Genomic DNA, 72089 nt, shown 5'->3' with positions numbered 1-72089 from the left:
GCGACCAGCATGGTTTTTTAACTATTTTTCTATAATTCTCTATGCTTTTTTACTGTCATTATATAACATTGACTTTTGGTTGATTTTGATGCAAGATTTTTTAGAACCACCGGCGGTAGAGAGGAAAATATACAACTGCCAGCAGGGTAGGGAGCCAAACCGTTATAATGTGAATTAAAAATAGAAACGCGACAACTCTAGTACCAGACTACCGGTAAAGTAAAACGTTAATAGTGTTAGCGTATTCTATCAAAATTAGTTTTATTATCTCATTCCTTCTAAGAGATAGTTGTACATATCTTATCTTCTCTTCTTTCCTTATTGTATCCTCTTTAGGTCACTGACCTTGTCTCCCTATTGTATCCCTATTATAATTAGCTCTATTATAAATAGAGTTGTAGCCTATTGAATAAATACACAAAAGAGAAAGATCTTCTCCATTCATCTTTCTTTGTTCATATGGTATCAGAGCCTGTGATACTTTATCGGATCCGTCCCTCCACTTGAGCTTCGCCGGTGCCCTCTCATAAGTACACACTGTCGTTGCACTAGTTATCGTAGCACCTCGGGTTGAAGGCTAGCTACCTCGCATAACCACCCGTCGTGATCGTCGTCCTGTACACGATTTCTGGTGCACACAGAAGATTGAGATTCTTATTTGCTTCTTCTTCTTCAAGCCCGAAAGTAGAAGCATGGTAATCTGGAGGTAGCCATCTGGTGCACGGAAGCTTGTCGATCCAGCTTCGAGGATAATCACGAAAAGTGCCCAGTTGTTATTCTCGTCTGTGTTTCGCAAGGGTCTTCCTTCTCCGCCGCCCGGCACAGAGGTAAACAGAGAATTCGACGGAACCGACGGCTGAAACTTGGATCCTCCGTCTTCCAAGTCTGCGACCTGAGCGACAGAACTGATGACTCCTCTACTCCGGTTGGCTGCGGAACAAGCTTGGATCCTCTGTCCTCCGTCTTCCAAGTCTGCGACCAGACCAACGATTCCTTTGCTCTGCTTCGTTCGGAACCAACGACTCCTCTGCTCCGGTTGGCTGTGGAACAAGCTTAGATCCTCTGTCCTTCGTCTTCCAAGTCTGTGACCAGACCAATGACCGACAAACGAGATCTTACCAGAAGCAGGGTCATCGAGGTAGATATCCCAGAGGGTGACCCAACCCAAATCAGGAGCTTCTTACTCTTGACGCCGATCAACTTCTTCATCTGGTGGTTCTCCACGAAGGCAATAATGTGTTGCATTCTTCCTCCTTAAGCCAGACGAACCTGACTTCCCTATTGTAGCCCACCTTCTCCATGCCGCTTGACGGCAATGGACTCTGGGGCAGTAACAACCCTAGGCTGGCTGCAACACAAGCCCGACCCGAACAAGAGGTCACTCATCAATGGGTCTCGTAGTAAGCCTCTGTTTCAGAAAACAATCGGATCTAAACTGACCCGGGCATTAAGCGTAAGACCCCAGGCAGCGACATCCAACGATTTCTTCTTGTAGAGAGCATTTCTGCCTTCTCTCTGTAATTCTCAATCGCTTGACTCGACATTGCTATTGTCTGAGCTGGTCACTAAGGCTTAGTTGGGGGAAGACAAAAACAAAATTAACTGAAGAAAGCAAGAAAAGGAACACATGTTTGAGCCTGAGCCTGAGCAAGAGCCCCGGGTCTACCTTGTTTCTTTTTTCCCGTGATTTGCGTTGCTCCAGAGTTTTGTGTTTCTCCTCATGGATTCATCTGAAGCTGCTCAACATATCTTTCATCCCATCACTGTTACCTTCGATGGCTCAAATTCTGATTTATGGTCCTAGGAGATGTGCAATTTTCTTAAGGGACGTCTTCTATGGCGATATGTGACAGGTGAGATTCACAAACCTACTAAAATTGCTGATGAAACAGAGGATAAATTTGCTGAACGAGTAGAAAAATGGGATGGAAAAATCATCAAATATTAACTTGGTTTCGCAATACTTGTATTGCAAGCATCAAGTTGGAATTTCGCAGATATGACTCTCCTAAAGAGGTATGGGATTTCTTACAAGTTTGTTATTCTATTTTTGATAATGTGCATCAGTTTCAGCTCTATAGGCGTCTTCACCGTATGATGCAGTAACCTGAACGGATCATTCACAGCTATGTCTCTGAATTACAAGTTCTTTGGGATCAGTTAGCATAGTGTGAACCTGAATGGGATAGTACCTCTGCAGCTACTACTTATTCCAAGCTTCGCGATCACCAACGTGTTTGGCATCTTCTGATGACTCTCAGGGATGAGTACGAACCTATTAGTGGTACTCTACTTCATCGTAGCCCATTGCCTTCCCTTGAAGTTGTGATCAAAGATTTGCTTTCTGAAGAAACTCGTCTAAAAACACTCCGAGATGAGCGATCCTTATTATCTACTGATGTTGTTCTTGTTACTCCGGGTACGCCTGCTCCTTCTTCAACTAAATCTTCTAAACGGACTTTCTGCAATTACTGCAAGAAGACTGGTCACACTATTTTTGAGTGCCGCCGCTTGCAATGTAAAATGGCGCCTGGGCAGAAGTCCACATCCCTAGGTTCTCAGGCTTTGAGTTCTACTGCAGCTACTGCCACAGAGAATTCTTCTGATAACACCTCTCCAAAATTTTCTCTTAGAGAACTCCAAGTTCTTCTTCACCAGCTCCAACTTGATTCTGGTATGCCTTTTAATTCAGTTTTGTCCGTCACTCCAGGTACTACCTCATCATGGTATTTTGATTCTGTCTGTTGCAATCATATGACATCCAATTCATCACTGTTTACTTCCAAGTCACATTCTTCTATTGCACCAATTGTTCATACTACCGATAGTTCCACCTTAACTGTCAAAAGTGTAGGCACTGTTTTAATATATCAATTGCCACTTTCTTACACTTTTTTTGTATCTAAATTATCTCTAAATCTTATATCTGTTGGACAATTATGTGAACTTGATTTTGATCTACATTTCTCAAGTCGTGGTTGTACTGTGCAGGATCCACGGACAGGGAAGATCATTGCGACAGGCCGTAAGGTTGGGAGACTGTTTGAGCTATCATCTCTTCAATTACCATCTCTTGCTGCTATTGTTACTTCTAGTGTCTGGCATTCTCGTCTTGGTCACATTTCTACCTCTAAATTAGGATCTTTAATTTCTAATGAATGTTTGGGTCCTGTTAAAACAGCAGACTTTGATTGTGTTTCATGTCCTCTTTCAAAGCATCATGCTTTACCTTTTACTATAAGTGATTCTGTTTCTTTTGCACCTTTTGATCTTATCCATTCTGATATTTGGAGCCCTTCTCCTCATAATACCATGGGTGGTTCGTGTTATTTTGTGATTTTCGTTGATGATTTCTCTCGATATACATGGATTTATCTCATGCGTAATAAATCTGAATTACCTGCAATTTATATCCAATTTGCCACCATGATCAAAACTCAGTTTTCCTCTATCATCAAATTTTTTCGCACTGATAATGCCATGGAATATAGAGATTCTATCCTCACCCGATTTCTTTCACAAAATGGAACTATCATTCATAGATCCTGTCCCGGTACCTCTTAACAAAATGGGTGTACAGAACAAAAACATAGGCATATTCTTGATATTGTTGGAGCTTTTTTAATCTCTTCCTCTTGTCTTGAATGTTTTTTGGGGGAAGCAGCCCTCGCTGCTGTTTATACCATCAATCGCATTCCTTCTCTTGTTATTGGTAACATTTCTCCTTATGAACGATTGTATGGCCATTGCCCTGATTACCTGTCTCTTCGTGTATTTGGTTGTGCTTGTTTTGTTCTATTACAACCTCATGAACATACCAAATTGGAACCAAAAGCATGTCTATGTTGTTTTCTCGAGTATGGTGTTGAACATAAAGGATATCGGTGTTGGGATCCTCTTTCCCAATGACTTCGCATATCTCGTCATGTTACATTTTGGGAACACAAAATGTTTTCCAGACTCTCCCCATTTCGAGTTACCACGACATCTTCACATTTCTTTACCGATCCTACCATCTCATTTTTTCCTGATGATTTACCTGCAGGTTCGACTACTTCATCTGATAGCTTTAACAGTACTGCACAACCTACAACCTCTCCTAATGCATCTACCTTGGCTATGGATCCTCCAGCTCTGCCTTCTTTTGAGCCCTTGATTCCTCCTGATGAATTCGACCCTGCTCATTCTAATGCTTCACTCCGTCACTCTGGTAGGGTCACTAAACCTTCCATTCTTCTTCGTGTTTTTCATTGTTATTCTACCATTGTATCTTTATATGAGCCTTGCACCTATTGCGAGGCTAGTACTGACCCTCTATGGCAGAAAGCAATGGCAGAAGAAATTCAAGCTCTTATAAGCACTCATACTTGGGATTTAGTTTACCTGCCTCCAGATAAATTCGTGATTGGTTGCAAATGGGTCTACAAAATCAAGACTCGGGAAGATGGTTCAGTTGAAAGGTATAAAGCTAGATTGGTAGCTAAAGGGTTCACACGGGAGTATGGCATTGATTATGAGGAGACTTTTGCTCTAGTAGCACGTCTCACTTCTATTCGCAGTCTTATTGCGATTGCTGCATCTAAGCACTGGCAGTTATTTCAGATGGATGTTAAGAATGCTTTTCTCAATGGTGACCTTTCTGAAGAGATTTATATGCAGCCCCCTCCTGGTTATGATAATCTCCCTAATCAGGTTTGTCGCCTCCGTAAGGCTCTATATGGACTTAAACAGGCGCCTCAAGCATGGTTCTCCAAATTCAGCTCTACTGTTTGTTAGTTTGGCTTTCAATCTAGCACTTATGATCATGCCTTGTTCATTCGAAAGACCTCTCAGTGTTGTGTACTTCTCCTCCTTTATGTGGATGACATGATCATTATTGGCGATGATTTGTAGGGCATTTACGCTCTTAAGACCTTTCTTAGCAAATAGTTTGAAATGAAAGATCTTGGTCGACTAACTTATTTCTTAGGCATTGAGGTCTCTTCCGACCAATTGGGATATTATCTGTCTCATGCCAAGTATGCCACTGATCTTGTTTCTCGTGCAGGACTCACTGATACTAAGATTGTTACCACTCCAATTGAGCCTAATGCCCATTTGGCAGCCACTGATGGTACTCCTCTTAGTGACTGCACCTTATATCAGCAACTAGTTGGCAGTCTTGTATACCTTACTGTTACTCGTCCTGATATTGCGTATGCTGTCTATATTGTGAGTCAGTTCATGTCTGCCCCTCGCACTACTCGTTATGCTGTTGTGCTTCGGATCATCCGTTATGTCAAGGGCACTTTGTTTCATGGACTTCACTACTCCACTTCTTCCTCTCTTCATTTGATCGCATATTCTGATGCTGATTGGGCCGGTGATCCTACTGATAGACGCTCCACTACTGGTTATTGCTTCTTTCTTGGAGATATCTTGGCGTAGTAAGAAGCAAACGGTTGTCTCTCGCTCCAGTACTGAAGCTGAATATCGAGTTCTTGCTGACACTACCTCCGAGCTACTATGGTTACGATGGTTACTCCATGACATGGGAATTACTCATCATCTGCAACCCCTCTTCACTGTGACAATCGTAGCGCCATACAGATTGCCCACAATGACGTATTTCATGAGTGCACTAAGCATATTGAGACTGGTTGTCACTTTATTCGTCATCATGTGCTCGAGGATACTGTTCGCCTTATTCCTGTCACTTCCCAGGATCAGTTTGCAGATATATTTACCAAAGCTCACTCTCCTCTTCACTTTCGTGCTCTTGTTGGCAAACTCCAGATGATTGATACATTACCATCTTGAGTTTGAGGGGGGATGTTAGCGTATTCTATCAAAATTAGTTTCATTATCTCTATTATAATTAGTTATATAATAGCTAATTATAATTAGCTATATAATTAGCGTATTCTATCCTATTATAATTAGCTCTATTATAAATAGAGCTATAGCCTATTGAATAAATACACAAAAGAGAGATATTTATTGAATTAATACACAAAAGAGAAAGATCTTATCCATTCATCCTTCTTGGTTCGTATCAAATAGGATTTCAGCTTTACCATTGCTTCTCAAGATTTTCTATCGGTTTCTCCTGCAAAACAACGAAAAACCAAGGAAAAGGAGCAGTTTAGGCCCAGCCGATTAGATCCAAGTAGAAACCAACAACGGCCACCACACAACCGTTGTTTCTTGCTCCCTGTGATAACCGGAGCACCATTAGAATTTGTCCCTGCTCCTGAACAACAAAGACCAATATCCCCACATTTTTGGCTTCTTAACTGCAGACTTTTGTTAAAGCAGATACGACATTCAAGTATCAACCATTGTACCTTCAATGGCGATGAAATACACCTCCCTAGAGACCGTCTGAACTGCTCCTATCTAAAATAAAATGCAGTACCCTTATGTGTGTGTGTGAGAGAGAGAGATGGGAATTAATACCCCAGACAAAACTCTCTATGAGTTTCCAAATTACTGCTCATCTTCTATGTATAGAAGCAAGAACAGATACTCTCTGAGAAAGAACAAGGCAGAGGCTGAAACATAGAAAGTGTGAATTCTGAGAGAGCACCGAGTGCTGTTATGATGAGAGGGAGGGGAAGAGAGGGTTAAAAGTCGAAATGTTTCACCATGGCAGCCTTGCGTGTCTAACCCTGCAACAATGCTGTGGAGTTCGTGGCAAGTCACATGCTTGGGTGAACGACGTGCCAACATTCAAATAATGAAAAATCGACCCCCTCAACGGGCAGTTCTCCGGACTACTGGGTAGTTTCGACTCCGACGAGATACGAAAATTAATGGTCAGTCCATCTACTCTCCTCCTCTCCTCTTCAACCCAGTTTCAAGAAAAAGGGACGGAATGGGGTAAGTTTACCACCTTCTTCGTCAATAAACAGTTGGAGTTGATTGAAATTAACACCTTCTAACCACCTGCGCGTGCTCGGAATGAAGAACGGTCGGTCAATGAACGCCACCTCTCCTCTGTCGTTCCTTCAATCCAGATTGAAGAGAAAGGAGAATAGGGTAAACGAAAAAAAAGGGTAAAATGGTCCAAATATTATCATAAAGGTTAGTTTTGGTATAATAAAATTATTTAAACTGTACCTAATCTCACATGATGGCCCTAACTGACGGTAAGTTAATACTAGCTACTGGGTTGCCGTTAATTAAAAATTCGTGTACTAGATGGGCATTAGACCTAAAATATAAATATTTATCGAAAATTTTAACAAAAAATAAAGAAAGAAAAACAGAAAAATTCCATTTTACACAGTTGAGTGTAGCATTGGTAGGTAGGTCGTTGCAACAGCAAAGAAGCATTATAAAATGAAGCAAATTAATAAACAGAGGAGAAATCAGTGGGAGCTGAAGGCATCAAATTCTTTGTCTATGTCTATTATTAATGTGGCCTTTAAACTTCAACCTAGCTTAGCTATATCTGACCCTTAGTAGCTGTCGTAGAATTACGAATTAGTACCAGTGTTCGATTCGATGCATTAGAAGTTGATCTTTCATAAGCCCACTTGAGTTAAAAAGGTGGATCTTTTAAAATGCAAAACTATCCTCGCTTTTGTTGGGGAATATGGGGTCACCGTAACTTTGGAGGAGAAGCTCTGAGGCGCGTCTAAAGACACTGTCGTTAGAATGTTATTTATTCCCACTCAGTTTTACTGAGTTTGCTGTTGGGTTACAAGCAGATTCGTTCCCAAGATAGAGCTATGAACGACAAACTGCAACTAGCAAAGTTGAAGAGCCTCCAAAGAAACCTTCTGTGAGACTGTAGCAGACTGGACTGAGAAGGCAAACTCATGATAAATTTCGCAATTTGTCGTCCATATGAAGAAAAGGTAGGTGTTGGTTTAGAGAAAGCACCTTGAACTGTCACAATTTCAAACATTGTGACTGTTTAAAAAGTAGTTAATAGTTGGTGACTGTTAACTTTGAATTGTGCCTCTTGATCACACCCGATTGAATCGTGACTGTTGATCTCATCAACGATGATCAACGGTCATCAATACACCAAAACCAGAGCCATCCATCGCGAGCCATGCGGGTGCGAGCAAGTGCGAGCAAAGTGCACCTCTAAAGCACCTTATTGCGTCGCACACACGCACGTGTGCACATTGCGCAGTATTAAATCCCCATACTCTTCTCTACTAATTCTAAGAAGTGTAAATCAGCTTCTATTCAAAAACTGAAAACAAAACTTATAATTTTACAATGTGGGACAAATTCAAAACTGGATTTTATAAAAGAAAAACTGATTTTTTCAAACAAGTATACAGGTGCAATTTCTCATGTAATTGACCAATCAAACCCATTGGATTTAATCTCTTATGAGATTAAAATCCAACAAGCTTTTTTCATGGTAAAATCGATATAATTCGTTTTCCTAACCATCATATTAATTTCAAATTGAATCACACTCATCATAATACTTGTCATGTATAAAATAACCTAAATAACTCCAAAGCTAAGAGACCAATTTTATAATGTTCAAACCAACTTTATAACTAATGAATTCATATCGTGTTATATATATATATATATATATATATATATATATACAGGTGATGAGGTGATTAAGTTGGTCAACTGAATCGAATACAATTAACATGAGAAACCGATTAGACCGCTTCAACCGCATGTATCGTATTACATGTATGACCATTCACTGGTTCATGCCTTGATCTATCACCCCTTAACAAGAAAAACCATGAACTATCTATCAAATTAGAACTAACTACCCTATATTAATTCCTACCCTTTTGTTTCTTCAAATCAAAGGCAGTTCAGACCAAAATAAAGTCTCTCCAAAAGCAATCTTTATCTTTAATAACTTTGGAAATTAATCATAATTATGGGCTGCATTAATTCATCAGGTTCCTTCTTCTTCTTCTTCTTCCTAACTCTCATAACCCTCTCCCTCACCACCTCGGTTGCGCAGGCTGATGAAGCCAGTGATCTGATCAAAAACACCTGCGAGCACGCCATTTACAAGGAGTTCTGCATTTCAGACCTGCAACAATCGAAAGGTAAAATAGCAAACATCAGGGATCTTGCGAATATTACGCTCCAGCACGCATTGTCCAACGCAACCTACATTGTCGACTACGTCTCTAAGTTGGCTAACACCACAAAAGATTTTAACGCCCAGAGCTGCTTTGTTGAATGCTCGACGAATTACGAAAAGGCAATTTCTCTAGTGCAGAGCTCATTCTCCGCTTTGGATAATAAAGACTTCGACAACGTGAACAGATGGCTGACATCCGCCATGTTCAGAGCAGAGTTGTGCGAGAAAGCATTCAAAGGACAATCCGGCGTCCAGTTCTCGGAGATAAGCGACAAGGCTGAACTCTTCAACCATCTATGCAGCAATGCTTTAGCCATAGCTGATCGCATGGCCGGGATGTGATATCTCTGTCTTCCATGTTTTCTTTTTTTATTAACTGAATGATGAATACCTTCTTCACACATGGCCGGGATGGTTTCATTAACTCCATCCATCATTGATGAAACCATTACTTGCAGCCTTGTTTGTCATTAAAATTGATATTCGTGTTACAAGAACACATCATTAAACATCTCATCTGAAATCCATTAAATCATACCCCTTATTGTCTTGTAAATGAGAACTCAACATGGAATGATGCAGACACATATATACCCTTTTTTTTAATTTCTTTTATTAACTAGCAGAGCAGAGCAGGGGCTAATGACTCGAAAATGATCTCCTGAAGATGCTTTATATTCAAAATAAATACTTAGAATTGGTTTTGTAGAAAATAAATGCTTTAAATTCAAATAAGACAAAGAAATCAATGTAATAAATAAAAATGAAAATTTGTTGTTGTTTGTCCTATAATAATTGAACCAAGGAATTAATACTATATTCCCTTCCATTACAACCACCCTACAATGTTTGTATAATTAAAGTTTTCCACCCTTGAACCTTAAAAAAAAGAATGGCTTGTAGAATGATTGAATCCATTTTTGTTTCATAACTATACAAACCATGCCAACCGCAAGTCGCAACCATCACAAAATTAGCTCAACTACTAAAAGCACAAAATCCAAGGAAAGCAAGCAGAAACTTTTCGATATAAATAAAGGACCTAGTTATTATCTCTTCCGGCAATAGTTTAGCAAGTAAATTATGCTCTTCTTTGGCTACTTCTCCCTACATTCTACTTTGAGTTTCACTTGTTTCTTCCGAGTAGCCTCATAACTCCGGATAGAAATTGGGTCTCCATCAGCTAGGACTTGTTTAAATTTGAATCTTCATCAATTGGCATTTTGATTGTATTATCACCTTTATACTCACAAAAGATTTAACAAAATCCTATCTCCTATCCCTCATTACTTCATACTTGTTTGCATCAAACTAAAAACCAAAAATATGATGAAATTACATTTTTTACATTTATGAAATTACTTGGCGCAGCATAGAAGCAATGAAAACTGGGCTGGTTATGCAAGCACCGGGCGAACGCAAGCTTCGTAGCGAAGCTGGACGTGAATCTCTTGAGGAGAGAGAAAAGTTGGCGAAAACCGAATGTTTTTATTAGCTTGAAATTAACAGTATTTATAATACATCTGGAAATTGTAGAGTAACTAGGAAAGAAAAATTGTGATAGATCTTAAACATCTAATCTTCTAGCTAGGATCGAACTCTTCTTGGATGTTGCCTTGATCTCCACCGTCCGATCTCCCTGGGTTTATCTCCTTGGAATTACCTTGGATCTTGAACTTCCTTGAATCTTGGGCTTATCTTGAATCTGGAATTCTTGATTTATCTTGAATTCTTGAATTATCTTGGATTCTTGATTTATCTTGAATTCTTGAATTATCTTGGACTCTTGATTTATCTTGAATGTGACTCTTATCTCATGAATTGCCGCCTATATGAGGGGATGAGCCTTGAGATGGGTCTCCATCATTCTCCCCCACTTGGAAAGAACTCGACCTTGGGTCGTGACTGGGATATGCAAGTGTCATCTCGGGCAGGTATTGGTGAAGGTCAGTAACATTGGATGTCTTAGAAATACCCATGTGATCTGGCAAGTCCATGACATATGCATTGTCATTCATTTTCTTCATGATCTTGTATGGACCATACTTCCGAGGCTATAGCTTGTTAAACTTCCCCACGGGAATTCGTTCTTTCCTCAAGAACACCATAACTTCATCACTGACGTCAAATACTTGGTGCTGGCAATGTTTGTCTGCCACCATCTTGTATTTTGCATTGGTTTGCTCAAGTTTCTGCCTTAGGGCGTCTTGGACGGACTGGATCTGCTCTGCCAACTGTTCTTCCGAGGCACTGGGTACTCTGGGTAGCTTCACTAAGTCCAGTGCATGATTAGCAACCTTCATATAGACAATGGAGAATGGAAATCTACCTGTAGAGCTGTGGACTACATTATTGTATGCGAACTCGGCTTGTGCTATGGCAAAATCTCACTGCTTCAGTCTCTCCCTACAGATACTACAAATCAAATTACCAAGGGTCCAATTCACCACTTCTATCTGTCTGTCCGTCTGCAGGTGGGTTGTATTGCTGAAATTCAATGATGAGTCAAATAGCCTCCACATGGTCATCCAAAAATGACTTAGGAACCTTGTGTCTCGATCTGATGTGATGGTCTTAGGTACCCCATGTAAACGGACAATTTCTCTGAAAAATAACTTGGTTGTCGCTGTTGCATCTATTGTCTTCTTGCATGGAAGGAAATGAGACATCTTTGAGAACCGGTCAACCACTACGAAGACAGAGTCCATATTTCTAGGAATTTTGGGCAACCCTAGCATGAAATCCATGGACAAGTCTTCCCAAATCGTGGTAGGAACAGGTAGAGGCATGTAGAGGCTGGTATTCTGGGTCTGTCCCTTGGCTGTTTGACAGATATAGCATCTACTTACAATAGTAGTCACATCTCTTCTTAACTTCCGCCAATAGTAACGCCCTTTGACTGTTTCAATTGTTTTGTCTCTCCCAAGGTGGCTTGCTAATCCTCCCCCATGCAGATCCCTGATGATCTTTTCGTAGAGGGAGGTGCAAGGGATGCACAACTGTTCTCCTTTCATAAGGAACCCATCATGAAGGTAAAATTCACCTGTTGGCTGCCAATTTATACATTTTTCCCACGCCTTTTGGAAGTCCTCATCTTAGGCGTAGAGGTCTTTCAAGCATTCAAAGCCCACAATTTCAATACTGAGAGTCTTGATGAGGATGACACGTCTACTAAGAGCATCGGCCACTGTATTTTGTTGCCCGACCTTATACATAATTTTGTATGGGAATTTATCAAGGAAAACAGACCATCTTGCATGCAAATCACTCATCAACTACTTCTGCTTACTGAGATACTTAAGAGCTTGGTGGTCGGTGTAAAGAACAAATTCTTTGGCAATTAAATAATGTTCCCATGTTTTAAAGGCTCTAACTATAGCATAGAATTCCTTATCATAGGTGGACCACTTCTTCCTGGCTTCACATAACTTTTCACTAAAAAAGGCAATGGGTCTCTTCTCTTGAGACAATACAACCCCTATGCCAACTCCACTGGCATCACATTCTACTTCAAACAGTTTATCAAAACTTGGCAAGGCAAGGACATGAACAGTACATGATTTTTCTTTTATGAGGGCAAAACTCTTCTCTTGTTCTTCTCCCCACTGAAACTTCCCCTTTTTCAAGCACTCAGTGATGGGAGCTACAATACTACTAAAGTGTTTGATAAATCGCCTGTAGAAAGTTGCTAACCCATGGAAACGCCTTACATCTGTGACATTTGATGGGGTCGGCCACTCCCTAATGACTTTCACCTTCCCTTCATCCACCTTAATTCCACCCTTGCTTATAATGAATCCCAGGAACAATAAATTATCACTCATGAAAGTGCACTTCTTTAAATTAGCATATAATTTGTTTTCCCTTAATGCTTTTAATATCTCCCTGATATGTCCAATGTGCTCAGTGATAGATTTGCTATAAATTAAAATATCATCAAAATATGCCACAACAAATTTACCAATAAAGGGACGTAGTACCTGATTCATTAGCCTCATGAAGGTGTTGGGTGCGTTGGTTAGTCCAAAGGGCATGACTAACCATTCGAACAGTCCATTTCTAGTCTTGAAGGCTGTCTTCCATTCGTCTCCGGGTCGGATTCTGATTTGATGGTACCCACTCTTGAGATCGATTTTAGAGAATACTACGGCTCCATCAAGCTGATCTAGCATGTCGTCCAGCCTGGGAATGGGGAATTTGTAGCCAATAGTAATTTTATTAATAGCCCTACTGTCAACACACATCTTCCAACTTCCATCATTCTTTGGTGTTAAACAATGCTGGTACTGCGCAAGGGCTCATACTGACTTGAATATGCCCATTTTTCAACAATTCTTCTACCTTCTCCCATAAAATTTCATTTTCTTTAGGACTCATCCTGAAATGTGGGAGGTTAGGGAGACTAGCACCAGGAACAAAATCAATGTGATGTTGTATATCTCGCACGGGCGGGAGTTCATTTGGTAACTCATCTGAAACTACATCATGGAACTCATCAAGTAGTCCCTGCACTTCCACTAGAATTTTATTTTCCTTCAGTATCTCCTTCATATTTTCTCCCTTTACTACCAACAAGTGTATCTCGCGGGTATCCTTACATTCTTTTACAAATTCAGCATGGTGATGTGTAATAGTAAGGAAATTTTTCTCATCCGTTTTTTGGGCCTTTGGGGAATTCTTTTCAGCCATGGGTAACAAAGTGTAGCGTATACCCTATTTTTCAAGTTGGTAAGTATTCTTCCTACCCATGTGTCTTGCATTTGTATCAAACTGTCAAGGCCTTCCTAACAAAATATGGCAAGCATCCATGTCTACAATATCGCAATACACCTCATCATTGTACTTACCAATGGAGAATGGGACTTGCAATGTTTCTCCACCGTACGCCGCCGCCCTCTTTGATCCACCCAATTCTGTATGGGTTTGGATGTTTTTCAGGGAGTAGTTGTAATCTTTGTACCACATCCCTGCAAATAATATTTTCTTGACTGCCACTATCAATAATTAAATCAATATCGCAATACACCTTCTTCATCTTCCCCATCAGGTCCACAATATACTTCCTCTTTAACATCTTCTTCCTCCTCCCTTTCTATCATATTAATTGCCTTCCTTCTGGGACAGTCATTGGACCTATGCCCAACTTCATTGCACTTAAAGCATTTAAAAGGAGCGGGTCTTGCATAGGGATTACTGGGTTTAGGAGGGTTGGGAGGGTTACCTCGAGTATTTCCTCCTGTGATGGCCTTACCGGCGTTAGCTGTAGTCGCCGGGTGAGAAGGTTGTACTCCTGGGGCTGATTTGTTTCTGACGACAGCTGCCGGTCTGTTGTCGCTCCCACTGTACCTGCGGTAATTATCACCACGGGTCTTTTCTTGGAACATTAATTCAGCTTTTAAAGCTAGGTTCCTTGCTTCCTGCACATTAAAAACCATATGGATGCCAATTTTATCTCTGATAGCCGGTCTCAAACCGCTCAGATAACGGGCTGCCTGCTGGTTATCACTTTCAGATAGCTGATTTCTTTTAGCCAATCTTAGAAATTCATATGTATATTCATTGACACTTCTTGAACCCTGCGCACATCGTTGATATGATTCAAACATATATTGTTCATAATTTGGGGGTAAAAATCTACCTCTTATTAGTTGTTTCATGTGCTTCCAGGTTCGAACAGGACCCCTTCCTTCTTTGATCCGAGTCTCTCTCATACATTCCCACTAGACAGATGTGCCTCCTTTTAGTCGGAAGGCTACTAGTTTCACTCTTCGTTCTTCCAGGATCTCCATGTACTCGAAGAAACAGTCAACCTCTGTGATCCAATCTAGAAGTCCCTCTATATCCAGATCCCCACTAAAAGTAGGAATATCTACCTTGAGTCTAAAGCCATCATTATTCTGACGGGGATTGAAATTACTTGGATTGCACCAGTTCCTGTCGTTTCTGCTGTCGCTGGGGACAAGTGGAGCAACACGGAACTCTAACTCGTCGTCACTATCATCATCAAGAACTGGGTGTCGGGATACAGGATTGACGAGTGGTCTGTCGTGGTCATCTCCTTCGATTGGATATGGATTCTCCCGGTTCCTTGGAACATCCTCCTGTAACAAGGTTCGCAGTTGTCCAGCGATCTCGGCCAATTGCTGCTCGATGTTACGTGTGGCTGTGCTCTGTTCTTCGATTGCTCTCCAAATAGCTTATAACCCGTGATCTCCGTCACGGGGTGGGTTGCGACTGCTACCGTCTTGGTTGGCCATCTGACTGGGTGAACTCCCTGCTCTGATACCACCTGACGCAATGTAGAAGCAATGAAAACTGGGTTGGCTATGCAAGCATCGGGCGAACGCAAGCATCGTAGCGAAGCTAGACGTGAATCTTTTGAGGAGAGAGAAAAGTTGGCGAAAACTAAATGTGTTTATTAGCTTGGAATTAACAGTATTTATAATACATTTGGAAATTGTAGAGTAACTAGGAAAGAAAAATTGTGATAGATCTTAAACATCTAATCTTCTAGCTAGGATCGAACTCTTCTTAGATGTTGCCTTGATCTCCACCGTCTGATCTCCCTGGGTCTATCTCCTTGGAATTACCTTGGATCTTGAATTTCCTTGAATCTTGGGCTTATCTTGAATCTGGAATTCTTGATTTATCTTGAATTCTCAAATTATCCAAATTTGATTCAATTATGTTGAAATTCGAAATCGGATTTTTGAGTACCATTGAGATCCTATAGCAACATTCGGCTATGGAAGATTTAAGAATCTACTTAATGATGTATTAGTTTTTCTATAGATAATTAAAAGTATTTCATTAATACAAACGAGCATACTGGCAAACCGGCCAAGGTACGTATTAGTTAAGACAAAATTGGTGAAGAATATAAAGGATTCTGGCATCGGGCCGGCAAGGAAGGAGAAGGCAAACTGGCAGAGTATGAATCATCACAAGTTAGATAGATAGAGAGAAATACGGGATACCGAAAAGTTTCTCCGATAATAGAGAGTTTTGATTTCCTTGGATTTTGTGCTTTTAGCAATTTAGCTAATTTTGTGATGGTTGCAGGTGACATGGTTTGTAAAATATAGTGATGAATACAGGCTGTTTGTTTATGAGATGGAAGTACTAAGATTCATGGTTGGTCAGATTTTTCTTTCTCTTTCCAACTTCTTTTCTTTACTCTTCTATAGTCCATTCAAAGGATAAAGCTGAGTTGATGGTTTCATTAATTTATGATTTTCATATATAATTTATGATCTCAAGGGAGCAACCAGCCAATCAGGTCTCTTTCCCATGATCAGAACGGTTGAAGATCAGTGATGATAAACACTTGGAGTCATCTGCCCATCGATCTAAGAGCTACCCATCAATCCGATTGTAAAATAGTGAACAGGTGATCGTTTTATTGTCCAATTACTCCTGTTAGTTGAGTTTTATGAATAAAAATGTCAAAAGAAACAGATTTTAAACTCTGTGAAGTAGCACAAATCTCTTATATGAGCTTGTAAAGAGAGGAAGATGAGAACAAAATGTAGTATGAGAGTAGCAGAGAGAGAAAGGATAGAGCCGTGGATTTACCTTGTCTCTGTCGATGTACTTCTGTTATTCGTTCTAGATTTTAATGGGCATGCTATAGTGAGCGCCTTCGTTCTTCTCGTGCTTACGTTTCTTTTGCTATCTACACTAACAATCCATGGAAGGTTTGAAGTCTTGTATCCTATTTTCTTGATTTTTCTTCTCCTTACAACCATCACCAGAAGCTTAAGTCCCTTCCTCTCTGAGTTCTTACAAAAGTTAATTCAATTCTCTGACTTCCACACAGTATTCTCTTCCACTTAGTAGCTTTAGCTAGGTTCTGCAACTAGGTTCAATGGATAGCTACCACACTTACGACAACAGCAACGTGCATTTGCCGCTTGGCTTCCGCTTCCACCCGACAGCCGAAGAGCTCATAACATACTACCTCGTTAGGATGGTCCTTGACAGCAGCTTTACAGGCAGAGCCGTTGCCGAAGTTGACCTCAACAAATGCGAGCCATGGGAACTTCCTGGTATGTTGGGATAATCTATATATGAATAAAGGAATGGAAACAGATAGCAAAAGCCAAAGAGAGAAGTGGTTCGGCCAAATTGCCTACATCCCAGGGCATCAGCTCAGAGCTTCTTATTCACTACAGAAATAAGAAAAATTACAATAGAACATCACTCCAATCACTCAATATACATCCTTACACCCTTTTTGAAAACCCGTACCCGATACCCAAACACCCACTCTCATACAAGAGAATAAACAAGAATGAATGGCAGAATGGAATGAGAAATTACAATAGAACCTCACTACAATCACTCAATACACACCCTTACACCCTTATTGAGAACTCGTATCCGGTACCCAAACACCCACTTTCCTACAAGAGAACAAACAAGAATGAATGGGTTGAGTTACAAGGTATGGACCACCCTTTTTATAGTAATCAATCGGGATAGAATGGGCATTTTAGAAAAACTTTGCACCCTTAGATTTGCCACCCAAATGGAGAGATTGGATTACATACCCTTTTTAATCCATAGTAAATATCTCTTAGTTTTGTAAAACCAGGCAGTGAGAAATGTTTTCACCACTTGATTTCCTTATACCATACATGAGCCATCCCATGGTAAAAACTTGTTGTATTTGGTGGGAAAGTCAGTGAGGACCGAGACCACCTTAATATTCTCCCACTTTAAAACATTTCTCTTTATAGTGTGAAAAATACTCTTGAGATTAGCTGCCAATTATCATCATCTTGTCAAGTGACCTTAAGTCCAAGATAAGTTTTGCACCAAATGAATTTTTCTTTTGTCACTGGTTTTGTTAATATATCTACAACATTGTCATTGTTATGTATATTCTTTAACGAGATATGCTCATCTTCAACTACTTCATGAATAAAGTGGTATTGTATATCAATATGCTTAGTTCGTGCATGGAATACTGAATTTCGTGTTAAGTGTAATATGCTTTGACTATCATAGTGAATTGTCACCATTTTCTGCTTGATGTTGAACTCTTCAAGCAACCTCTTCAGCCAAATACCTTCTTTTAAATGCTTGTGTAGTTCACATATACTCTGCTTCTATTGTAGACAAAGTCACTACAAACTGCAACTTAAATGCCCAGCTCACTGCACCATCAGCTAAAGAGACCATGTAGCCAATAGTTGAATTTCTATTATCGCAATCTCCTGCATAGTTTGCATCTACATAACCAACTAGCTTCAAACTTTGGCCACTATAACAAATAGAAGCCTCAAAAGTACCCTTCAAGTAATGAATGATCCTCTTTATTGTAGTCCAATGATCTTTCTTTGGATTTGCCATGAACTTACTGACTGCTTCCACCGCTTTTGCAATGTCCAGTCTGGTGCACACCATGGCAAACATAAGACTGTCTACTACTAACGAATATGGTATATGGGACATCTCTGCCTTCTCCGCTTTGGTTCTAAGAAACTGATCTGAAGACAACTTGTAACCAACAGGAAATGGGATATTAACTGGTATGGACTCTGGCATATTGAAGCGACACAAGATCCTTTGGACATAAATCCTTTGAGTTATCCAAAATTTCTTGTTCTTCATGTCCCAATATACTGTCATCCCAAGAATTTGATTGACCGCCCCCCATATCCTTCATGTCGAACTCCTTAGCTAGATGAGCTTTTAGAGTTGTGATACACTCTTTGTTAGTACTTGCAACTAGCATGTCATCTACATATAATAGTAAAATGATGAAGCGATCATCACCAATGTATGTATAGGCACAATGATCTGCTTCACATTTACTAAAACCCAAGTTCATGATGAAGGAATCAAATCACTTATACCAATACCTTGGCACTTGCTTTAGACCGTAAAGCGATTTGATCAACCGACAAACCAGATCCTTCTTGTCCTTTTTGATAAAGCCTTCGGATTGAGTCATAAATTTCTTCTTCAAGATTACAATGCAGAAAGGACGTTTTGGCATCTAGTTGCTCCAACTCTAAATCAAGTGATATAACCATACTTAATACAATAAGAATAGTATTTAATCGAACAATAGGAGAAAAAATTTCGTTGGAGTCAATACCTGATTTCTGAGCATATCTTTTCACAACTAGTCGGGCTTTATATTTTTCAATATTGCCACTATTGATTGTACACGCATATGCAACCAATGGCCTTTTGATTCTTGGGTAGTTTGACTAACTCCCAAGTTTTGTTTTTTTAGAGCTTCCATAGCTGTTTGCCAATGATGAGCATTTGGACTTTCACAATCTTCTTGATATGAACAAGGTTTACGCTCTTTTGTAATGTAAGCATAAGTTGTTACATAACCCTAAAGCCAGATGGGAGGTCTTGTAGCTCTTCTTGATTGACCTTGATCTTCATGAGTTTCACTCGTAAGAGTTTCATCATGCTCTTCATCAGTTTTAGCAACAGTCTCATCAGCTTGTAGCTCTTGAATCTTTTGAAAAGATTCTACTTCAATATTTTTTGTTGTCTTTGGTCATGACTATGTACTTACTTTCTGCATTGAATTTTTGTTGAAGACAACATCTCAACTAATAAATATCTTGTTGGCAATAGGATCACATAATCTATATCCCTTTGTTCTTTCTTCATAGCCAAGAAAAATACACTTTTTGGACCTTACATCTAACTTGGTCCTCTGCTCTTTAGGAATCCATACATAAGCATCACAACCAAAAGTGTGAAGGAAGGAATAATCGACGGGGTGTCTCAACCATACCTCTTCTGGAATTTTGCAATCAAGTGTTGTAGTGGGAGAGCGGTTTACCAAGTAGCATGTTGTATAGATTGCTTCTACCCAAATGCACTACTCTAGCCCAACCGCACTCAACACTCTTCTTACTCGACTGATAAGAGTATGGTTCGTCCATTCAACAACTCCATTTTGTTGTGGATTTTGAGGAACTATGTATTGTCTCTCAATGTCGTGCTAACTGCAAAAATCTTCAAATTGTTTAGAGGTATACTCCTTCCCATTATCGGTTCTTAGACACTTGAGCCTTTTTCCTATTTGGTTTTCTACTAAAACTTTGAACCTTTTGAAATCATCAATAAAGGAGGTGAAATATAATGAACCTTCAAAAGATTCTATTGTAGCTTCACACGTATTAGACTGTATTAGGTCTAATACTTCTCTACTTCTATCTTTAGATTTTGGAAAACTAGCTCAATGGTGTTATTCAAATAGATAATCTTTATAGAAATTTAAATCCGTAGATTTTAAACCAGAAAGCATATTTTGATCAAGAAGTACCTTTAATCCTTGCTTGCTCATATGACCCAAACGTTTGTGCGAAGTCATGACTGAACTAGTCACAGCATTTGCAATGATGGCATCACTGATTACTGATGGAGGATGATTTGATCCGACCCCTTGAGACAATGACACATGGACCTGACTCAGCACAAGCAAACAACTCAGCACCACAGCCTGACTATGACTAAGTAACGTGCCTATAGGACAACTTGCTACGTCATAGCTCATTGTAGGGGCAGCTCACTACACCGTAGCTCGCTATAAGGGGAGCTCGCTACAATGCGAGCTCGAGGTCCGCCGAGCTACTAAAAGGGAATACTCCAAGACAAGTTTATCCCAGCTCGCGGGCTAGGATAACCAGTTCGCTCCAACACTTAGGCAGGAAAACTGCCCCAAAGACAACCTTGAGAAGGGTCACCTCAAAGTACTCCTAGGAGCTCGCTATAAAGTAGCTCGCTACAAGGTAGCTCGCGGCTAAGCGATACGATGCTTTCAGGAAGCTTCTATCTGACAAGACCGTACCTGTCAGACTGCGCCATGTCTCCTGATCGACAGCGCAATCCCTGCCAATTCAACAAACTATACCCACGTCTCTCGATAGATGGTGGCGTGCTTGTCCTCCTGGGACGTGTCATCACCCGATTGGGAAGTACCTTGCGACAGTTATCTGCGCAGCCCTGGCAGATAACAGCCACGACAGAAACCTAGTGGCGGTTACGCTCGATTTGATAAGAACGCCTATATAAGAGCAACCTAGTTAAAGGGAAACTCTCCCGAACATCTCAGACCCTATCTGAAACTTACTTGCTCTCGAGCTAATCTTGAGAACTTAGTGATCCAGCACGACCTACACTCTTAGCCTTTTTACACTCTTTGCTTTCTCCCCCAGCGTTCTAACTTAAGCTTTAGAGTATTCCCACCGGGCAAATCCCCCAGGAATCCTTCATCTTCTTCCTCTCAGGTGTCGTCCGTTGCCAGTTAGGAGCTAGTCAGCAACCAGCTAGGAGTGCCCGGATCATGCCGCATCAATTACGGTATCTCCAATAAAGTGGTATAGCTTCCCTTGTAACTTGCCTTTTGCAACCACTATAGCTCATTTGCTGATATTCAGTAGGTCTTTCCTCTCTAGAAAATATGTAGCCATCTTCATCAAATTTTCCCAATGACAAGAGGCTCTTTCGCAGTTTTGGAACGTGTCATACACCAGAGACTATACAAGTGATGCCATCAAACAAAGTAATTTTGATGTCTCCAACTCCCACCATTTTACATGTATTGTTGTCACCTATGTAAATATTCTCACCATTACATGATTGGTATGTGTAGAACCAATCTCTACATGGTGTCATATGGAAGGAGGCACTAGAATCCAATATCCAATTATATTTTAAGCTCTCACATGAATCAACAGACAACACCTCCTTGTCTTCTGATGAGTTATTTCCTTCTACAATATTTCCTTGGGAATTCTCTGGCTCTCAATCAAAGTTGGGCCGACTTTGATCTGCTTTGGGTTGTTTGGTATCTTTCTAAAGGTGATCATTCTTTCCGCAGTTCCAACATTTGAGTCCTTTCTTTTTGCCTCTTAACTTGGATTTTGTTTGATTTCTGCTAAAGTTGTTTCTCTCACTGGATCTACCTCATACCATCATTGCATCACCAGAAGAACTGTCACCAGCTTTTCTACGAGATTTTTCTGTAAGCAACATAGAAACAATAGATTCCAAGGACAAATCTTTTGTATTGCTTAAATTCATTATCAGACTATCCCAAGAATCACACATGAAACAAAGTAAAAGAGCAACATTTTCTTCATCGTCAATACGTACTTCAACAACTGTTAATTTGCTCACCGAAGTGTTGAACTCATTCAAGTGTTCTCGCAAAAAAGTTAAGTCCTTCATTCTCAGGATGTAGAATTGTCGTTGGAGGAAGATTCTATTGGACATCGATTTCCCTTCATAGAGATTCTGCAACTTGTCCCATAAACTCTTCGTAGCGGATTCATCAGACACATTGAATAAGACCGAATATTCTAAAGCAAGAAGAATATCCGCCATTGCTATTTGGTTCTTCTCAAACTCTTTGTCCTTCATGTTAGTAGGCTTCTCGCCCTTTCCTTTTAAGGCAATTGCACAATCTTCTTTCACCAACATAGCATGCATATTCAGCTTCCAACTTGCATAGTTTGACCCGTTGAATTTCAAGATATCAAACTGGGTAGAGCTCAAATTCGCTATATTCAACACGCGCAACACCAAAACAACAAATACAGATTTTAGTAAAGGCGTGGAGCTTCTTCTTCACTATAGAAATAAGAGAAATTACAAGAGAACCTCACTACAATCAATCTATACACACCCTTACACCCTTCTTGAGAACCCGTATATAGTACCCAAACACCCACTCTCATACAAGAGAATAAACAAGAATGAAAGGGATGAATTACAAGGCTAGAATTTTGCACCCTTAGATTTTCTGCCCAAATGGAAAGCTAGGATTAAATCCCCTTTTTAATCCATAGTAAATATCCCTTAGTTTTGTGAAATCAGGCGGTGAGAAATGTTTTCACTGCTTGATTTCCTTATACCATGGACCATCCCATGGTAAAAACTTATTGTATTCGGTGGGCCAGTCAATGAGGACTGACACCACCTTAACATGGTATATTCGTTTTTTTTTTTTTTTTTTCTGAAACCCATCAAGATTTTGTCTTTACATACTCCTAACATTAAACTAACATTGGCCCTGAAAAAAAAAATGCTGCTGAGAAAGAGAAGATGGGAGAGGAGTGGTACTTCTTTAGCCTGAGAAACCAAAAGTATCCTACTAGGCAATAGAGCAACTGAAGCTATAGTTCACGAATGTGTGCATTTGTGGGAATGAAGAAAACTTTGGTGTTCTACTGGGGAAGAGCTCGAAAGAGGGAGAAAAGCAACTACGTCATGCACAAATATCGCCTTGAAGGGAAGTTCGCCTACCATTACTTGTCTAGAAGCTCCATCGTTGGAACCCCTTGATCTCTATCTTCACTCTCTAAACTTCCTTCATTTCCTATTTCAGCATTCATTTTAGATGATTGTGATTTACTTGTTTGATAAATTTTTGTGGCTTGAGGATGCAGATGGTTTTTTTGGAAGAAAGAAACAAGGGGTGGGGAGCAGTAGAACAAGAAGACAAATCGAGAGAGAAAGTTTGGAGGGTCGCATGTTGGGATAGGCTATCACATGCGTAAACAATGGATATCCTCGCACGCATACTATATGTGGGGATGTCATTTACTAAAAGCTAGTGCTGCTTGAAATAATTGTAAATAATTAAATAATAATTAATTTTATTTATTAAATAAATAAATTTAGTAAAACAAATGAGATAAATAGACAATCAAGTAAATAATTAAATAATAATTAATTTTATTTATTAAATAAATAAATTTAGAGAAAGTAAATATATATAAATATATACATGATTATATGTCTTAATTTGCTAGAAATAATAATTTGTTAGATTGTTAAATTATTAACTAATTAAATAATTTAGTAAAATAAATAAATAAATAAATAAAACTTTATGTATTATCAACACAAGATTGGTAAAGGCTATCTCAAATTATTTCATTAATTAATTTAGTATGGTTAATGGGTCGAGTTGAACTATCGGGCTACTAAGCCCATGTATAGGCTTAGCATGATTCGTGGTCCGGCCTGGCCTAAGACTTAGCTTGCAGTACGACATGGGCCCATGTCGGCTTGGGCTAAAATAAAATTTTAAGATCCTTTTAAATTTTTATCCATTTTTTTTTAATTTATGTTAAAAATTTCATTATTTTTTTCAAATTTTTTAAAAAACATGGCTTAGCCTTGTTCATGGCCCAGCTAGGCCTAAGACTTAGCCTTCATACCAGCCCAACCCGTGGCATGGCATGAGCCCGTGCGGGCTCAGGCCATATATTATATACAATAATTATATAATATATTAATAAATATAATTTTATTTTCAATTTTATTATTGCAAACAATTGTACACATCAAAATTCATATAAAATAAACTTAACATCTTTTTTAATTATTTTGTTTATTTATTTTAATTTATGTTAAAATTTTCATTATTTTTTCAAATTTTTAAAAAAATGGCTTAGCCTAGTTCATGGCTCGGCCTAGCTTAAGACTTGGCCCGCAACATGGCATGGGTCAACATGGGCTCAGGCTATATATTATGTACAATAATTATATAATATATATTTTCAATTTTATTATTTTATTTCATTTTATTATTGCATATATAAACAATTGTATACATCAAAATTCATATAAAATAAAATTTTAAGAACTTTTTAAATTTTTATGTATTTTTTAATTTTTAAGAAGCATGGATTAGCCCAGTTCATAGCTCGGCCTAGACTAAGACTTGGCCCATGACACGACACAGGCCTATGCAAGCTTAGTTCGAGAGCTATGCTGGGCCGACCCCCTAAAGTATCCCAAGGGGGGGAAGCATGGCCCATCTCAACATGAACCACACAACACGGTCCAACATGCCCTGGTTGTAAATAAAATGAGAGATAAAGAAAATTTGTAATAAATATGAGAAAAGTAAAAATTTAGTAGCATCATTGTAAATAGTTAGCAGTGGCACCATTGTAAATAATTACATGTTTAGTATCAAATGTGAAAGAGAAAAAGGAGAAAGAACAAATTAGGATTGTTTTGTGTTTTATTATCATTATAATTAATTAAATTTGTAATGATAATGGTTAAAAGTATGAAAAAGGAATTATTATAAAATTATAAATTCATTTAGGTTATATAAGAAAAGATTCCATTGGCAAGTGCAAAGCAATCCGCCATACAACATTTTACTTTTAGGTTATATATTTATGGACTTCTTTTATAGTAAGAAAAATTGAAAAAAAAATACTAAATGAATTATTGGTTGTAGAAACCTTCTTATCCAAAATAAAAAATGGAATTTTAGAAACGGTAAAGCATCCTTTCCCCTAGGCAAGGTGATACACCTAAATACAGTAAACTTCTTTTAGTTTTTTATTTCAAAATCTAAAGGGGGGCTGGAAATAATATTTATTAATGTTTAAAACAAACATCTTAAAAAAAATCTTGAAAACAACATTCCAATACCTTGCCAATACTATACCTATAAGCTGATTGGTTTTGTTTTTGAAATAAAAAACTACTGCCACATCAACAAAATTATATTGTTATTTATGATGTAAAAAATGTAGGGGCAAATTTGTTAAACTACCCTTATAATTTAATTAATTGACTAATTTTATCCCTACTGTTTACATATTTTCTTAGACTACTCTTTAAGTTTTTTTGACAATTAACTACTTTCTCTTTGCCATTAACATCTGTTAAGGGGAAGATGAAAAAGATTATTTTACCCATTATTCTTCAAATTTTCAAAATAAAATGACAATGGTGATTTGCATCCTCCCAATAACCTTCGCTCTGACTCTCTCCTCAACAGAGTTACAGTGCAATTACTGTGCACTTCAAAGACCACTGAGAAGTGGGATGACTTAGTACAGAGGGCTTCACCCCAGCTTCCTCGTTATACTTGTGAACAACAAACCTTATCGTCTCTTCTACCGTCGAACACGACTTCCACCGTTACATTCATCACCACCTTCGCATCCTTACTATGGTTTCCCTGTGGAAAATACCCAATAGTCCAATATAAGGGCCTTACCTCCAACCTCAAAAGGGACATGCACAAATTAGCTCTCGCAGCTCTCTATCTCTCTTGCTTTATCTCTCTCAAAATCTCTAGATCTTAAGCATTGGAGTGCCCACCCCGAGTAAAGAAACTCGGGCACTTTGACACTATTTCCTTGTAGGTCACCCCAGTAAACAATACAACTCATCATTGTTCAACTAGGCATCCAAGTCACATTCCAGGTAGGAATTGTTCAAATAGGCATACAAGCCACATTCTAGCTATGAATTATTCAACTAAGCGTCCGAGCCACCATCCAACTGGGAATTGTTCAACTAGGCATCCGAGTCACTTGTCAGCTAAGAGCCGCCAAAACGTGCATCATCATATTCTGAACAACACAGGCTAGGGATCATTGCTCAATAACTGTTTATCATAAGTCCTATGAAGGCCAACGATCTTATGTATTTTATTTATTTATTTTGCTACAAATATGTACTCTTGCATAGACCTATTCATGGGTCGGGTAGCCTAACAGGCTGGCTTGGCCCATCTCGCATTAAATTGGGCTTAGACAAAATTTTAAGGCCCCGGGCTCAAGCTTTAAAAATCAAGCCCGACTTATTTTTTGGGCCGAATTTAAGTTTTCTCAAATAAACCCAACCCGAGCCCGATAATATTAAATATATAACAGAAATATAACATATATATAATTAATACATAATATATAATATATTATTAATAATATATTATAAAATATCTAGCAAAGTCGGGTTTTGGGCTCAAGCCCAAACTTCAAGCTTTATATAGGGCCAAACTTAGGCTCTAGATGTAGGCCTGATGATCAACCAGACTCGGGCTCAGGCTCATGCATAATAACTTTTTGTTTATAAAGAAGCAAAGCCCGGCCCGGCCCAAGAATATATCTAATTATGCGTGCCCATGAGCATACCAAGAGAACCCCATTCAATCCTTAAGACAATGAGCAACCTAAATCGGCTCTCTTGGGTTCCATCTCAGTTCAATGATCATGGAACGATTTCTGTTTCACCTGATTAAGATAATTGAGCAACCTCAAGTGAACCAATCGTTGCCTCCGATCCATCTAATAGCATTGATAGAAAGTTAGAATCATAGAATCACAGAATCACCTTCTATTTCCAAGAGATACAATGCTCACGTCTGTTTGTGCCAACCAGAAGGGTGCCCAACATCGCCTATGGGACACTTGGCATGAAAGAACAATTCATACCCCAAAAAGGGATCCATCCATCTTGTTATTTTTATCCGTCAAGGCCAACGTTTTGGAAGATGTGCCCCCCTATGGTTCTGGTTGGGTCTTTGGGTCCAAATTAAACAGAATGAAGTTCAACAATCTCCCCTTTTATTTCTAAAAGAAAAGGAGAAAAAAGAAAAAGGACCCCCGCATACAACTACAAAATGCATGAGGAAGAACAAAGTAGTATTCAATTTAGATCTTCACCAAAAGCCCTAGGATATAAAAATAAACCCTTATAGATTATTTGTCAATGCATACACAAACATGACAAGTAAGCGTAATAACATGGTGAATAATAAAAACTTCAGATACCGTTTGGTCATTATGTCCAAAAATGCACTAGAGTTTCTGTTGAAGCCAGAATCCCTCTTCAATCCTATTTTGATCAATCATAACTAGCATTCAAAAACTTGAGCAATTCATTGCGGTTGTTCTCTGCCAACTTGTCCTCCTTTGATTTTTCAAGCTTCAACAGAATCTAATAAAGAATAAAAGATTAATGAAGAAGATCAATAATGCAAGCTATTTTACACGACCTTCCAACAACAAAAAGTAAAAATACGCCTCACCTTTTTGCCTGATATAGCACTGCGGCGGACACCATTTTCCTTGTCACGCCCTAAGAACTGGATGTAGTGGACATCAACGTAAGCCAAAGCTGAATAATATAGAGCGAAACTGACACGGCTGGAATTTCTTAATACAAGTCAAGAAGAAAAACCTTGGACAGCTGCACAGGGCTGCTGCTCCTCTCATTCTGCTGCTTCTATATACGGCTCCCATAGCCAGAAGAATCATGAGCAAGAAACAATAGTCAGGCCAGCCAATCCAGCACCCCAGTCACCAGGTCACCGATCCCAGCTCCAATGTCGAAGAGCCAATCCATAAACAGGCAGCAAATAATATAAGCACCTCAACTAAAAAATATATTAAAAACCACGCAAAAAAACTCCAAAAAATCTATCCTAGTAAATTCTTAATATTGCACAGACACAAACCAACAAGATAATAACTTGTAGCAACAAAATCTGCAAATGTGTACAAGATGGAAAGAATGGATAAGAAGTCAGATAGCTTGAGCCAAATCAATTGGGCCTAGGATATTATGAAAAGACATTGTACAGCAGGTATGAGAAAGAAATATAGTAATTTCTCAAATAGTAACAATAAGCTGAACAGGACATCTAAGGGGGTGTTCGGTTTGTGGTTACATTCGTGTTCTTTGGGTTTGCAAATGCAGCCAGTGATCTGAAGGACATTTTTATTTTGTTGTTGATGCTAGAACCAGCAAATTATGGTTCCAAAGGACCACCAAAAAAATCTATTGTTCCAAACCAGGCAAAATCCCCATTTTTTTGAACATTATGGAAGATAGCTTTTTGAACACAAAAACATGGTTTTCAAAAAAAAAGGTTGACATGGCAAAGTGATTCTATGTATTTTGGGCCAATATTCCTATTTGAATAAAATTCTCTCTCTCTCTCTCTCTCTCTCTCTCTCTCTCTCTCTCTCTCTCATATATATATGATGAAATATATAATTATATACAGTGATTTAAAAGGTATATATATATATATATGATGAAATATATAATTATATACAGTGATTTAAAAGGTGTGCCCAGGCGCACAAGCGAGGCACATTTTAGGGTAGGTGCCTCGCCCAGGTCCTAGGTGCAGCACTTTCAAAAGACACACGCCTGTTTGTGCCTAGGCATGCACCTGATACGCCTTGGGCCATGCGCCTTTTGAAAATTTTATGTTTTTTAGGTTTTCTTGAACCTAGCGGCTGCGCTTTTTTTGAAAATTTTCCGAAAACCCCCTATTTGCTAATGTTGTTCATTCATTCATCTTAACAATATCTTCTTAAAAGGCAATTAAAATTATAAAATTATTATTTTTTGTATGAAAATTAAGAATTTAAGACCCTAACATGGACTTATTTGGACTTGCCCCAAGAAGCGTGGCACAAAGGCAGCTTGTAGAATCAGAAATGTAATATGTTTTATATCACATTAGCAAATTGAAGTAAAGCAATTGAGGAGAAAAAGAGATTGTGGGTTTTACATGCTTGAAAATGTTTTATATGTTTGATTTTATTTTTAAGCTTTCATTTGAATACGCTTTACATGTTATGTTTATGTATTTTAATTTTAGATAATAGGTTTTTTAAAACATTTGTTTTGAAATTTAAGTTTATATTTTTTATTAATATTATGTTTAATATTTTTTTTTTGCTTTTTTATTTTTTATTTTTTGGAAATTTCTGAAATTTCTGACTTTTTTTATTTTTTAGCTTTTTTTTTGTATTTTTGTGCCTTGCGCCTTGCGCTTTTAAAACAATGACTATATCATGGTTTTCAAAACTGGACTGGACCAGACGGTCGGACTGGAAAAACTGGGAACCGGTCAAGTTACTGGTTCCATTTTACCCCATAACCGTTATTTCGCCAAAAGCCATTGATTTGGTCAGCAAACCGCTGACACGGGCAGTCAAACCATCCAACAGTTTTGGCCATTTTTTTATTTATTTATTTTTTTTGTCAAAATGGGCCATCTATTCAGTTCGAATGGTTGGACCGTTCGTCCCAGGAACTGGACCCCTGACCGGTTTGTTGTCCGGTTCGGTTTTAAAAACCTTGGATTATATATACTTTTAACTTATTATATTTATTTTCACATATTATATATTATTTTTAATGCACACGGGCGCACACACACACATACATTTCTTGAACATCTAGTCACTAAAAATTGGCCATCTTGTAACATGTTATATATCAGTTAACATATGATAAATAGATGGCCGTATGACCAAAGCTGAATGGTGGTTGCGGTTCAGTGTGATTCAGAAACAATGAGAACCATCTGTACCAGAATGTCTATGATGGTTCAAACCCAATATTTTCATTTCCAAAAAAAAAAGAGAAAAAAAAAAAAAAAAAAAAAAAACAGGTGGTATGATTCTGAAAAACAACCACCCTTTTTGAACCACGAACAAACACCAACTAAATAAGCAGAAGAAACATCCATCACTTTCCTAGCAAAGACAATTCTTAGCAAAACCACAAAATTTCAAACACGTTCTTTTTTTTATCAATAAAATCCTGCCACTTCTTCAACAAATGCAAGTGCCACTCAGAAATTAGAATTGAAATAAGAAAGGCATCTCATATGAACACCAAATTCTGAATAGAATAACCACTTTAAAAATATTTATCAATATCCCAATGTGTGAATGGTAAACTTGCAGAGAGAATAGTGGCCTACCTCTTTAACTTTTTGCTTATGGCGCTTGTGCCGATGGCTCTTGCTTCTGTCCTTTTCTTTGGTCTTTAATAAAGCAAGCCAACAAAATAAATGAAATACACAGCTCCAAGGAAGAAGAAGAAAAAATAATGGAAAATAGGAGTCCCAGCAGATACCCACCTTTCTTGTTTTGTCACTCTGTTTGTGTTTCCTTGAATGATTGGATGCCTCATGCTCACTCTCAGAACTTATACTACTGTGGAACACAAAGGGCAATAGATGTCAGAATCATAGGTCAATTGCTAAGGTTCTTTATGGTTGCCAAGAGAATATAAGAAAGTGAAAGAAACTAAATGAATGTCAAAAAAAATATATATAGAAAGATAAAGAATATAAAATATTCATTTTGAATGATGTTTATTGGAAATCCTATGCACCCATTTTGCACTTTACACTAAATTTTCTTGCATTTTCGAATGGTTTTGCAATGAAGAAATAGTTATCATTGAAAAGAATAGCTATCACACAAAACTGGGAGTAGCCCCCCACCCCCAATATATCTGATGAGACAACATGCTTAAGATTCCAAGGTACATTTGAACCACAAGAAAAATAACCTCAATGCTTTAAATTTTCTAACCAATACTTCTCTCCAAATGTAGTTATATTGGAGCTCCAATGCCACTAAGGTTTTATACCTTTAATAAATAAAGAAAATCAAATAGTGGGTTTGGCCCACTTTCTTAGGCCAAACCAAATTCTTGTTTAATGATTTTCTTCAGAAAAATTAAGATTTTCTCTCATTCTCTCACACTTACCGGCCACCCAAAATAGCCTACAATTCCCATGTTTTGAGGTTAGCAATGAAGGAGACAGCTCCAAAATAAAAAGAAGCAAAAGATCTTTACAGGATTTATGTTACTCCACATTGCATAGAATGCAGCCATTTGAAGTTAAGCTCAAAAAGAATCATATCTGGCCAATGAAATTATAGCCACCCAAATTAATGAAGATGATAAACAATGCAGTGGTCTCAACAAAATACTAACAGACATTTATGGAAAATCTATTTGCATGCATTTTCATGTTTGATTACCATTAATTTATGATTTTAAAATAAAGCATATTTCTGAACCTAGGTTTTCAAGGTATTGGAAACGCCAAGTGTATCGGAAAGGCAATTTTAAGAGATATATCGGGATACGCCTTGGATACGCATGTGTATCGGAGAAAAACTAAGATACACATAGATACACTTGAAAACACTATAAATACTTTAATAAATCATAAAATACATCAACAACACTAAATACTTTAATAAATCATAAAATATATCAACAACACTAAATATAAGACCTCACCTGTATATACATTAAATTAATATATTTTTGAATGTAACAAATGTAGATCAACATAAATTTAAACATTCAAAAAAAATCACAAGATTATAAAAATTTGAAAAATTTTACCTACTTTTGCCATATCTTTTCAAATTTTGAAAAATCTTTAAAAAACATTAACTATCCACACTTGTTTCTTGCAAACCTTTGCAAATCTAGCACTTTAGGAATGAAGTTTGGAGTTTTGGAGTCATTTGGGGGTGAAAGAATGCTTATTTCAGGGAAAAGAAGCTTGTTTTTCCCCTTTAATTTTTTTTAGTTTTTGACCATATCTTTTTCATCGATACGCTAACAATACGCCCGATACACCCCCAATACGGGTCCCATACGCATGAAAAAAGATGAAACGTCCGATTTCCATGCGTATCTCATATCTATATTTTAAAGATACAATACAATACGCCCCATACCGGGCGTATCGTATCAAAATTTTAAACCTTGTTCTGAACATCTTATAGAGAAAATCTCGACACTTTCCACTGCAGCAAAAATAGAAGGAGCCAATAGGGAATTGCATAAACAATCAATATTCATTCAGTGTGTTGGAAGTTACTAACCAGAAACTCAACATGTTTCATAGCAAAAGCAAAATCTAGAATTGAGTAGTATTCTTTAATAGGCATTTAATGTTTATATATATATACTTTATAAATTGAAAAGGAAAATGTTTTTTGGGAAGATATTCAGTGTGGTAGGCATGAACTGTTTTTGGATTCGAGCTTGGATTAGAGCAGCATTTTAATGCAACATGGAAATGAATCTCCCACTGTCAAAATAATCAAGCTGCAAGTTGAGAAAAGGGGGAGAGTTATGGCTCAGATCAACTCCTGGGTGTTAACTTGTAAGCAGCTTAATGGTATTAATTATAGTGACCTGGACAGACATGTCAAAGAAGTCCTGCATTCTTCTTTTTTTTCATCAGCAAGTTCTGCATTCTTCTTGTTTTGGTCCTCATCTCAGTTCTGCCCTTAATCCTAGGCCTATTACTGAATTCAACCTGAAGTTCAGATGTAGTTGTAGAAGTTTCTCAGGCCAACAGGGGCTGCAGGCATTGGGGGATTAATCCTCAAATCAGATGGCAATGTGATTTGGGATTTTGGTGGGCCAGTTGGTGTAGATGATGTTTCAGAAGCTGAAGTCAGAGCTCTTCTAGTTGGCTTGTGGGTTGCCAAATTCATCTAAATTAGCTCCCTAGTTGCTGAAGGGGACTCAAAATACAATTGGTTGGGTTTCCAACATGGAGAAGGGTCCCTGGACACTTGTTAACTTGATGAAAATAGAGATATTTCTGCTTCTTTAACTTGTACATTCAGATGGACTCCAAGGGAAATGAATCACATGGCTGATGCTTTAGCTAAATCTGGGGTGAACATGGATTTTTCTATGGTGCTAATTCTTTTCCCTTTTAATTCCTTGTGTGGGATCCAAGCTTTTTGTTCCTTATTGATTTTGCACCTTCCCATGTACATCCCCCACCCCCAATTTGTCTTTATGAAAGTTACCCTTGAAAAAAAAGCTTCAATAATCACTCAGAAACCAACAAGAAACCTAACTTTCCTTGCACGAAGTTCTTTTGGCAGATCATAAAGAATCCCCTACCTTTTTGTTTTTTTTTTTTTTCCGAAGTGGTAGGGGAAGGGTTGGTTTGAGGATCTAGCCCGACTATTCCTGAGATTCCGCAGCACAATCTCGAGGAGGGTGCATCTTATCAGCTAAGACCCTGGATAAATAGCTCAGAATATGTTTTTGTCACTTAATTATTTGGATAGAAGCGGTTTCTCCAGAAATTGCACCTAAAGAAACTAAAACGCTGAAGGGGCAAAGATCAAATTCATATAGGTCAAAGCAAACCAAAGAAACAAAACCCCCCATCACAATACGAACTTTATTGATGAAAGCTGCTGTTGTTAAACCAAAAATTAGAATAGGAAATCCAAAACCCTAAATCTGTGGTGAAAATTCCAATTCCATAATTGCAAAATAAGGAAAACAGTGCTGAAACATAAAATAACTTGGAAAGAAATTACACACGCGAACAGAAAAAAAAAATCAATAAAAAAAGAACAAAAGGAGGAAAAAGGAGGAGAATATCAGGCTAGGAATTACGGTACCTGTAACCTTCCGAAGATGAAGAAGAAGAAGAAGAGTAACCATCGGATGAGTGATGCCTCTGTCTGCGCTTCGTTCGAGAGCGGCTTTTATTACGAATCTTAAGAGCGTCTTTGTGTCTATGGCGGCGGCGATGATCTCGATGAGACAAAGACGAAGAATCAGATGAAGACGACGAGGCCGCCATGGAGGAACTGACAGAGATCCCCCTTTCTCTCTCTGGTTCAACCCTGCGGCGGTGATAACGGAGCCTCCCCACGCCTGTCTACTGATTCCTATTTCCTAATTTAATCAGTATATGTATGTGTATCCGTAGATGGTAGAATATACCGTCCGTCTGAAATCGGGTCGGGTGGGACCCAAATAGTCAAGAATCGACCTCACAAACACAAATTACAATCGTATTGGGGAACGGGATCTGCTTGTCACCGTGCATTGGAAACATCTCCGAGAGATGTTCCTAATGCATTGTACGATGTGCATGTGAGGCGCGAGTGAAGCGCCCTGTGGAAGGAGAAAATATCAGGCTTGGATCGATTATGGCCCGGGCCGGTCCTGACAAACATCTGATAAAAGCGGTATCATGATTAGAGGAATTCACATCTACGTCCCCATAGTGACAGATGGCGCCCCAGTGCACATCTTGGAAACATCGCTCACTGATAATTTCAGAAGATATTCCGGATGCACGCTGAGATGCTGAGATGTGCATGTAGGACGTTTGTGGAGCGCACATGTGATCCCCATGATTAGTGCCAGCCCGGCCTGCCTGAATATAGCTCGGGTCTAAGTTGGGCAATTTGTCAAAAACATATATGAAGAGGGTTTGTTCAGGCTTATATCTCAAAAACAGGGGAATTTTCAACCTTTTCTCTCTCAGTGTAGAGGAAATATGAGTAAATTTGAAATTTCCCTTCTAAAAGGTTAGTTGCATCCAAATGAATTACCCAAGAGGGATCATGATCTTCCAACTTCTAAGAACAAGGGTCTCTATGAATCATCCTGTCGAACAAGTTCCGGGCGTGGACCCTTTAATCGTCTCAGTTGCTCGTTACTGCTGTAGAAGATCAGTGTAAATCATGGTAGTTGGCCATGTTGTACAATGATCTAGGAGGTTAATGATTTGAATTGCTTCTTCCAAGTATCTATCTGTTGGAAGAATGGAGTTCAAATTTGAAACCCATGACAATCAAGCATTTCCTTCACTTCCATACTCTTCAAGTACATTAATACTAGGCTGTTAAAGTGATTATTAGTAAACAAGCCCTTCGGCATTTATCCATCACCAATACAAATTGCAAGAATAAGATGAATAAAAGGAAACAGAGTAAACATGGCCAGCAGGTGATTCTGTATTCTCATGGTAGGCCGCCATAGTAAGGAACCCCTGTTGCAGGTATCCAAGCTTCTCCCAATATGAAGTTGGAGACTGTGAAATTGGCGGCATCAGTTGCATTGATGACATGGTAACCGGGCCATGTAACTCTGTTGCTGGTGTTCGATCCGGGTCCCCAATTGTTGTACTCGGCGTAGTACAGCGTACTCAATGCGAAGTCACCTGTCCATATGCTCCAACCAGAAGGTTCTACCAAGCTATCAATGAAGGATTGCATGTACACCGTCCTGGAGTACTCCTTCCATGGTCGCCCCAGGTATGTCTTAGTTGTGAAATTGCTAGCCACTAGATCTGCTGCTGCTTTGATACTACAGTTCTGAATGGATGTGCCGGTGTTCTGGTTTGGGTCCGTTCGACCTTGAGCAGTGATGGCATTACCTTGGCCTTTCCGAGGCTGCCGAGCATATATATTACAATTCTGGAACACAACAGCTGCATTCCCAAATATGAAATCCACCGTCCCGTAGATGTCACATTCTCTGTAGAATTGGCGCAGTGAATGCGTATACAGGGTATCTTGATACCCTTCGAAGCTGCAACTGTAGAAAGTTGACAAGTCGGCCCCATTTCGGACCGCCACTGCCTGGCCCTTGGCTGGTCCGGCGGTGTTGTGGATGGTTATATCTACCGCGACGAAACCTTGTCCAACCACGGCTGTAAAAGGGAGGGAAACACAGTAAAAAAAATGATAATAAAAGTAAAGATAGCAGTGGATTTTGATGATTTGATGATCGGAATCAGCTTACCCAAGGTTGCAGAGTTGAATGTAGTCGAACCATCTCCCACGCTGTGGTTTCCTGTGAGAATAGTCTGGTTAATGCCATCTCCGATCATCATCAAATTCTTCTTGTTTTTTGCGATGGATACATACTCCTCGTACACGCCACCGACGATGTAAATCAAGAAGTAACCATCGTTAATGTTGGTATTGTTAGGAGCTGCAGCAACTGCGTCGTTGATGGTAGTGAAGTTTCCATTCCCATCTTGGCTCACAACCACGATGCCCCTCACCAAAACAGACTCCATGCTATTCTGAAGAAGCTTCCTCCTACCAACAGACTCGTAAATCTCCCGGTTGCGTCTTGACATTCTCAAGGGTAGGTGTCCATGTCGAACAACTTCCATGTCTGAAAATATGAGCTTCCTTCCCGGCTTTGGTTTCCGTCTCTTTCCTTTGTGCTTGTAAACCCAACCTCTAGTGAACAGGGCTAGAGAAACGCTGTATAGTTTGGTGTCATTGGAGAGAGGCAGGGACATGCCATTTCTCACTCTCCAAGCCGATTCTGTCACTTGGATTTCATCAGAACAAGTTTGTTGATTAGTCAGTATGGCACTGAGAAGTGTTTGCACATCCTCGGCTTCTAAGCTAGGGAGAATTTTGGTAGAATTCAGGGTTTTAAAAGAGCTGAACAAAAAATCAATATTTAGTCCAGCAAGAAGCCTACAATCTTCGAGAACTCGGATGGCTGCTTGGGACAAATTGGATCGGTTTCTGAGGTATCGATCAACCAGGCCCAGAAACTTCCTGGCAGCTGAAAGAGACCGACGAACAGAAAACCGGCCATAGTCGGTGATATTGCGGTTCTCGTTTCGTGGGAGCACGGATTTGCAGAAATAAGGGTAAGGGGTCGATCTGCAAGCTGCATCCTGCGATACATTAGCAGAGGGAGGGACGATTGCGAGAGACAAATGGGAGGAGAGAAGGAGAACAACATACAGAGAAATGAAGTAGGAAATGGAGAAGAATTGAGTAGCCATTGTTTACTTGGTTTGTAGAGTTGAGAGTCTTGGAGAAGTGGGTTAGGCGAAGGCCAATATATAGAGTTCTACGTCGTTTTTGGCTCCACTGTCGCAGGACAAAGTTTGTTATTTGTTCATTTTTTTATCTTCAGTCAGCCTTACCGATAGAAGATAGATGAAGGTTTATGTAATATTAAAGATCAACTTGTATAGTTGTATGGTGACTTCTTAAAAGAGCGTGGATCTCGATCAACTTCATTTAATCAAGCTGAGGTATTTTATCATCCAAGCTGAAATTCAACGATCTCAGTCTCGGAGAAGCTCGTTCGTTCCTGGCTTTCAGCACGAATCCATTAATTATTTTTTAATGAGTGAGATTTCCTCGTCTGTGCCTGAGAAAGTTTAGCATATGTTTGTGCTAGCTACTTGTTTTAATTTATTGTAAAAGCAGAAGAGAAGGAAAGAAAGTAGAAAGTTTTCATCCGATGGAAAACCTCGATCTATCCTCATAATTAGGATATATATCTCTCTGCAATGAGCAATGGTTTTAAATGAATCAATAACCATTTGATAGTTGATTGATCACGACTCAGAAACTAAATAATCGGGAATGCATTGTTCCTTGTGAGTTGAAATGGAATTAACATAAAATATAAAGGTAAAGGTAGGTAATGGACTTTGGATGTAATGAGCCATGTGCCATGATAACGGTAATCGAGGATGTAATCGAGGATATATGGGTTCAATCAATGCTTCAGCCTGTTGCTGAGGCCACTGGAATTCAAAGTTAAGTTTATACTTATACTGAAGCTAGCCTGAAGGAGTGACTGCAGAGAACGCATCTGGCAGGCATAAATAATACAAGTGTCTTTAAACTTTTAAGCCATCACCCAGTTGCATTGAGAGGCGACAGGTATAATTGTATGCTTATTCTGTGCTCACCCAAGTGTCCCTACCACATCCATATCCCATCCGGCCTCATTATATTTGGTTTTCCCACAATCAGATTGGGATTGGATTGTACACTTGTGTCTCTACTACATTCACCCATCATTGCCCTTACAGTAGATAAGGGCAACTTTTGGGCTTTAATATTAATAAAAATAATATTTTTTTAAAAAATTAAAAATAGACTAACTTTTAAAAAATAATATCAGGGCAATAATATTGTCAATATGAATGTTGAGAAAAGAATACAATTGAAAAATAAATAAAGACTTGTGTTGGATTAGCACTCCATAGAAAATTTACATAAATAAAAAAAAAAATAAAGTATGAATGAGGAGAATAAATAAGAAAGAAATAGGAAATAGGAAAAAAATCTCAGAGTTATGGAATAGAGGTACAATAGGCAAGCTTGACCCTTGTTTGTTGGAGTCCCAACAAAAACCACCCGATTGAGATAATCCCATAATTTTTTATTTATAGATTCAGTTATTTCAGCTATTCACTCGATCTTCTATCCCCGTCTCATATTCATATTAATAGAAGAGGTTTTTGTCGTTATATAATATAAATAGAATATGTAAATATGTAATATGAATATGGGATCATATGGAAACAATCGGAAATAGATATGAATAGAGCAATAAAAAAGGGGAATAGTGGATAAAATATTATCCAAAACTAGATTTAGATATAGGTCACCCCTTCTTTCTTTCTTTTTTTCATTACATTAATTTTAATTTTATTTCGTTTGATTAACGCGAAGTTCTTTAAATACCTCTGCCTTCTTTGAAATATCATGAACTGTTCCTATAGGTTGAGCGCCTTTTTCAAGGAAATATAGAATAGCGAGAACATTTAAACAAGTTTGATTCTTTATCGGATCGTAAAAACCTACTTTCACGAAGATGTAGATGAACAATGCCTCCCCTAGAAACGTATAGGAGGTTTTCCCCTCATACGGCTCGAGAAAGAATGATTATATTGGCAAACAGATTCATAAAATCATCAAATCAATTAGACTATTATGATTTGAGTCGTTTTGTTGTTCTCTTCTTCCTTGGCGAAAAATAAAAAAAGAAAACCATTCACTGGGTTATGGCCCTAAAGTGTTTTTTCCCACCTCCGGCGGTGCTGGTGGAGGCAGAGGCGGTGGTGCCTCTGCCCACCTTCAGTAACGTTGCCAGAGGCGGTGGCACCGATGAGTAACTTGCAAGAGGAACAGTGTTTTTGTCTTTAACTGATATTATTTCTAAAAAGTTAATTTCTTTTTGAATTTTTTTTTAAATATTACTTTTATTGATATTAGGTGCCCCTATTTGTTATAATCCCAAAAATAAATAATCGTACCTGAATGGCGATTGTATGACCCACTAGGATCTAATTTTCACAAAATCAGGACCCCGCAATGAAATTACCCAGACTAGAGTTAGGTTAAATGGTTAATTGAGCTTGGTTTTTCTCTTTTTCTTTTTATAATTTGCTTTTAGGGTGTGTTTGATTTTTGGATTTCGAGAGGGGAAATTGTTCAATAAATTTTGGTTTCCAATGATCAAAAAACCCATATCATTTTTTTTATGTATTATTTATTCAAGCAAATGATACTTTTAGTGGATAAATAACTTTCTTACCCGAGAGAAAAATTACTAACACTTAGATGAAGCAAAAATACTTCTTTTTAATAATAAATTTTTATGAATAAAAGAAGCCCATAGGAAGAATTCCATTAGTTCGATGAAGAATTCATTTCAACAGTATTACATAAATAATCTGGAATATAGACTGAATAAAAAGTCTAGACAAAGATAACCCCCATCTGGCAACTAAATGAACAGCAACATTTGTCGTCCGTCGCACAGAGTTCATCAAGCAAGAATGACGAGTGCTATTTATCCCAGTGGTATACTTTGGATCACGAGTACTATTTATCTAATACGCCCAAAGTCAAACTAATTAATATTGCTTTTATATATATATATTAATGATTTATCATTATCATGGTCTCCTCTCCCTCTCTCATATTGACATCTTAACATGCCCGTGCCTCCCGTGCCTCCCTTTTATCTGTTATTTTAATAATTCTCTCTTTTTCTCTCTCTCCTTCTCGCCTCTCTCTATCTCCTGATGCAATTGGTAACTGGCCAAAAAAACAGTCTATTGTGTGTAGGACTCTTACGAATAAAACACTTTTAGAAGCCTAGCTTCTAAATAGTTTATTTCTCATTTCCTATCAAAACAGTATAAGCAGCATATACACCCAAGCAAAGCTAATCATTCTGTAAGCAATTGGCATCCCATCTACAATTGCTGAGTTCGGGAGGAATCGTAGAATTGAATTCGGTCGATTTCAGGGAGATCAAGTCTCTAAAGCATCTTGAGTTGATTTGAGAGAAGAAGGAATATCCCCACCTAACGAATTCTTATGTACGTAACTTGTGAATTTGAAGTCTGGGTCTTGGAGAAGAAACAAACTGTACAGGTGACGTAAATCTTTGAGCTGCACAAGCTTGGTAAGGTTTACGGGTAATGGTCCTTTCAAACAAATCATGAGTAAGATTGGAAACTAACAGTTGTGGTATAGGACCAGTCGGTTTATTGGTGGACAAGTCCAGGCATATCAGATTCTGGCAGTGGACTATGAATAGCGGAAACTTCCAGTTAAGTTAGTTATAGAAAAGATTAATGTATGTAAGATTAATTGGACATTGTAGAGACTCGAATTCTTGACAGAAAATATAAGAAGAAAAATCTAGGCATTCAATTTCAAAGTTATGAAGCGTTGTTAGTGGGAAAGGCCTCAAGAAAAATTAAAAGATGCATATCAAATGAGATGCTGGGTGACCCGTCAGACACGCTACTGTAACCGCTCTGTCAAGCATTCACTGTATTAGCCTATCGGGTCACGAAGGTGACCTTGTTTCTTATTTGTGTCGATGGGTCGGGTATTGGACCAATGGGTTGAATCGCTTTAAGAGTATATTCGATTGTTTAAATTTAATTATTTATTACTCAATAGTAATTACTGAATATTAAAAATGTCATAATAGATTAACAGCGCACCTCAAACCGATCTCACAGGCACATCCCACCATCTATCAGGAACATCTCCCATACTTTTATGTTATTATTCATATGAGATATCTCCAATGTACGGTGGGATGTGTCTATGAGATTGGTGTGAGGTTATACTCTGGTAAGAGAAAATTCCAATTCAAGTTCCTCATTGGATACTCCAATCCCCAACAATTTTAATTAAAAGTTCATTTAAAAAAAAGATTTATTTAAAATAAAGAAAAATATAATATATATATATATATATATATATATATATATATATATATATATATATATATATATAAATCAGAATTGGGGGCGAGGACTTTATTCCTCTTCCCCATTTGGATAACCCTATTAATCCCCATCCTTGTCCTTGTCCATATTAGGAAAGTCTCCACCCCATCCCCGTGGGATTAGGAAGGCCAAGTAATTGGTGGGGATGGGGAAAAGTGTAATCCCTAATTTAAATATTATTTACATAAAGAACATCAGGCCCACAATAACTAAATTGAACTGGCTAATTAAATAGATTCAAGGTCTAAACATGAAAATTAGTCGAATTAAGTATATTAAATAACTACAATAGTTATTTCAGTTAAGTATAATTAATTAATTTCCAATTTAATTAAACATTTAAAAATTATTGAGTTTTTCAAAGAAAATAACAAATTGTACTCAGGAATTAGTGAATTAGTTAACATAGAAGATCCCTTTATTTTTATTAAATTACAATAATGCCCTTAATAATTAGTTACTAAATAGATTAATCATTTAATAATTATTTATATAATTAGATTATTATATAAAATAATTATTTGACATTTGTGTATTTAACTTAAAGTAGTATGTAAAATACATAGATTATTATTTATATATTTTATTTTGATTAACTTTAATTAAATTAGATTAATGGATAAATCAAGAGACCATGAGGGTCACCTAGATCCAACACTATTAACCCATATTTACTTATCGTGTGATAGACCTAGAAATCGTCCAAACTCACCGATTGACTGCGCAAAATCATCTTAGCGACCGGTTTAGTTATCTGAATACATTGTATTAACCCGATTCAATTAACCCAATTGTAGTACAATGTAAAAGAACCAAGAACGGTCAAAATGAATTGTTTTATTGGATTGAATCATTTTATTAATCAGGTCCATTATCCAAATACTCTATTAAATGAAGCTTCAATTCAGTTCAATTATTCCAATTCTACTTACAATGTAAAAGTTCCAAATACCGTTCAAATTAACCGGTTCAGTGGGTTGGTTCACTTTATTAAGCAAAATTTAGACAAGACTCAAGAATCTTATGACATTCTTAACCAAAACAAACTAATCCATTAGTCCAATTTGAATCAACATTTACCATCATACTCAACTATTATGGATTCATTACAATAATAACATTTTTAAATAATAAATTGAATGCCTACCTTAACCCAATGCAACATTGGTCCAATTAATCTCAATTTGTTTAACATAAACGAACATGATTAATCAAACCCAGGCTGTTACTGTTTACAGTTTACAGTATTTGCTGGTAGGGGGTAAATGAGATACCGGTCCGGGGCAACCACCTCAGACCATCGATGAAGTAATCTACCGAAAAATAAAACACGGTCGATGCATCATTTATGATATGAAAACCGCGCCACTTGACCCGTCGGGTTGGTGATCCCCCCGGTCCTTCACTTTTGTATTCCCCGTAATACAACGTGCTCAGCGCAAAGTTGCCCGCCCATTCCAGCCAACCTTCCGGCCGGACCATACTTGTCATGTATGTCTTCATGAACACAGTCCTTGAATATTCCTTCCATGGCCTCCCCAAGTAGGTGGGTCGGGTTGCCAGTACCCTGCAGTCTTGTATGGAGAATCCCGTGCTCTGGGTCGGGCTTTTCCTGCCTTGGGCTGTGATCGTCACCTTCTGCAGTGGTAATGGCTGTCTCGTGTAGATATTACAGTTCTGAAACACGGCTTGTCCGTTGCCGAATATGAAGTCTATGGTACCGTAGATGTCGCAATTCCGGTAGAATTGCCGGAGCGAGTGGGAATACAGGGTGTCTTGGTATCCTTCAATGCTGCATTCATAGAACGCCGACCGATCCGAATCAACCCGGAGCGCCACGGCTTGATGGTTTTCGGGTCCTGCCGTGTTACGAAATGTCATATACTTCGCTATGAACCCTCGTCCCGTTACCGCTGCAAACACGTTTGTATTATGTATAATGAATCAGTATATATACACGCATATACGCAATATTATATATACATTATACGTTACCATGCATCAATGGACTGGTTTAATATTGAATTGGATCAGTCCAGACCTAATGGTCCAAAATATTTATTGAATTGGGTGTAACTTGGTCCATCCATAATCCGGTCCAATAAACACCCCTACCAGTAAGTAAATAACAAGGAAAAGAAAGTGATTAGCCCATTAAAATTTATAGGTTGCGTGGCACTCACCAACGGTAGGGGTTCGGAACGTAGTCCAGCCTTGTCCGAAATTTCGGTTACCGGTAACCACTGTGACACCGATCCCATCACCTACGAACATGATATTGGTCTTTTTCTTCTTCACCTCTACGTTCTCTTTATAGATTCCCTTCTTCACGTAGATAACGTACCTCCTCCAGCTGTAATCAGGAGCTTCATTCACAGCCTCCATGATCGACCTGAACTGCCCGCTCCCGTCCTGCGCTACAATGGCGTTCACTTTTATGCCCTGTGGACCTGCCGCTAGAAAATCACCGTCTGGGTCGACGTCCGCCATCCACGTCGGAAAATCCGAGCTTCCGGTGACTTGTGGATCATAAAACGGCGGTTTCAAGGGAAGACTATGCATCTTATGGTACATGGTCAGTACATTGTAAATGAGTTGAGTGACTTGGTTTATACTCCCCTTAATGTAGTTGAGTATGCGACCGTTGGTGCCCTCGAAGCCTTCGATACATGTGTCTTGGTTACTCAGAGCTGCACTCAACCACGCATGGAGGTTTGATTCAGAATGAACATCTTTCACCTTAGAAGATCGGGTCTTGTCCATCTGCGCCAAGGACCACTGCAATTCGGACACCGAGAAGTCGAGGAGTTCCTTGCAGTCTTCAACTGCCATTTGTTCACGAGGATTCATCGACAAAACCGTGAACTTGTTAACTACTTCCATGGCTTTCTGCGCTTCGTTCATCGACGCCTTGATCGCGGCGCCGAGGACTGCAGCTGGACTATGCCTGTCCATTAGTTCATATTCGGCCCGGAAGTTGGAAAAGCAGGTTTCGGGGTCAGCCATGTCCACACAAACTTGTTGAATCATGTCTCGTATTGTGGTCTGGTGATCTTGTGGAGAAAAGGTTGAATTAGAAAGAGCATGGAAGGAAGGAAAGGAAAAAAGGAGGAGAAAGAAAATAGCTAATGACATGATGAAGGTAAGAGTACTGTGAAACGAGAGAGGGAGAGAGATGAAAGAAATGGATGGAGGGGTGGTGTCTTTATTGGAGGAATTTTTTGTTGCCTTGAGTTGTAGATTATGCTTTTCCGTCCTGGGTTATGTTGCATGTGTATGGGTTGTTATTCCATGCTTTTCTGTGGCTTGGTAGGTCATTTTAGTAGGAATAAATCTAAGTAGATAGGCATGTTCCCCAAAATTGGAGGCCTCCGCCCTTAGCGGCACAGGCATTCCATGTCAGACATGGGCCTTATCTTCATGCCACGTTCGTTTCTCCAGCACTCCAACAGATATTAATCAGATAACAAATGCAAATTAGTTAACCAACAAAACGGGCTACTAGTTTACTGCCATTTTTCCAAACTGAGTCTAATGAATCTTTATAATTTAAAGCCCATTACACAAATGGGCTTACCATATTTTCTCTGGCCCAATACGAGCTCTCTCCATCTGCATCCCCATTTCGGCGGACCCAACCTAAGCTTAATATAATTTGGGTGATGATGCGTGCCTGTACAAAACCAACCAGTCCAAATTTGACCAAGCTTGGATTGGTAAAATCTAGGTTAGTGTTTCTATGAAAATTTTGCATATTTTTCACATTAATATTAACTAGTGTGACCATCAAACCAATAATTTAGATAAATTTCCATATGCATGGTTTGAACAAAAAGTATTTATTTAAATCCCTTTGGGCAGAGGCTTATGATGGAAGGCTTCATAGCCATGTTTCAAATTAGTCTTGGGGCTCAAAAAAGCACATTTGCCCAGTTTGAACTTATTCATTTGGTCGATATTTTTATCAGCTTCTTTTATTTTACCTTTAAAAATCCTTTTAAAACTAGGTCCATTCAGTGCCTAAAAATTCAAAACATATAATGCTTAACAACCCAATGCTTGAGTTTATCAATGGCCAGAAGAAAATAAAACGCAATGTAATATGAGGGTCTTCCTTTCAGCCAAAAGAAGAAGATGCATATCTCAAAAATAAAACCAGCATAAGGTTGCTTTAGCAAAACCTAGCTTGCAAGGATTAAGGAATAAGGGATCCAGAGGGTGTCAACTGCCATGCCACACACCCGTGATTTTCTTTTTTAAAGAATCAATGAGTTGGTTTGGGCTTTAGAGAAATAATGGAACATCATCATTATAAGGCTTGCTTTTAGGATTTATTAAAAACCTCTTTTTTTTAAAAAAAAGGCTTACATTGGGTAATGATGAAACCAGTTTGTATTCTCTATCCACAAGAACTCTATCCACATTTACCCACATGATTCACAGCCATACATAGGGAACGCCTCCTGTACCTTGTATATTATTATACACGGTGAGATGTTACTTGATGCACAAATGTAGTGTTTTGTGAGTAGGTGTGGGTAGTAGATCCGGAGTCTAATGAAACAGACTCTTTAGAGATCAGGTTGGCACCCCACGCACACATCTCGGCATGCATTGGGAACATCTCCCATATTTGTTATGAGTAGATGTTTCCAATACACGGGTGGGAGGTGCTGTGAGACACTTGTGGAGAACCAATCTGATCTCGATTCCTTAGGCCTCGGGCCTTAGGCTATATTTGGGAGTGCTTAAAAACAAGTGTCTATTTGAAATAAATGCTTATTTGGGTCAGGACCACACCATTAAACACTTATTAGTGTTTGGGAAATAAGCCCAAAATAAAGGCTTATTTTTAAGCCTAAATTTTCAACTCTCTTTTAAGTGCTTATACAATAAACACTTATTTAATTTTTTTTCTTCCAAAATTCTCTAGTGACTTTTTGGACCAGAATGTCAACATACTGCTTGATGAATCGCCCAATGACCAGTTAACCACAATGAAAAGATTCGGACTATTACATGCGAATGACAACCAAAGAATGGCAAAGATTTGGGCTCACATCCATTCCTAGACCAGAATGGTAACCGAAGAATGGCTGCAATGAAATTAGGGCCATGTTTGGTTCATTGCTCTAAGCCTCATTCTTTTAATTCTTGCTCATTCTAGGCAAGAATGGGCAAAAAATGAATAACATTAGTGTTTGGTTACAAAATTCTTGCCATTGGTCACATTTTTTTCAGAATGAAAAATTAGCCTCATAGCACAAAAATTGAGTTGCCTGCACATGAAAATTAATCATCCCCATCTTGCTCATTTTGATTCTTTAAGAAAACTTTGCCTACAAAATTGCTATCATAAATGTTTACTTTTGCGAATGTAAAGTACTTTTACATAAAAGCACTTTTATGAAAGCATTTTCATAAAAGCACTTTTATAAAAGTAATTTTACACGAAAACACTTATACAAAAACACTTTTATAAAAGTAAATTTATGAAAAGTACTTTTGCAAAAGTAAAGTACTTTTACAAAAGCACTTTTATAAAAGTACATTTACATTAAAGCACTTTAATAAAAACACTTTTACAAAAGCACTTATGTAAAAGTACTTTTACATTAAAGCACTTTTATAAAAACACTTTTATGAAAGTACTTTTATAAAAAAGTACTTTTACTAAAACATTTTTATGAAAGCACTTTGACAAAAGTACTTTTACTAAAACACTTTTATGGAAGTACTTTTATGAAAGCACTTTTACAAATGTACTTTTATAAAAGCACTTCTACTGTAGTAATTTTACAAAAGTACTTTTACAAAACATCTATGCCAACTGATAAACATTGACTATCGGCCATCCACCGGTAAAACATCTATACCAACTGTTTTGGAGACCTAGGCTGGCAGTTTATGAATACCGACACAATTTTTTTTTTTTTTTTGAAGAATAAAAATGAGAAACATAGGACACTTGTCGGTCTGAAAAGAATTCATTCTCAGGAAAAAATATTTAGTTCATAGCAATATTTTCTCATTCTACCTATTTTAGATATCTATCTGACTTCGAATCCTTGTGATTCACAAATTCTGAATCTTGGAAGGACTGCAAAAAGGACTCCTAGTGAAGTTAGGTTCGCCGGTGGAGTTTTGGAATCTTCTACGACACCAGAGGACGCATAAAAGGGTATGGGCTATCACAGCAACGAAGGCAAGGACGAATATGACGAAGAGCCTGATTCCGAGGCTGCTTAAACCGCTCATCTCCGGAAGTAGTCTGGTTTTATCTCAGGCATTAGCTAATTCAAAAACTAGTCATTCAAAGATGTATTTTTTCTTAGAGAAAAAAGGCAGCAATAGAGCTTCGATTTCTTCAATTTTTTCGTGTTACAGCTCCAGAGAGAGATCATCTATAAGATATATTTTGAAATTTTGAAAAAAAAAATAAAGGATAAAAGAGTCACAAATGTTTATCGAAGAGAAAAAGACCATTAAATGCCCAATATAAAATAATTACTTATTTTTAAAATAAGCACTCCTAAACATGGCCTTAACAATGTGGGTGGGGCGTTCCTATAATTGCAAAATACTCCTCACTTTCCCCTCTTCGTTACCATTTGATGGATGTTTCTTTATGTCCAAAATATGCTCATTGTCTCTTTTGTTGTGTTGAGCTGTAATTGTAGTGTAGGTCGTAGTTTAGTATTGTCAGCAAAAGCTGTGGCCGTTGGAAATATTTTTGGACATTGACATGTTATTATGAATGTAGGGTAAGAGTAATTTCCCTCAATACTCTTTTAATGAAAAAGACAAATAGGGGATTGAATGGGTTAACGTGTCAATGTCCCAGAAGCTTTCTACAGCTTAATTAGGAAAAGCTATCGATTTTACCCGACTAAAGAATCTTTTACCATAGTCATAAAAAAAAGAAAAAAAAAAATTAGCTTTATGTATATGAGTGTCTCCTTTTGCTCTTCTCCTCTTCTCTCCTCTCCTCTCCTCTCCTCTTCTCTCCCTTTAGTGTCGTAGACGAGACATCTTTTCTCCCTCTCTCTCTCTCTCCCCCATCCACCCTGTGGCGACTTAACAACCATCACCGCTGGTGACAAACAATCATCACCACCAGCAGCGGGATCAACCTATGCTAGTCAAGTCCTAGCACTAACAAGAGGCGAGTGAGGCAATATCAAGTTTGGTGGCATGACCACCTCTTCAAATCTCCCGGAGGTTATTTTTTAGTCAACTCTTGTTCTTTACAGGCACATCAACTTCCTTGGGATGAAGCACGAAGTTGTGAATTCTCCACAGAGCCACTTCCATAGTTCTACTGTCCATATCTGCAAAGCATACTCTGAACCAACCAGGTTCTGTGCAATGGAAAGATGAACCAGGCGAAACATTGAGCTTAACGTCATTGATAATCACATGCCACAGCTCCATCTCTACTTCGACAGTTGGTTCTTTGAGGAGACCCCTCAAGTCCATCCAACAGGGCAGATCGGTGTTGCTAGCCTTATTGCACTCTCCTGGATGAAACTCTCAACAAACTCGTTATCTGACAAGATGGATGCGATTAGGTTTTGCGTCTGCATGGAGACGAGTCGACCGCTGTTCACCACCGCATTATTATATCAGTACACTATGCCGATCATGAAGCCTGGTAGTCCCATGTCCTTAGAGAGACTATAGACAATGTCAATGAGATCATGGTTGCACTCGGTGTCTTCCTCTATTATCTCAGAGATGCTTATGAAATTGGTAGGATGGCAGAAGACAGTTCCTGCGTATATCTCATCGGAAACTAGGTAGATGTTCTTTTGGTAGATGAAGCTTACTAGGGTTTTTAATGTATCTCGATCTAAGATTGTCCCTAGTGGGTTTGATGGATTTGTAACAATCAAGCCCTTTACTTTGATGTTGGCCTCTTGGGCTTTCTTATATGCCTCTTCCAGTGCACCTCTAGTGATATTGAAGTTAGAGCTGTTGCAGATGAATGGAACAAGTTGAATTCCTATTCTCCACCTCAAATCTCGTTCAAAACTGTAGCACAAGTGTACGACAAAATTAATGAAAGACATACGACAAACTAACAAGAGAGAAGAGCAAAACGAGACACTCGTTTAGCTTAAATAACGGAGGGGCGTGGCACGTGAACTCTATGCAAACATATTCACATTAGTACCTTAGGGATAGTGTCAATTTACTATCTAATTTTAAATCGTGTCACTATAATACCTAAACTTTCAAAAATATTAAAATGGGTCTAAAATCATTAATGGACGTTAAGTATCATATAAAAAGACAAAAATGCCTTTCACCTTTAGGTTTTTGTTCCAAGTTATTTTTTTTTTGTTTGTTAGTCAGGAAAGATGAATGTAGTTGGCAAGGTTGGGAAACTCATATGTTTATTCCGTTGCCATCCTTTCGGTGGGGCTGATGATGTTATTGCCGTCGAGCAGTAGGGTGGAACCTACCATAGCATGCCTTGGTATGTTCACTTTGATAAATTCCAAGGTGTTCTTAAAGGTGCTAAGAAGATTGTTCACGTCTTTGTAAATGGTATTGAAGCCGATTTCCATATGTTTCTTGATAACTCGGGTGAGGCTTGTTTCATAAGTAGCGTCTGGCAAAGATAACAAAACAGAAGATGCTATTAAGGATTCTGAAGCTTTTGAAGCTACACCATAGGATAAGAACAATAATGACAATGGAGGCATAGATGATAATGATAATGATGATACTATTAGTATTTTTCTTAATCAGAGTACTGTATCCATTAATGGGGAGGTAGTACAATTTTCTGTTGAGTTTGTTTCATCAAACATGGACCAAATTGAGTGTAGTGAATCTGATAATAATTCATATAAACCCCAAGACAAGCAGTCTTCTAGAGATTTTCATATTGATAGGATTAGTAGGAAGGAGATTTTTAGCAACCACTTGAAATTTTCAAGATCAACCTTACGCATTAGAGGTGTAGATTCACAAGGTGTTGGTTCTCCTGGCATGAAATTGATGACAAAAAAGGGCTCTGAAGATTTGGAAGAGAATAATCTTTCCAGTCGTTCAGCAGAAGAGCAGAGTGAAGTCACGGGTAATCTTAAATTTGAGAATGGTTCTGAGTTCTTTTCTCCTAGTTCAGATTTTCTCAGCAACATGAAATCCAAAATCTTAAGTATTGATATTGAGGCTTCCAAGGACAATCCTGAAATCGAAAGTTCAGATGGCATGGTTGTCCAATCTTTAAATAGAGATCTCGGGAGGAAATTAAGATGAAAAGTTTGGTTTTGCAAGAGAAGATCAAACTACACAAAATGGCCTTAGAAGACATGAACCAACTAGTATGCAATAGAAGGGAGATGGCACAACATCAGATGAAAACAGACAATTCTGAACCTTGAGCTGAAGGGATAACATCTGGTCAGGGCATGGGTAAGGAACTCCAAAATTTTGATTAAGGTTTGTTTCAATTCTTCCTATCAAATAGATAGATGGGGAAGAATGCCATCAATCCAAATTCTTGGTTTGTCATTATTTTACAATTTTTATTTTCATTTTTAAAACCTTTTGTTTTTATTGGAACATGCTTTGTTGGCCGTCATCACTGGTTTGGATCTATGCAGTAGGACATAATCATCACCATCATCGTAGCAGCAATTGGTTTAGTTTCAAGGTATAAGACAATGAACACTGTCTTCTTTTGACGGGTAGTTTTGACGTTTTAAAAAAATTTAAGTTGCACATGTCATCACATGACAAGATAACTAACGTACTGTTAATGGTAGGGACTAAATTGATAGTTTTTGGAAATTTAGGTACTGTAGTGACATGATTTGAAGTCCGGGTGCTAACTTGATGCTACCCCTAAAGTACAAGATACAAATCAAGAATTTTTCCTTGATTAAAAGTTATTTTTTCTCTTTTATTCGTCTTTTATTAATTGTAAACAAAATTACCCTTGTGTATATTATAACTAGAATCCTCAAATTTGGACTGGAGTAGATGATTTAAGTGATCTCATGAGCATTCTAGGTCCTAGTCATTTGACAATTCTCATAGACAAACCAATTGATCATTGATATAGTCCAAGAATGAGTGAACTAATCCATTTGTGACATTATATCTATCTATCCATCTATCTATCTATCTATGTGTGTGTGTGTGTGTGTGACGTTCATGTTAGCATGTCTCTCATTTGAGAGAAGTTATTTATCTATTTTTTCCATTTTTTGTATTTTCCTATTTTCTTTTGTTTTAAAAATATAAAAAAGTAACCATTATCTATTTTGATTAAATCAATAAATTTGTACACTATTAGTGAAAGAGAATAGTAATACAACATAATAAAGTAAAATATTAATAAGTCAAATAATATAAATATGTTGAGGTTAAACTATCAAACATAAAACAACAAAAAATATTATTTTAAAAATTATTAATTTAAAAATCCATTAAACTTCCACTTTAAAACTAATAAATATTAACAAAAGTTAGTAAAAAATAAAAAATTTCAGTTCCACATAAAACGTTCTAAGGTTGTATTTTATTTTGTTTATTCTTTTTATTTTATTAGATAAGTTTGTATTAATGCACTTTTAATTAATTAATTAATTAATAATATTATTAAAATTAATATTTTTATGACTTGAAACCTTTATTGTGCATAGTACCCATACTACACAATAGACTTGTATAAAATAGAGGGCCCATTAAAAATGATATAGAAATAAAAAATTAATGAAAATTTAAAATGCAAAACCTTTTTTATCACTCAAATGTAGAAGCTAAATGCGTGGGAGTGTTGACCCATTTTCAAAAATAGTTCTGATTCATCTAGAAACTAGTAACATGTGATATACGACATACGACAACAACAACAGCAGCAACAACAACAACAACAACAATAATAATAGTAATAATCTATATATAATTTGAAACCTAATAACTATAACTAGTAAAAAATACTAAAAATTTTAATATATAATTATATTAAACTTTAGCAAGTTTTTATCTATCAACTATTAAAAGTTAAGAAATTAACATTAATAGGATAATTAAAAATAATAATAATAAGTAAAAAATTATGAAAATTAATAAAATAAGCCATTTGCATTCCATATAACAATTATAAAAATTAATTAAAATAATGTGGGTAATAGGGCTGCACAATTCAAATCAAATCTAGCTACATCCACATCAACATCTGATTATAACATTTCTAAGTCTGCATCAACATGTATAAATGTATATATGTATAATTATACATAATATCTATGTGTATATAATAATTATACTACATATACAAAATAATAAATTTTTATTAGATGTGGATTTTAATCAAATTGGATGGGATTGAATCCACATTCAATCAAATAATTAATTAGATGCAAGTTCTAAACCCGGGATAATCAGATTCAAAGTTTAATTGGGTGTCAAACTTTTAGAGTCCAATGACGGACTTGACGGATAAGGCCCAAGCTAAGCAATCCCTTATAAGCTCAACTTGGAAGTTATGTATGCATATATGATAAATATTATTATATAATATTTAGATAACAAATTTTATATTAATATATAGAAATGCTATATATTTTTTATACTAGACTAGAATTAAATAAAATTTTTAATTTTTAAAAGAATTATAATTTTATAATTAACATGGGCAAGCTTGTAGGCCTAGACAAATATTATTACACTCAAGGTGTGGAATGGGCGAGACCAAGCAACCTTAAAAATTACTAATCAAAATTTTCATTCAACTACACAATGGGGGTAGTTCATCCTTCACAGCTCCCTTGGCTACAATATTATCTAAAAATAGTTAAAAAAAAGACTAGAAATAATGCATGCATTGGTTGCACTCGGTTTGGTTTAGTCCAACAACAAATGTTACAATGTGTGCAAATTGGGTTGGTTAGGTCAGGATGAGGATCAATCCAAGCCTAATCCAAAGTCTTAAACCTTAAATTTGGACTTAGATTAATTTAATTATGAATATAACCTAATTTTATATATTTATTGATCTTTAACTATTTTAAATATTTAAGTGATATTTATAAATAATTGAAACATTTAATCATTAATAAAGTAAGATAAATAAATAGAACACTAACAAATAATATGGAAAAATAATTATTTTATTAAGTAATTAGCAACAATTTATTATTTTTGTTAAAAAATATTAAAATAATTAATCTAAATTACTAAATTAATAAAGCACTTTTGCAATAAATTATTAAAATAAAGATTTAATTATTTTAAACAACATTGCATTCTTTCCTTATTTATAAGTTTTGGTTATTTCATAAATACCTACACGGATCTCCACTAGTGTATTATAAGTTGAAGAAACCACAAAGGCAAAGGATAACCAGAAGAAAAAACTTGGTTGAAATAGTTATCATTCATTTTCATTTTTTTCCAACTACCTTAGATATTAATAATTTAATAATGGATATGACACTAGACGAAGTAAAATCACGAAACATGACTATATAACTGAACTGATGTCAGACGATAATGACTAAAGGCAACGCGAAACAAAAGGTGCTACACAAAACGAGGTGTAGCATGCCCCACAAAACCACCAAAACAAATAGAAGCTAAATCACTAGGAAGGGTACAAAGATTGAGAGAAACAACACCATTAGACAAAGAATGAGCCTTGTTCGCTAGTCAATTCGTTATTTGGTTTGCCTCCAGCTTTTCCTTCATTTTTTTAGCAGCTTGAAATTACGTTCCTAAAATTCCAAGGAAGCGGGATCAAACCTTTGAGACATTTTATAACTAGATTAGAATCCCCTTTAGTAGTGGTTGAGAACTCTCTAAAGTTCATACCCAAATTATGAGCTTCCCACGCTGCCATGCCTAATAGAAGAATAACCCAAGTTATAAGTTTTGTAATCCAAAACCTTGCCCAAATGGTTTCTTGCAATAGTCGTAATAGTACATGCAAGAGCCATTTCTAGTGCAAGACGTATCAAAGTTAATTCTAATTTCACCCAGATTTGGGGGAACCCAAGAAACATTTTTTTTTTCTTAACATCTTTTCTATTGTCCGGTTCCCCACTAACCAACCAAAACTCATTAAGAGATTTAAAGGCCCTGTTGAGAATAATTTGAGGGAGGTTCTCCTTATTGTTGAAGGTTTTTTGGTTCCTATTCTTCCAAATAAACCAAAGGATGAAGGCACATTATTCTTTTAGATGAGTCTGTTCAATTACATCTTTATTATGGATTTCAATCCACCACTCTTCCAAATTCAAACTAGCCCCATCTAAGCTAGCAAGGTTAATATTTGACATTTCCCAAATTTGTTTTGAGATTGGGCAATCAAAGAAAATACTATCCAAAGAACCACACCAACTACAATCTCCATCAGTGTTGAGACCTCTCCTTTGAAATCCTTTGCTGGAAGTCTGTTATTTAGGAAGAGATATATAAATACCTTTATTTTTGGAGGACTTTTAAGGTTCCAAACTAATGAGTTCCAATTCGAGGGGTTAGCAGGAGGGCAACTTGCCCCACATCATAACTTGTAAGCTGATTTCAAGGAGAAGTTCTCACTCAGGTTCAAGTACCACACTATATTGTCCTCCTTATTGTCCATAGGAATAAAAATCGATTTGATTTTATTCCAAATATCAAGAGGGACCACACTTTAAATCTTATTCTCCTTCCACACTCCTCTTTCCTTAACAATAAAGTCACTAACAAGATCATTTTCAAGAGAATCCTGAGAAGGGTTTCTATAATCTAATAAGGTGAAACCGCCAACCTAGTTATCTGTCCAAAACCTGATAGAGTCCCCATTACTAGCAACCCATTTGAGACCCAATTTTAGAAGCTCTCTAGCATTAAGAATGCCTCTCCAGGCCCAAGAGGATCCATTCCTTTTCTTAACCTCCCACAAATTTTCCATATTTAAATAATCTTCCAACCTAGCTTAGCAAGGCTTGTTTCATTAAACCACTTAAGATTCCTTAACCTTAGGCCACCCCAGCTTTTAAAAGTACAAACTTTTTTTCCAATTCTTTAAATGAAAAAGGCTTTTTACCCCTTGAGTTACTCCAAAGAAAATTTCTCTAGGGTTTTTCAATCTCCTCAATAATATTGCTGGGGAGCCTAAAGAACCTCATAATGAACTAAGGCATCATAGAGGTTACAAAATTCAAAAGGGTTAGCCTCGCAACAAAGGATAGGGTTTTTCCATCCAGCAAGTCTTTTACTCGCTCTATCATTCACAAAACAAAAGGTGTTTTTTGTGACCCTTGAGTTAATAATTGGAGCTCCTAAATAAAAACTTGATTCAGACTGAATGGGGATCTTTAGAATCCGAGCAATTATTTTTTGAAATTTATTAGGAATACTGTTAGAAAATTGAATTGTTGGCTTGTTGAAATTACTGCGGGTGTGAGGATTAAAGAATTTCTTTAATCCTCACACCCGCAGTAATTGTGGGTTCAACAAAATAATGCAATTATCCGCAAATTGAAGAATAGGAATTTTAGGGCAACCCTTAGTGGCTCTACACCCAATTGGGTTCACATTAGTCTCCGCTTCTTTCCTAAGCTTTCTATTTAACGCCTCAACACACAAGACAAAACTGTAAAGGGAGAGAGGATCACCCTGTCTTATACCTCTAGAAGGGGTGAAACCTCTAGAGGGAGCCGCATTTATCAAAATTTGATAGGAAACAATTTTGATGCATTCCATAACCCATCCAATCCACTTCTCGCGAAAGCCAAATTTCCTAAGAACTTCTTCAATGAAATTCCATTCCAACCTATCATAGGCTTTCTCCATGTCGATTTCACAAGCCATGATTCCTTTCCTCCTTTGTTTCTTTCTCATAGAGTGGAACATCTTATTAATAATCAGAATATTATCATTTATTTGTTTATTTGGAACAAAGACACTTTGGAAAGGAGAAATAACATTACATAAGCTGATTGGTCTATAGTTGCTAACGTTTCGGGATTATCAATCTTTGGGACTAATGTTATGAAAGTTTTATTCAAAATGGGACACAACTTCCCAGTATGAAAGAAATACTTCACTGTCCCACAAAAATCCTCTTTAATAATATTCTCAAACTTCTTAAAGAAAAGAGCATTAAGTCCATCAGGAGGGCATCATAGATTTCTCTATTTGTCACATCCCTAATGATGCTCTCTTTTTGCTTCTCAGATATACTCCTAGTGATATCTTTGACAAAGTTATCAACTGCAATATGAAGGTGATCTTCGATTTTCTCTCCATCTCTATTAGTAATATAAATAATTCTATTTCTTGCTTTTCTAATAGTAACCGTGCCCTAAAAGAACCTATTATTTTTATCCCCAAGCTTAATCCAATCAATTTGGACTTTTGAACCCAACAAGTTTCCTCCTCCCTCATAAGAATATTATTCAATTGTTTCTGAAGGGCCTTATCCAAATTATTCAAGGCTCTATTGTTTCCATCATCAACCAACCTCATTTGCACTTTTTCAATCTCCCTAACAATTTCTTGTTTTTTTTCTTGAATATATTACCAAAGTGCACTTTATTCCCATTTTTCAGATTTATCACTAAATTATTCCTTAATAAATTTCATAGCTCTAGAACCATCCGTCTATACCTTCCAAGCCTGGTCCACCAAATCCTTAGTATGTGGATCGAGGTACCACATTGCCTCAAAGTGAAAGGGCTTCGGCCCATAATTCTTCTGACAATTGGTAATCATCAGCAAAGGAGAGTGATATGAAGCCATAAATGAGAGGTTTTTGAGGATGGCTTCAGGAAAAAGTACTCTCCACTCCTCATTAGCAAGAGCCCAATCCAAATGCTCCCATGTAGATCTATTTTTCCAAGTAAACGGATATCCTTTCATTACAATTTCCATCAAATCGTAGTAAAAAAGGAGGTCATTAGATTCTCTATACTGAATGGGTTTAACTTCTGGACCTCCTTTCTTTTTCTCACTAACCCTTAATGAATTAAAATCACCTATAAGCATCCAAGGACCATCATGCAATCAGCGATTTCTCTAATCCAATTCCAAACTATCTTTTAATCAGTTTTATTTGGAGGAGCATAGACAAATGTGCAATTCTAAGAAAGGTTAGACGAAACTTCTTTTTTGTTAACATAAAAGATCCTGTCATTAGTCACAATAATCTGGAGATTACAAGTAGTTTTGTAAATTCATTAATTGACAGAAGCGGCAAATGAGCGGGGTGGGGTGTCTTGACTCTGGAGCTATGGGGATGGGGTAACGTGTGTTACGAGATGAAGGACTCGTGAATCCATGGTATGGCGATATTTGTTGAAATAAATTCATTAATTTATGCGAAGGGTGATGAAAAGCACTCGAAGCAAGCAATATTAATATTGTATCAGAACCCAAAACAAAGTTACTTTTAAATATCAATTATTTGCTCGTTAATTACTAAAATATTCATTTCAAGTTCAAGTTGACAAATTCACCCCTTCAACATTCGCTACAAGAGTTCAAACTTCTAACCCTGCAACCAAGTAAACAACCCAACCACTCACCCGGTCGAATTAAACAAAAAGAAAGAAGGAAAAGTTCCCATCGAACGGGGGATGATATCTGACTCTGACTGCGTCAACAAAAATATTATATCTATGTGTTGAAATTGTGGCAAGACATCTTAATTAAATGTGACATTCCTATCCCTACCTACAATTCAAACGTACATTAATTCACCCCCACCCCCCTAATGCATCCCTCACGGCCGGAGATAAAAATGTACCCAATATCAGCATAGTCTGATTTACAGTGTAGTAATGGTGATTTTTTTGAATACATATCATTTCTCATCGTTCAAGTACATAGTCCATTTTAATGGTGGGTCCTGATCAAGGAAGCTTATATATCCTATGCTTGTGTCCAGAGTTTTCAGAGGATATATTCTATACTTGATGATGTTCCAAGGAAGCTTACCCCATTAATTAAGCCCCTCTCCAACAATATTAATCCAGACACCACAGTGAAAGAGTCCATTTCTCCTCCTCTTTGTTTCTCTACTTCCTATCTTTCTGCTCCTGGCTCTCTCCTTCTCTCAAGACTGAAGCACCATGTTCTATCTCAAAACCATAACTAAATTGCTGCTGCCTCTTCTCTTAACCCTCTTGACCCTTTTACTGATACTACTCTCCTCAGTAAATCCGATCAAAAAGGAACCAAAGTCCATCAAAATCCCACCACTGCACCTTCACAAACATCTTCAGATCGCCCATTCAGCTTGTGAAGGTACCTTATATCCAGAACACTGTGTGTCAACTGTCTCTTCTTTCCCCGACCTCGCTTCGAAAACAATCCCAGACATCATCTCTGCTACAGTCCAGCACACAGTCAATGAAGTCAGAACATCTGCTTCTAACTGCACTGGCATCCGAATGAAGCGCAGAACACTCGACCCGCTTCAACAGATGGCTCTGGATGACTGTCTCGAGCTTTTAGACGAGACTGTCGCTGAATTTAAAAGCGCTCTGTCCGATCTGTAACCGAAAAACTCACCTTCGAGGCACTATAATGATTTGGGAACTCTGTTAAGTGCTGCAATGACGAATAAATACACATGTCTTGATGGATTCGTTCACAGTAAGGGCAACGTAAGAGAAGAGATCAAGCAAGGCTTGTACAACATAAGCCACTCGGTCAGTAATTCTCTCGCCATGCTTAAGAAGATCCCAAAGTCGAATAGAAGCTCCAAGGCTGAGGTGTTCCCAGAGAATGGCAGAATGGTGGGTGGGTTCCCAAGATGGGTATCGCCTAGAGATAGAAAGCTTCTGCAAGCATCGACCAACACGACGAAGTTTGATTTGGTGGTGGCTAAAGACGGAAGTGGCAACTTCACGACGATCAGCGACGCGGTGGCTGCGGCCCCTAATTCGACTACAACCAGGTTTGTGATTTATATAAAGGCGGGGGCTTATTTCGAGAATGTGGACGTGGACAAGAAGAAAACGATGCTGATGTTCGTCGGAGATGGGATCGGAAAGACAGTGGTGAAGGCTAATCGCAGCGTGGTTGATGGTTGGACCACTTTCCGATCTGCCACCGTCGGTGAGTGTGGACCTTTTTCCGACTTTTTTTCTCTTTATTTTCCTTTATTTTATTTAAATTTGTCTTTAAATTGATAGATCGTAAATCACGGGGTCATGTTACCTGTTAAACAAGAATCCGGAGCCACGGGACTCCATCGCAAGGCCGCAGTCGCTGAAACACAGTTGGAATCGTGTCGATGGAAGAAACTGTTTAATGACGACAGAGAGTGGGTGAGGGTCCACGTTATTGGACGAACCGATTGTTCAAGTCCCTTCCTAAAATCACGTCGTAGCTTAAAGTGGAGAACCACTTTATGGTAGGGTCCACGGCTTAACGAGTTAAACCACCATTAGGATGTAAAGCCAATGATCAAATGATTTACTTGAAAGCCACGGTATAGCAATATATGCTCCGCCAGCCCTGAGGCCCAGCCCATTGTTTTTCTTCTACATCTATAGTCTTAAGTTTAAAACCTAGAACTTCAGATGTGCTTTTTTCATTTTTTCTTTTTTTTGTTTTTGAAACTTTAGATGTTGGGACTTGGGATTTTGGAAAGTTGAACATATGCATGTTGGGAGGGTTTTTGGCTTTTCGCCGTACTTTGGCATAGAATTAGGTTGGCCGGTCGAGGTGTATGAAGAGAGATTATAGTGCTCGGGTTGTTTTATTCGGGGTGAGTACTCCGAGTGATAAAGATCTTGGAGAGGTATAAAGAAAGAGCTAGTATGCATGATAGTTAAATCAAACATACATTTGGGGATGTCTTTATATAGGCTAGCTGACATGAGTCTCACGAATCGCATTCGAGATCTCTAACCCGTCTGTTTTGAAGGTGGTTTTACGTCTAGAGATAGACTCTATGTAAGTGGATAGTGTCTATCCAGTTGCGTCCGAAACGGGTGGGGTGATAACCAATTCCTCCGTCGTGGCGTCTTAATTCTGGGGAAGTCGGAAATGATAACCCACTGAACGAGGAGGTCGCCCGGCATGTCAGGCAGGTCACTAGCTGAACTCAGGCCAGGTTGATGGAAGCCTGTCGCCTCTTACACCGACCTGAAGTCTCGTCAGCTATTAGCAGTTCGGTCTACTGAGGTGGTGCCGATGTCATTAACGTAAGTGCGAGGTGACCGAGGCACTCCCAAAATCTGCTTACGTGATGCTGAGGTGTCGTTTAACTATTTTAAAGTGTCACGTGTCATCACATCACTAAAGGGCCAAATCACCCTTGGTCAAGTATCATTATTGAAGGGATAATATTGTCTAATAATACATTAATAATTTTCCCAATAAAGTGATTTATCCAAATCTCTTGAAGGTATTATTTATCCAAATAAATAAGCTACTTGAATATCATTTTTTTCCATAAAACCCACTATTACTCAGAACACGAACATAAATTTCTTTCTTTTCTATAGGATCCTTCAACTTACCTACCCTCAATAAATGAAAAATAAACTGGCCCTTTGTAAGAACTAAGAAATAAGTTTAGCCTTGATTTTCCATTATTAATGTAGCTAAGTGGTTTGACATCATGAATGCAATGAGAAATGAGTATTGTTGAGCTATGAGAATTGAGTATTGCTGAGGACTGTCGGTAGGAGCTCGTGGTTGGAGTGGGTATGGGTGTATTGTCCGTCGGAGGGAGAAGAGATAATATTTGTCTTTACAATTAATTTAAATTTAAAACAACTATATTTTAATTACTTAAGGAATTAGTTTTCTTTTAAGAAAAAGAAAAAGAAAACAAAACATTACTGACGCTGGGGCACGGAACGTGATGAGTGATGAGCCAGGCAGGACACATGAATAACGCAGTTTTTGTCTTGGTATTTTCTAAAACTTTTCTTCAAATTCATCTCTCTCGGGAGTGAGTTAATTTAAGATATTGGAAGTAGGAAGTATGTTCCTGGATCTTTGAGAGGATAGGACTACGTGAAAACATCAGCACGTGCGTGTCGGTAGTGTTTCCCGTGATATGTATGAATGTCTCTGGTCCTTTAATAATATACTTAATAATCTAATAATAATCACCGTCAAGAAAAATATATAATACAATAATAATATGTTTGTCAGTTGCCTTCTGATTGTAGCATTCAAATGAGAATACACAAATTAAGTTAGAGGACCCACCAAGCCATGAAACACATCAAATGTCACGTTTCAGATTCTGTTTTCTTTTTTTTTTTTTAATAAAGATGCATTGATAATGATAATAAATTATTAATAATAATAAATCTGTTGGCAAAAATGTATTATCCACCCATCGGATTTCGTATTCATGTAGATTTTAGATTGAAATTGGATTTTTTTTTATCCGGTGCTATGCACCGTTACAACTTCCCCTGACCCTTTTTTCTCAAAGTTGTGCGCAAATCAGCTAATACATCAAGTCAGAGGTGGAGTGTTATATAATGTGAATGAGAAATTGGTAGGTGTAGAAAGGTTCATATCATACTATGTGACAGGGACCAGATTACATCACACCATAGTTTATAGTTTTAAATTGTGGACAAATTGAGTGGACTGGACCAGTCCACACCTACACTTTTTGATTCCATATATCTCATATACTTTTATAAATAATTTACACCAACATTTTAAAAAATGACCTAAAAATTGAATCGTTCTGGTCAACGATTTTCGGGTTGACGGTCTGACATCTGATTCAAATGGACGGCCTGTTTCGACATACAAATTAAAAAATAATAATAATAATAATAATTAAAAATAAAAAATAGTAAAAAACCGTTGAACAGGTCTATAGTTTGACTGCTCATGTAAACGGGTCGTTGACTTTTTCAACGGTTTTTTGCCAAAAAGCAAGTTTGGGGTAAAATGGAACCACTTTCCTGAACAGTTCCCAGGTTGAATGGTCTGACCGTCCAGTTTAACGATGGTTCAAAAACCTTGATCTACACACTTAATCATAAATATCTATTTTTTTGCATTTTATATGATAAATATATTGAAAAAATGCATTAATGAATTAATATTAACCAATAATTAATAAATAATAGTTTTTTTATAAAAACAATAGTAAAATAATTAAAATTTTAAAAAATATATTTTAAATATTTAAAATATAATTTTATTAATATAACATTAAAATTAAAAAAATTAAAAATTAAGTAAAATAATTAATATTTTATTGACAAAAATATTAAAATGTGAAACAGACAATAGGGTAGCTTTTTAGGGAAAGTGTGAAGTAGGGGATCAAAAATCAAGTGTGGATGGTCCCTAACCACGAGATTTTGTCGTGGATGAGAAATTGGGGTGTGGACAGGACCTGTCCACACTATATTGGGGTGTGGACACCACCTCAGTCCACGAGATTTATGCGGTTCCGAACACCACCTCAGTCCTTCGTTGGTTGATTGAGTTCGGATTAAAGCGTATTCATATCATCTTTACAGTCACTTGCAACAGTACATTGGGAATATATTTGTACTTGTATATTTTTATTAATGGGGAAATATTCTCAATAAAAAGTTGCAAGTGACCATGAACATGGTGTTTGGAAGCGTGGGCGCTTTTTGGGACTGATTTTCAAGAAAAAACGCCTATGCTTCCAAGACCTATTTTTCACAAAAAAGCGCTTCTGCCACGTAGGCAGTGAGCAACATTATGTTGTTTGGTAAGGTGATTTTCATCACCGTTTTTCATGTATGTTTTGATGGATAAGCACCACATATGATACACATCAGTCAACCGTTGGAGGAAACGGTTCACCGATGCATCGGTGGGGTCCTGATTTTTTAATAATCTGATAAACCAAACAATGAGATACATGGGCGTTTGTTGAAACATCTATATAAATCCGACGTGACATCATTTTTTTTAAAAACGGCCATGATTCCAAACATGCCCGAAGATGGTGTGCATGGTTTTGTGATGACTGAATTTGATCTTGTTTAGATTGGCATCCCACAGGCATCTTACATGCACATCTCATTGGGAACATCTTTTTTGTGTTTATCATGTGAGATGTTCCCAATATATGATTGGGATATTCTGCAGGGCATCCATGTCATTTCCCTCACACTCTCTTTTTAACATTTACAAGCTGCAACTAGCTAATAACTATGCATATCCATACTTAGAGGGCATTAATTTTTTGGATTTTGAGGAAAAAAAAAGTTGGTCATTTGTGAAACACTGAAACCTATATTTTTTTGTAAGGATTAAGAAAGTTTATTTTCCTCCGGATTTATCTTTTTTATTTTTTTCCTTCACGTTTACCTGGTAAATAAAAAAAAGAACATGATGTACCAACCAGTCATTTTGAAATGGTATTTGCTTCTCATAATGCATCTCACATCAAACTCACAGTACACTTCAACGGTGCATTGGGAACATATCCCCATATACGACAACTTACAAGTACAAAACGATTCCAATTAATGTATGACTCCAAGGTATTGTGAGGTTGGTATGAGACATTTTGTAAGGAGTAAATCTCCACTGTATATTTTCACTCAAGAACCTCATTTATCCAGTGATACCCAAGGTAACTTCGTTTACCGAGGGATCTAGCGTAAATGTTCTCTTCCTTTCTTTTTACTTGTTCCATTGCACTTTAATTTGAAGGAACCATCATTATCATTATCATTAAATCCTCATCTCAAGTATATGTAATGCCTATTCATTCATTATTAAGGCCCCATTTGGTTCATATCAATTGGGGTTTGGAATGGGAATTGGAATAGGTTATTTCCATTCCAATTGTCTGGTTGGATAGAATTAAAATTCCATTCCTATTGTTGTTGGAATGACATTATTTTATTTGAGGGGATAATTATTCCTTACCCTTCTCTTGGAAATGAAATCCTATTCCTGTTGATTTTAATTTTCATTTCCATTTCTGTCTGAATTAAACAGATTATGGGAATAGGTCATTCCGTTCTAAAAGATTTTGATTCCACTTCCAATGGCCAAACGGTCCCTAAACTATAAAAACCTAAATCATTTCTTACTATTTTAATCTGCCCACTTCCAACTTGCCACAGAGTAAAACATTTGAGGAACCTTTTTAGGTAGCTAATTAAGTCAGAGTTTCGGTGAACTGGACTGAACATTAGTTACAATAACATCACATAATTATTAATTTTGCTTACACGTAAGGCCAAGTGGCCAACTGAAGAAAGAAGAAAAGGGGGTTTCAAAAACCATTGATTTACGACGGATTTACCGCGCGTCTTGTTGATTATTTTAGAATGAACACTACATCATCCAACCCTTTTGATTTGTTTCTACTTTCTACAGCCGTGGTGGGTAATGGATTCATTGCTCGAGATATGACCTTCGAGAACTCGGCTGGACCCAGTAAACATCAAGCAGTAGCGCTAAGAAGTGGTTCAGATCTTTCTGCATTCTATCACTGTAGCTTCGTGGGTTACCAAGACACTCTCTATGTACATTCTCTACGTCAATTTTACAGAGACTACGATATATACGGGACGGTCGACTTCATCTTCGGAAATGCAGCTGTGGTTTTTCAGAATTGCAATCTGTATGCTCGTCGCCCTAACGACAATGAGAAGAACATTTTCACTGCACAAGGACGACAAGATCCAAACCAGAACACCGGCATTTCCATCCTCAACAGTAAAGTCACTGCTGCATCCGATCTCATTCCGGTGAAATCATCGTTTAAGACATATCTTGGTAGGCCATGGAAAGAATACTCCAGGACAGTTTTTCTACGTTCCAATCTGGATGATCTAATTGACCCAGCTGGATGGTTAGAGTGGTCGGGCGATTTTGCACTGACCACCCTTTATTACGGTGAGTACATGAACAGAGGTCCTGGTGCAAATACATCTAGTAGGGTCTCATGGCCTGGTTACAGAGTTATCACCAGCTCTACAGAAGCAAGTCAGTTTACAGTGGCATCTTTTATACAAGGGAACGAGTGGTTATCATCTACTGGGGTACCGTATTTCTCTGGTTTAGCTTAAACGAGATAGATGTCAAAATTTCAGGACTTGCGTTTCCCTTGAATGAGTGCAATCTTGAATCTTGTTCAGTTGATATTTGGACTTACATGGACAAGAAGAGGGTTAAGTCTTTTCCTCAATAAAGTAATGGTGGCGGATTTATCGACTTTTACTTTGATAAGGAGTGGAGTAAGCTACTATATATGACCTGTGATCGAAAATTTCATTTTAGCAACTGTTCTAAGTTTTATATTTTTCAGTTCTTACTGGGTTTCCTTTTGTCTACTTGTTTTTCATTGAACAATATCCAGATTAGAATTTTGCGACCTTCTGTTTGTTGATATTCGCTTAGTTATATTTTGCATGTTCAGCAATTTAAAAAATCTCCATTCCCTTCACTTCTGCCATCCTATATGTCCATTACTCTTTTTCTTCGTTGTAGACTAGAGCGAACAAACATCCCTCTCCATGGTATAAATCACTGTTTTTAAAAACGGACCGGACCGGATGGTCGGACAGGAAGAATCGGGAATCGGTCGCCTGACTGGTTTCGTTTTCCTCCAAAACCGTTGATTTTGGTCAACAAACCGCTGAACCGGCCGGTTAATTGTTTGAACGGTTTTGACCATTTCGCAAATTTTTAATATTTTTTGTCAAAACGGGCCGGCCATTCGGGTTGAACGGTTGGACTGTTTGAACTGGTAACCGGACCCCTAATTGGTTCGTTTTTAAAAACCATGGTATAAATTCAAATGCAGAACGAGGGAGAAGCAACAATGGCTCAATGAAGATCCTCCTTCTCCCATCTGGGGCCCGGATTCCCTCCCCACAAAACTCAGTATGCTCCTTCAGGCCCAACTTTACACTGTTTCGGGTTTGGTTCAAATTTTGGAAAAAGCCAAAGCCTGAGCCCGACCTATGAACAAGTCTAATTGAGAATATCTCTCCACAGGTATCAAATTCATGAGGAGATGTGCCCAATGTACAAGTGAACTCGTGTACAGAGAGTTCAAATCTATGCCCTACAATGTCCCTTAGCACATCTCCACCGTGTATTGGGAGCATCTCCCGATGATGACATCATCTGTTCTGATACTATCATCGGGAGATGTTCCCAATACACGGCGGAGATGTGTTGTGTGATGTTGTGGGGTGCAGATGTGAACTCATGTACAGAGAGTTTAGATCTGGGGAGATGCTCCCAATACACGGTGGAGATGTGTGTGTGACGTTGTGGGGTGTAGATGTGAACTCATGTACAGAGAGTTCAGATCTGCACCCCACAAGAGGGTGCCCCACAATGTCCCATAGCACATCTCCACCGTGTATAGGGAGCATCTCCTGATGATGACATCATCAGTTCTGATACTATCATGGGAAAATGTTCCCAATACATGGCGGAGATGTGTTGTGGGACATTGTGGGGTGAAGATGTGAACTCGTGTACAAAGAGTTCAGATATGTGCCCCACAATGTCCCATAACACATCTCCGCCATGTATAGGGAGCATCTCCCGATAATGACATCATCAGTTCTGATACTATCATCGGGAGATGTTCCCAATACACGACGGGGATGTGCTGGGGGACGTTGTGGGGCGCCCCCTTGTGGGGTGCAGATGTGAACTCGCATACAGAATCCGCCTCCCCAAACAAAAAATAGTAAAACTACTATTAATTTTATGGGCGCACTATGAAAGAGATCATATTAGGCCTAAAAGTGCAAAACCCATTTGTGGCCACATTGAGCCCAAAAGTCTAAAACCAATATGCATTATAATAGGGTTTGGTTCACTTTGTGGCCATTGCATATGGTAAGTTGGGCTCATGAGCAGTAGTTAGGTTCAGATCATGGTTTTCAAAATTGGACTGGACCGGACGATCAGATCGGAAAAACCAGTAACTAGTTAGCCCCCCAGGTCCAGTTTTACTAAAAACCGAAATTTGTTAAAAAACATTGAAAAGGTCAGAAAACCGTTGACTCGGGCGACTGGACTACTAAACCATTCGACCCGGGCAGCGGTTCGTGGGTTAGCATTTTTATTTTCAATGTTTTAAATAAAAAAAATAAAATACCTTTTATAATTTATATCCCTACCCAGTTTGAATCCCCTCCCTTTAGCTTTAGGGTTAGAAGTTCTAACCCTTCCCGAGTTCCCTCCTCTCAACCCTCACACCCTACCGACCTACCACCTGCGGCGGCCATCACCACCGGCATTTGACGGTGACACACACTGACCGATGGCGACCGGCGAGCTTGAAGCAGCAAAGAGACTCACTAGCACTTGTAGCGGCGCCCGACGGCGAAAAGACTCACCCTCACCAACACTTGTAGCGGTGTCCAACGACGAAAAGACTCACTAGCACTTGTAGCAGCAACTTGCAGTGGCGGACGACGAGCTTGCAACGGCTATCTGGCAAGTTTGTAGTGGCACTTGGCACTCGACAGCAACACTCGGCACTTGGCATTGGGCATTGGCAACCAAGCCCACTCTTTGTGAGTTGGAACAACACTTGTAGGCTTGCAGTGGCAACTTGCCTGCGACCAAACCTGACTGCCCGAGCCCACCAGCGGTGAACCTACTATCACACCACCATTACCAGTGTCATTCTATTTCCAATAGCAATTACATTCTATGTCACATGGTGGTTTATACATTTTGTGGATGGATTTTTCTCTCCGATCTATGCCCAACTTGGAATCAACATCTTTGGTACGTGATCATTTTCCTGTTTTACCTCTATATTTTGTTTATTTTGGTGAATGCAAGGGGTTGGGTGTTTTTTGTAGTTTTGGTTTCTTGGGTTGAGAAATTTCCTACTTTACATGCAAGTTACATCAATGTTTTGATAATTTAGAATAGGTGGAGATCTCTAACTATGGATGATTTGCATACCATAGTTTGAACTTTAATCTAGAAGTTTGAAATCTAGTAATGGCCATGGAAATTTTTTTGTATTTTTTTGAATTTTTTCTATATTTTATTTTTTTTTATTTAGATATTTTTAATTTTTCATATCTTGTTCTTTTCCCGTATTTTTCTATGTATTTTTTGTATTTTATTTAAACTTTTATGGTATTTTTATTATATATAAATATTTTTTGTTTTTATTTATTTATGACATCACAGGTCAAACCATTCGACTCGAACGGTTGAACAGCCAAACCGGAAAACAATGCCCAGAACGGTTCCGTTTCCGGGTCGGTTTTTAAAACCTTGGTTCAGATAATATATACCTAGACTCAAATTCAATCTTAGTATTATTCAGATCTGAATCAAATCTTAGTATTATAAATTTATAATCAGAAGAAAGAACTAGAACTGACTTTGATAATAAACACTTAGGGGGCATTCTCTCACCTAGAGGGAAAATTGCCAACACTTGAATGGGATAAAAATGCCCCTTTTAATAATTGATTTTTATGACTAATATGGTTATTGCATTATTTACCTGAGAAATAAAAGTACATGGGTAAATGCACTTAACCGGGTAAATATTTCCCAGCAAAAACTTACCTAGATAATTGCACTTACCCGAATAAACAACTTACCAAAAAGCAAAAGAGGCCTTATTTTTGGGAAAAGCCTGAATAAATGCTTGTTCTCTGGAATTAGCACTTATGCGATAAGTGCTTATTTCTTTTCGGACATTTTTGTTTGCCTGTCACATCATTTTGAAAATACCTATAGTATCCTTATTTGAAATAAGTAAATTTTCATCCAACACTCATCAATGCTTATTAGAATAAACACTTATTTTTCAAATAAACACACCCAAACTCTGCCCGAGTCGGATAAGAATCATAAGATTGAGGTAAATCCTACTTACTACTTTGGCTATGCAACAAGTTAAAAGGGTCCATTCAAAACAGTGATAGTTGGTGGTGATTCTATTACTACTCAGAAGAAACTATTACTATTTGGGCCTGGTCTACCGCCCCACCCTTTAAGAGCCAGAGCCCATAACAAGCAATGTGTTGCATTGGATTTATCATTGGACGGGCTTTTTCACTTAAAAGGTGAGACGTGAGCCTTCTGCCTTATTAATTAAAAATTTAAGACGAGTATATATTCTGCAGTTCGTTTTTGTAGCACCCATGTCTCTTATGCTGACGGTTTAAAATTACACCACTATCCATGCACACCACCCATGACCCATGTCTCGTGAAATCTTTTTGTTCCTTTCTCTTTTGGGCCCAATCCATCAATACAAAAGCGCACTTCGTGATGTGAACATCTCTGTACACTAATAAATGGCAATTTGGCAAGTAGGCATTGGCAATCTCGAGCCGATACCATTCAACGGTGGATCCCAATCCTAAGCAGATAATGGACACGTGGCAGCCACGATGTGGTAACTGTGGTGCAAGCGAAATTCACGGGGCCTAAAGCCCTAAAATGGTGAAGACTGAAGTCGGAGATATATAATGGTGATAATAAATTAATAATGATAAGAGGCAGTGAAGCAACGAGTTTTTTTTTTTTTTAGGGTTGAAAGCTTTGATTTGGGGCTCTATTTGGTTTACAGTCGGAATCGGAATCCCTCCGAATGGAAATTTGAATGATTTATTTTCATAGTTTATTTGGTTCAGATGAAAATTGGAATGGAAATTGAAATTGACTGAAATGGTATTTAATGGAAATGAGATTTCAATTCTACACTTTTACTCAACCAAAACAATTAAACCATTTCCATTCCGATTCTAGACCCCTATTTCAATAAATCAAACGGAAATTAAGGTTGTATTTGATTTAAAGGAAAGATAAGGAAACCTTTACCTTACTTTTCCCTTTCTTTTACTACTTTTTCCTTCAAAACAAAGATAGTATAATTGTAAATATGAGTGGGATGGGCCGTGGGAGAAATGAATGAAACCCACCATACCCTCGATTCTCGATAAAACAGCGGTATATCCGTAGATTAAGATGCGAATGGTGGAGCTTTTCAACTCCTCTAAAGACTGACCTCTGCCAACAAGCACGGAGGCACGCTGAATTGCAGAGCTGCTCAGCCTGTTACAGTTTTAGAACTTCCTTTGTTATAGGCTTAACTTAACTGCTCCTCTCTCTCTCGTATGTGTCTGTGTTTTTGCATGTGAGGGGCATATCAGAGCCACACATGAATCATAACCACAGGCATACGGTCAAATCTGAGCCATTACTTTCTGTCAAAGCAGAAAAGAATGAAAAAAGATGTAAAGAGTCAAGGCTTGGATTATAATTAATTATACATTGTCAAAGATATTTAATCCAATCCATTTCGGTATGTTTCATCAACTTTCAACACAACTTTAAAGTGGTCTGAGAAAAAGAAAGCCACTTTTTACTGACCGGGTTTCCCAATTCCCGACCGTCTTTCTTATTATTCTTTGGCTTTTTAATTATTTTATTTATTTCCTTTTTAGCAGCCTCGCATTAATCAATTAGGTAATTACCCATGCTGCCTTACCCTTTCCTCCCCATGCTGTTTTCTTTTTCCTTTTGTTTTCTTTTTAAAGCGTTACTCTGATATTTTTACACACAAGCACAATAAGCTTTTTTGAAAGAAGAGATGTTTGGAATCGTGGCCGTTTTTCAAAAAAATGGTGTCATGTAGGATTCATATAGGCGTTTCAATAAATGCCCATGTATCTCATTGTTTGGTTCAGCCAGTTATTAAAAAATTGGGCATTGTCTTGAAATGTCAAATTTTGTATTTCATACATCGGTGAGCCCCAATGATTGACAGATGTATATCCTATGTGGTGCTTACCTGTCAGTACATACATGAAAAATAGTGATGAAAATCACCTTACCAAATAGCATAATATTGCTCACTGTCTACGTGGTAGAAACGCTTTTTTGTGAAAAACGGGTCTTGGAAGTAAGGCATTTTTTCTTGAAAATCAGTCCCAAAAAACGCCCACACTTCCAAACACCATGGAAGAGATTTGCTTTAATGGATGGTTTATTGAAATTTCTAAGTCTTCAATGCAACTAGATCATTAACTTAGGTTGAGTTTGGTATCATATAGCTGTTTCTTCATGAAATATTTTAGGGTTGGTGAATAAAAATTGGTATTAAAATATGTGTTGTCATCTCATATAATCAGCAACGCTTTGGATTGATCAATACAAATTGGTGTTGTTACTTGAAACATCAAAATTTGATGTTTTAACTATAAACGGCAATGATCAGTAGTCCCTACATGCAATTTTTCGGTTGAAGTGACTCTTGTATGCAAGTTACAACTCATCTTTCTCATCAATTTTTAATGAGGGTCAATTTATCGGGGTCTGATCTTCTTAAGAGCACCTCAACAGATCGACCTATCAGGTAGGAGTTGGCATCCAATTTCATTATATCACGTTCCCGACTTACTTCTCTGACTCGGGCTACCTGCGACCTGAGGAAACTCTCCAACTTCAACATACCTCTGACCTACGTGGCACACTCACTCTTCTCCGTTCACACTGGATTGTCGGCCCGAAATGTATGCAGACACGATGCCTACCTAGCAGTAATAAGTCTGCTCACCCCTGCTTTGCAGGGAAGCGGATCAAGGTTCTAAATATCAATACAGGCCGGGCCTGTAT

At 37.8% G+C, this 72089-nt stretch overlaps 5 protein-coding genes and 1 pseudogene across 5 annotated transcripts; 2 read left to right on the top strand and 4 right to left on the bottom strand.

Moving 5' to 3' along the window:
* The first annotated feature begins 8857 nt into the window (after positions 1-8857).
* Positions 8858-9412, top strand: LOC148861449 (pectinesterase inhibitor-like). The gene has a single exon (XM_088985045.1). The coding sequence runs from the start codon at positions 8858-8860 to the stop codon at positions 9410-9412; it is 555 nt and encodes a 184-aa protein (XP_088841171.1).
* An 18139-nt stretch (positions 9413-27551) lies between these two features.
* Positions 27552-35288, bottom strand: LOC148861448 (uncharacterized). Its single transcript, XM_088983778.1, has 6 exons — positions 34093-35288; positions 30762-30837; positions 30603-30665; positions 28055-28099; positions 27903-27959; positions 27552-27811 (listed from the first exon to the last, which is right to left on the bottom strand). Exons 1-6 carry the CDS (start codon positions 34275-34277, stop codon positions 27719-27721), a joined length of 519 nt encoding a protein of 172 aa, XP_088839904.1. The 5' UTR covers positions 34278-35288; the 3' UTR covers positions 27552-27718.
* LOC148861447 (putative pectinesterase/pectinesterase inhibitor 7) lies at positions 35263-37712 on the bottom strand. Its single transcript, XM_088983776.1, has 2 exons — positions 36233-37712; positions 35263-36140 (listed from the first exon to the last, which is right to left on the bottom strand). Exons 1-2 carry the CDS (start codon positions 37242-37244, stop codon positions 35449-35451), a joined length of 1704 nt encoding a protein of 567 aa, XP_088839902.1. The 5' UTR covers positions 37245-37712; the 3' UTR covers positions 35263-35448.
* A 4839-nt stretch (positions 37713-42551) lies between these two features.
* Positions 42552-44690, bottom strand: LOC148861446 (Plant invertase/pectin methylesterase inhibitor superfamily). Its single transcript, XM_088983777.1, has 2 exons — positions 43706-44690; positions 42552-43435 (listed from the first exon to the last, which is right to left on the bottom strand). Exons 1-2 carry the CDS (start codon positions 44655-44657, stop codon positions 42762-42764), a joined length of 1626 nt encoding a protein of 541 aa, XP_088839903.1. The 5' UTR covers positions 44658-44690; the 3' UTR covers positions 42552-42761.
* A 4023-nt stretch (positions 44691-48713) lies between these two features.
* On the bottom strand, positions 48714-50233 carry LOC148861445 (1-aminocyclopropane-1-carboxylate synthase-like; annotated as a pseudogene).
* Positions 50234-58455: 8222 nt separating this feature from the next.
* On the top strand, positions 58456-65834 carry LOC148861444 (pectinesterase-like). The gene is made up of 2 exons (XM_088986008.1): positions 58456-59591; positions 64839-65834. Exons 1-2 carry the CDS (start codon positions 59087-59089, stop codon positions 65531-65533), a joined length of 1200 nt encoding a protein of 399 aa, XP_088842134.1. The 5' UTR covers positions 58456-59086; the 3' UTR covers positions 65534-65834.
* The last annotated feature ends 6255 nt before the right edge of the window (positions 65835-72089 follow it).

The sequence above is a fragment of the Nelumbo lutea genome, chromosome 4 (assembly GCF_056320005.1).
Source record: "Nelumbo lutea isolate HS-2025 chromosome 4, American lotus-T2T, whole genome shotgun sequence".
NCBI lineage: Eukaryota > Viridiplantae > Streptophyta > Magnoliopsida > Proteales > Nelumbonaceae > Nelumbo > Nelumbo lutea.
The sequence above is the reverse complement of the archived record's forward strand: the minus strand, read 5'-3'. Positions and strand labels throughout refer to the sequence as shown.

What these genes read in the sequence shown, in the direction of transcription:
- LOC148861448 (XM_088983778.1), bottom strand. Translation starts at nt 34,277, where the DNA reads ATGGCGGCCTCGTCGTCTTCATCTGATTCTTCGTCTTTGTCTCATCGA. An exon ending in AGAGTGACAAAACAAGAAAG is followed by an intron (nt 30,666 to 30,761) that starts GTGGGTATCTGC and finishes GCTTTATTAAAG; the next exon opens with ACCAAAGAAAAGGACAGAAG. An exon ending in ATAAGCAAAAAGTTAAAGAG is followed by an intron (nt 28,100 to 30,602) that starts GTAGGCCACTAT and finishes AGCCGTATATAG; the next exon opens with AAGCAGCAGAATGAGAGGAG.
- LOC148861444 (XM_088986008.1), top strand. Translation starts at nt 59,087, where the DNA reads ATGACGAATAAATACACATGTCTTGATGGATTCGTTCACAGTAAGGGC. An exon ending in TTTCCGATCTGCCACCGTCG is followed by an intron (nt 59,592 to 64,838) that starts GTGAGTGTGGAC and finishes TACTTTCTACAG; the next exon opens with CCGTGGTGGGTAATGGATTC.
- LOC148861446 (XM_088983777.1), bottom strand. Translation starts at nt 44,657, where the DNA reads ATGTCATTAGCTATTTTCTTTCTCCTCCTTTTTTCCTTTCCTTCCTTC. An exon ending in GTTCCGAACCCCTACCGTTG is followed by an intron (nt 43,436 to 43,705) that starts GTGAGTGCCACG and finishes ACGTGTTTGCAG; the next exon opens with CGGTAACGGGACGAGGGTTC.
- LOC148861447 (XM_088983776.1), bottom strand. Translation starts at nt 37,244, where the DNA reads ATGGCTACTCAATTCTTCTCCATTTCCTACTTCATTTCTCTGTATGTT. An exon ending in ATTCAACTCTGCAACCTTGG is followed by an intron (nt 36,141 to 36,232) that starts GTAAGCTGATTC and finishes TCCCTTTTACAG; the next exon opens with CCGTGGTTGGACAAGGTTTC.
- LOC148861449 (XM_088985045.1), top strand. Translation starts at nt 8,858, where the DNA reads ATGGGCTGCATTAATTCATCAGGTTCCTTCTTCTTCTTCTTCTTCCTA.